Here is a 72,089-nt window from a genome sequence, read left to right on the forward strand (position 1 = left end):
GAAATGAATAGGGAGGACCTGATCCATATAAACCAGGAAAATTCCAAGTTGACTTGGGTCACAGAATCACAGAATTTCTCAGACTGGCAAAGCCCTTCAAGCTCCTCAAGGAGCTTGTCACACTGACAAGTCCTTGACTAACCCAAGTCCCTCAGCACAACATCTCATTGCTAGGAATCACTATGGTTGGAAAGGACCACCAGGATCAGCCCGTCCAACCTTCATCCCAGCAGCCTTCAACACCAGACCATAGCCTCAAGAGCCACATCCACTCTCCTTTTAAACACCTCCTGATGAGTAGAATCATAGAATCAGTCAGAGATGGAAGGGACCACAAGGATCATTCAGTTCCAACCCCCCCTGCCATGGGCAGGGACACCCTACCCTAGATCAAGCTGACCACAGCCCCATCCAGCCTGGCCTTAAACACCTCCAGGGACAGAGCCTCCACCACCTCCCTGGGCAACCCATTCCTCTCACCACTCTCCTGCTCAACAACTTCCTCCTCACCTCCAGTCTGATGTTGCATTGTTTCCTGCAAGTAATCCCTGGGGCTGGGGTGGAGGTGTATTCATTTGGGGTTTTTTTCCTCTTTTTTGTCAAAGACAGGATTGGCTTCTAAAAAACAAAATGAAAAGCTTTGAAAAGCACAATTAAAGAGAGAGAAAGGTTTCAGGTGGGTTGGTAGAATGAAACTCCCCTGAGGAGTGAATTGCTTGCACAGTTTGCCTGTGCTGTTCTCTCACAGCAACTCGACTCAGGTCTTCGTGCTGCTGCAAAAGCAACGGACACAAAAAGTACTGTGCTGGGGTTTTGCTCAGAAGTCTGCCAAGGAAAAAGGCAAGGAGGAAATAATGAACTTCTGACAGGTGTTTTTCAAGAATAGAATATTAAATTATGGTCTGGGAATGAAGATCCTTTCCTGCAACAGATGACTAAGGAGCTTAGCTTTTTGAGTCAAGCAAAGCTGAAGGCTCAAAATGAGGAGGTGATTGTTATATCTAAGTAGATTGGGACATAACAGTGGGGAAGGAAAGGAGCTATTAACTCAAAGGGACAATGCTGAAAAGAGAACAGATGGGTGTCAACAGACTATTAATAAACTCAGGGTGTTGATAAGAAAAATATGGCCAAATAACATAAGGGCTGGATGACAGACAGGCTTCAGCTAGCACTAGGTGTGGGCTGGTGAAGTAACCCACCTAGGTTAAAGATGGAGACACTCTTATAGAACCATAGAATGGTTTAGGTTGGAAGGGACCTCAAAGCTCATCCAGTTCCAACCCTTCACCATAGGCAGGGACATCTCTCACTAGAACAGGTCACTCAAGGCCTCATCCAACCTGTTCCTGAAGACCTTCAGAGAGGGAGCAGCCACAACCTCCCTGGGCAACCTGTGCCAGTGTTTCACCATCCTCACTGTAAACAACTCCTTCCTAACATCTAGTTTAAATCTCCCCTCATACAGTTTAAACCCATTCCTCCTCATCCTGTCATTACAACACCTGGTACACGGTCCCTCCCTAGCCTTTCTCTAGGCCCCCTTCAGATACTGGAAGGCTACTCCAAGGTCTCCTCAAAGCCTTCTCCTCAGACTGCAGAGCCCCAACTCTTGTAGCCTGTCCTCATAGCTGAGCTGCTGCAGCCCTCTAAGCATCTTGGCAGCCTCCTCTGGACCGGCTCAAACAGTTCCATGTCCTGCTTCTGTTGGGGGCTCCAGAACTGCACACAGTACTCCAGGTGGGGTCTCAGGAGAGCAGAGTAAATGGGGAGAATCACTTCCCTTGCCCTGCTGGCCATTGCTCTCTTGCTGCAGTCCAAGTGGAATGGACAGAGGTGTGGACCTGAATCCAACTCCACCCCCTGCTCATGCTAGACCAAGTCAATTGATTTTAGTATTGCCTTCAGTTTATTACATGTCCAGATGTGCCTTTCTGTCTCACACCATTCCATGTGACACCATCCTTGGAGATGTTACACAAAGAAGTATGTAGATGCAGGACATGGTTTAGTCATCATGGTAGTGTTGGGCTGATGGTCAGACCTGATGAGCTCAAAGGTCTTTTCCAGCCTTAACGATCCTCTGGTTCAGGGTAGCATGGCTGGATTTTAGCTAGCTAAGACATCACCAGTGTATCCTGTACATCTCTCTTCTATCCCAGTCTTTGCTCCACAGCCAAGTGGTTTTACTGCCTGTCCACACTTCTCTGCTATTATCACACAGTCCTTCTTTCCTCCATTTCCCCCACCTTGTAAGCCAAAGAGTTTGAGCCCTGTCATTCACTAAAGACACGCAGCTGCAGCTGGTGGTTCCAAGTTGCAGCACAAGCAGAGCAGCTTGAATTTCAGCTGTGCTCATTTCCTTCTTTCCCCTGCTCACTTTGGGCTGCAGTGGCTTTCAAAGCAGCAGCAGCAGCAGCAGCAGCAGCTCTCAACCTGAGTCCCAACAGCTCGACTCTTTAATAATTTAAGTGATTTACACTCCCCAAAGTGCATCTGAACAGATTTATTATGAGCGTTTGCGACCTGTTCTTCTGAAGCACTTCTCTGATGTCTGCTCATCATTAGAGTTCACCACCCAACTCAGTTCAGAGTGATAATAGGAAGGTAAGTGCTGTTTCTTGAAGCTTATCATGAGAGGCAAGCCTGTTAAGATGAGATGATGTTGGGGTCTCTGCATGATCATTTAGGCTGCAGAATGGTCAGGTATGATTAAAACTAAACACTTTGGGGAGGGAGGGGGGTGGAAGATCAATATCCTAATGTCTCTCACATTAAATGTTTGTCCTAACAAGAAATGGAGCATGCTACCTCATGAACTCTTGCCCACATGAAGGCTGTTACAATTAGTTCTTGCTTTTGGTGTTTGGTTGGTTGGTTTATTAACCAGTCTGTCATATGGCAGCATATCCCTTCGGATATACAAATCATCTTCTTTCTTCTTGGACTACTTTGGCCATACAGAAGAGGACACCCTCCCTCCAGGATAACAGCAATCCACTCAGAATGAGTATTTAGTCATAAATGATCAGTAAAACAGAAGTCAATTTATCATAGAATCAATCAGGTTGGAAGAGATCTCCAAGCTCATCCAGTCCAACCTAGCACTCAGCCCTAGCCAATCCACCAGATCATGGCACCAAGTGCCTCATCCAGCCTTTGCTTGAACACCTCCAGGGACAGGGACTCCACCACCTCCCTGGGCAGCCCATTCCAATGCCAATCACTCTCTCTGGCAAGAACTTCCTCCTAACATCCAGCCTATACTTCTCCTTGTCTGTGCCAGGTTAGTTTGTTCCCCCTAGCAGCTCTCTGCTCTCCTTCCCAACAAGGTGGAGGCTTCCTGCCGATGTCTGACTAATTTCAACCCTCCTGAGGTGTACAGGTTTTGCTCTGTTGTTGCTGCTCTTTTATTTATGGTTTATATTAAGAAAGCACCAAGCATTCCCTCTGGATACAAGCCTCAGAAACTGTATTGTCCCAGTAGACAAAGAAAGGATTTCTGTAGCTGTTGTACCACTATGGCACTGACAAAGCCAAGGGATCTTTATCCAGGGGCATAAGAAACTTCATAGAAGAGATGGTACCAAACTGCTACTCCAGGCCCTTCATCCTGTGTGTTACTCCCTGAGTTGTCCTTCCTTTTGAATTTGTACAAGTACTTGGCTGGCTCTTATTTATCCCAGTTTATTTCATCACATCTCAGTACTGTGTAGTCAAAAGTTCCCTTCTGTCCTTTGTTCCACCCCATTCTTCACCATTGTACTGCCTAGCTGGGAATTTCCCTGCATTGCTGGGCACACACCTTTTTCTGCTCTGGTTTTTCCATCACTTTAAAGTTTCTCTCCTTTTCTGAGAGTCTGTCCTTTTGCATTTGAGCACACACCACTCACAGTAAGTGGCAAATCAATCCTTGCATTCCCATATGGGAATCTCTCTAGGGCCCACAGTGAGGGCTACAGCTTCCCCCCTGAACTGTGAATTCTCTCCTCCTATGGGAACTGAGCACTGGTCCCTCATCTGCTAAAAGAAGAAGATTTCAGCCTCATTTTTCACTGGCAGTGACTAGAATGACCAATCTGCTGCCTGCTGTGGAGTGAAAGGTCAGACCAGGTCCACTCTGTGGCTACTTGTTTTTCTCCACAGTGACCAATTTCAGAAGGTAATAGAAGCATCAATAATGTCTCTGTCTTCTCTGATTGCTTCATTTCTTCTTTCTTTCCCCCCCCCCCCCTATTGATTGAAATATTGCAGGCTCCATTTGTTAGCTCAGCCCTTGTGAGCCAGGCTGAGGCAGTCACTCCCACCACGTCTTCCCCATGAGCAAGATGTGAGGAGCTCAACTAATTTGGGATTGTGGAGGGGTTGACCACAGATTGAAACTTACAATCTCTTTGCCTCATGCTCTTTTGAGGCTGAGGTCTGACTCTTCAGGGCTCTGGGGAGTTACCTGGCAGTGTTTGCATGCTTAAAAGCAGCAGAAGAAAGGTCCTCTCCAAGGACTGATCACTGTCCCAGTTCAACTGGCTCAGCTCCTGCTGCTAGGGATGCAGATGAGGCTGAGAGCAAGGAGGAACCTTAAGGACCAGAGCTGTGTTGCATGTGTGTCCTCAGAGACACCTAGCTGTGTCCCTGCTCAACTCCACATAAAGCACGGTCCAGCCCAGCAGGAATTCAGTGAAAATGGAGTCTTCTTTCTATCTTGGTAGAAAAGAAATGAAAAGAGAAGCTAAACACACACACAAAGCTCAAAACCAAAGCAAGCCAAACGAACACATGCAGAAAAAACACAAACACACAAAAATTTCCCATCCAAGCAACCACTTCCTTCCCCCCAAAGAAACAAAATCCTACCCAAAAGCAAAACAAAACCCCAAACAAAATAAACAAAACCAAACAAGCAAAACCCCCAAACCTCCAAACTAAAAACAAACAAAGAAGTAAAAACTCCAAACCCCCAAAGTAAAATCAAACAAACAAGCAAAAACCCCCAAAGTAAAATCAAACAAACAAGCAAAACCCCCAAACTAAAATCAAACAAACAAGCAAAACCCCCAAACTAAAATCAAACAAACAAGCAAAAAAACCCCAAACTAAAATCAAACAAACAAGCAAAAAACCCCCAAACTAAAATCAAGCAAACAAGCAAAACCCCCAAACTAAAATCAAACAAACAAGCAAAAAACCCCAAACTAAAATCAAACAAGCAAGCAAAACCCCCAAACTAAAATCAAACAAACAAGCAAGCAAAACCCCCAAACTAAAATCAAACAAACAAGCAAGCAAAACCCCCAAACTAAAATCAAACAAGCAAGCAAAACCCCCAAACTAAAATCAAACAAACAAGCAAGCAAAAACCCCAAACTAAAATCAAACAAACAAGCAAGCAAAACCCCCAAACTAAAATCAAACAAGCAAGCAAAACCCCCAAACTAAAATCAAACAAACAAGCAAAAACCCCAAACTAAAATCAAGCAAACAAGCAAAAACCCCAAACTAAAATCAAACAAACAAGCAAAAACCCCAAACTCCAATCAAACTAAACGCAACAACAGCCACACAAACAAATATTCCCCAAAAAATCAAGCAAACAACTGTTTAGCTTCAACAGAGGCTGGGTCAGATCTAACCTCAGCCATGAAATGTATGGCTCATTTTTCTTAGGGTAAATTAAATCTCATAGCTGCACTTCTGGTTTAGTTGCCTTCCTAAAATGGGACTCATTTCTGAGCTCTCACCCCTAAGCTGACCTTCCTTCTTGCACAGGGATGATGAAATGGAAGCTGATAGGCTCTGGCTGCCCCAGTTTCCACCAGACAGAATGCATGTCTGTGCTAGTTTGAAGCAAGCTGGAATGTTTTGGTAAAAGAACTAGATAACGGGCAGTGAAATGAAAAACAATTGTGTCTCCTTCTCTCACAGTTACGCTGAGAACTCTGGGAAGAAGAAGAAAACATTCTCCATTTTGTCTCTCACTCTTGCTTTTGCCTTAGACCTGGTCACATCTCATTAACCCTGCTCCCACTAACCTTGCTCCCTAACCTCTTGGCTGCACCTCTTTTCTTCCTGAGAACTGGGGTAAGGTTGAGAGGGCCGGGGGGAGGTGTTGGGGTGGTTTGAGAGCCCCTCCTGGGGACTCAGGTTTCTGGGAGGGGAGTTGTGCTTTTGTATTGTTTCTCCTTTGTATATTTCTGTATATAATTGTATATAACTGTATATATTGTAAATAGCTGCTTGTAAATTCTGCTAGCTGTAAATAAATTGCTTCATCTATATTCCCAGGGTCCGTCTGAGTTAGCTGGGACAAATTCAAAAGTGTGGGGGGGCGGGGTAACCCCTAAACCATCACATTTTTTATTGGCTTTCACAACGTGGGGCTAGATATTTTGGAGTGAGTGGAAATTAGCTCTGGGAATTAAGATGAAGCTAATCAAGCAGCTATTGTACTTGGTGGGGATTGCTGTGTGGCCTGTTTTCTGGTTTTTTGTGTACAACTGGATCAAAGATCAAATTGGTTATTTCTTGCTTCATGTAGTTTTTAAGAAGGCTAAAGTTAAGCTTTCAAACATGTTCTGGAGCTGGGGTGATTTTATTCTTGGTTATGCTGGTTTTAGTGTCACTGAGAATATTACTAGTGATATTACAAGAGTTTTTGTCAATAATGTTACAATCAATCGAGAGTCTGCTTTATCTACTGCTCTCATGAGGGTCATCCAGCCCCAAACTGAAATGCCAAATCCATGCAAGGATTTTTACAATAAAGAGACTGTGGCGGGGTTGCTGTGCATTATCATGGCTCTTATGGTTTTAATATTCATATTAATTTTGGCATTATTGGTGAAAAATTCAAAACCAGCTTCTGTAAGGACTAGGAAAAATTCTGTGTCTCAGAAGCAGTCTCTTTCACAGCAAAACAAAGGAACACAGTTCTCGGCTTCCCCCTTGCCAGCCTCTGCCCCTCCTTCTCCAAGTGCTGGGAACACGGCCAATGTTCCCGCTGCTAACATAAACAATGATAAGGATAACCAAAACAAGCCACAGAGTTCAGCAGGAGCCTCAGGAGGACAGGCAGGTACCCAAAATCAGAATGTCCCTAGCAACAATCAAAACACGTCAGGGTTGGCAGGCATCCCAGGAGGACAGGCAAATAATCCCACTAATGTTAATAATACTACTAGTGCTAGTAATGCTAGCCCAGTCAGTCCAAATCCTACTGACACCAGCTCAGCCAATTCAAACCCCCAGCCAGCAGGCCAGAACCAAAATCCTCCTGTTAAAAGCAAGGCAGATTTGAACTCACAAGTTCCAAGTCAGACCTCCAATAATTCAAATGCTCCAGGTCAGACCCCTAAGGATTCAAACCCTTCAAGTCAGACTCCTAAAGATTCAAATCCTCCAGCAGACACATCCAAGTCTGTTGCTGCTCAGGCCCTTCTGGCACCTGCTAAGGCAAAAGCTAAGACAAAGAGTGGTTCGCAGGAGGATGTAAGAGATGGGACCTCTAGTGATCAGCAGCAAGGAGAGGAGGAGGAGGAGGCAGTTAGTCTGCGAGACCTTGTAGATGTGCTGAGACAACAATACTCAAGTGAGAGGAGCGCTGTGAGGTTAGCTGCCAGGAGAGAGGATGGTTCCAATGAGTTTAGGAATGCTATGAGGAAGATTGTGTTAGGCCCGGCACCACCAGATCAACAGGAAGAGGAGGAGGAAGATGACATCCAAGGCTCCAAGGATCCACTCAGAGAGGTCAGGGAAGTTAGGAAAGAATACACAAGGGAATCAGGTGAGCCAATCTTAAGCTGGCTAGTGAGATGCCGTGGCATTGGTGCTAATGCTCTGCAGGTAGGAGACAAGTCTGCCAAGCAGCTGGGACCACTCACTAAGGAGAGTGGAGTGGACAAACACCTAGCAAGTCCTCTTGGTAGGGTTAGCTTATGGACACGCCTTCTGTTGGCTGTGGCTATGAGATATCCTTCCCGAGATGATTTGCCATGGGCTGCCAAGAAGTGGAACACCGTTGAGCAGGGAATTAAGCTTCTGAAGGAGTTTGCTGTGAAGGAAGTGCTTTATGGAGATCATGGCACTCATGAGCCTGACGATATTCCTTTGGGAACAGGTCTCATGAAGAAGCTGATTAAGCTTGCTCCTTCATCCTATGCTAACATCTTGGCCAGTAAGTTCCTAGCAAGGAGTGATAATGGAAGATCTTTCACTGTTGGTGAATTCACTGACCAGCTCAGGCAGATTGAGGACAGCTTGTCACATTCTGGTATAATCTCTGCCATACAAACTATGACCACAGAGATGAAAAATACTATGAAAGAACTGAAGGAGGACCTTAAAACCTCAATTTCCAATCTGGTAAAAGATACCAATCCTGCATCATCTGAATGGGTGCATGTTTCTGCAGTCAGGAACAGACGCCCACCTCCTGCAAGGCAATTCCAGCCCAGGAGGAGACAAATTCCACCCAGACAGCAGCAATCACGTGCGTCACTGTGGATACTTCTGCGTGACACATACGGTGAGAACATGAACAAGTGGGATGGTAAACCTACTTCAGCTCTTTCAAAGAGGGTCAGGGAACTGCAGAGTGGCAGAAACAGAGGCAGTAATGCCCGAAAAGTAGCTGTCACTTCTTCAGCTCCCGAGAGCAACTGCAATTGTTCCAACAGTTGCAGTTCCTCTTACAACAACACCAATCACTGTGTACACCCTACATGCCATGTTCAGCATTAGGGGTGCCCTGCCTCCAGCCAGGAGGAGGAAAGGGATATTGGAGAGAACCGAATCTATTGGAATGTATTCATTAGGTGGCCTGGCAGTTCAAGAGTTCGGAAATACAGGGCTTTAGTTGACACAGGTGCTCAGTGTACTTTATTGCCATCTAATTGTAAAGGGACAGAGTCCATTTCTATTTTTGGAATCACTGGTGGATCTCAAGAGTTAACTAAGGTACAGGCTGAGATCAGTTTAACTGGTAAAGAGTGGAAGACACATACTATTGTAACTGGTCCTGATGCGCCTTGCATTCTGGGAATTGACTTTTTGAGACAAGGTTGTTTCAAAGATCCTAAGGGTCACAAATGGGCTTTTGGAATAGCATCTGTAGAGATTGAGGATGATAAATTGAAACTGTCCATTAGACCTGAACTTTCTGATGAATCTGCAGTTGTGGGACATCATGACATAGAGGACCTGGAAGTGCCAATTGCAACTCAAACTGTTCATCATAGGCAGTACAGAACTAACCGTGACTCTTTGTTGCCCATTCATCAGCTGATTCGTCAATTGGAGAGTCAGGCTGTCATCGAGAAAGCTCATTCACCTTTCAACAGTCCCATCTGGCCTGTGCGTAAACCTACGGGCGACTGGAGACTGACAGTTGACTTTCGTGCCCTCAATGAGGTGACGCCACCCATGAGTGCAGCTGTGCCAGACATGCTGGAACTCCAGTACGAGCTGGAATCGAAGGAGGCTAAGTGGTATGCAACCATAGACATTGCTAATGCTTTCTTCTCTATTCCCATAGCAAAGGAGTGCAGGCCTCAGTTTGCATTCACCTGGAGAGGAATCCAGTACCAGTTCAACCGTTTGCCTCAGGGGTGGAAACACAGCTCAACCATCTGTCACTCAGTCATCCATAATGCACTGGAGAAAGGTAAAGCTCCAGAGCACATCCAGTACATCGACGACATCATTGTGTGGGGCCAAACTGCTGAGGAAGTCTTCGAGAAAGGTAACAAAATCATTGACATTCTGCTGCAAGCAGGCTTTGCCATTAAGAGAGACAAGGTCAAAGGACCTGCCAAAGAAATTCAGTTTCTGGGAGTGCGGTGGCAGGATGGTCGCCGTTACATTCCTCAGGATGTGATCAACAAAGTCTCTACCATGGCAGTTCCCACCAGTAAGAAGGACACACTTTCTTTTCTTAGTGTGGTGGGATTTTGGAGACTACACATTCCTGGTTTCAGTCAGATTGTCAAACCTCTGCATGATGTGACTCGTAAGAGAAACAATTTTGAGTGGGGACCTGAACAACAAGCAGCCTTTGATCAAATTAAACGAGAAGTAGTCCATGCAGTGGGCTTGGGACCTGTGAGATCTGGTCCAGACATTAAAAACATTCTGTACACGGCTGCCAGTGACAATGGTCCAACTTGGAGTCTTTGGCAGAGAGCTCCAAATGAGACACGTGGTCGTCCACTTGGTTTCTGGGGACGTTGTTACAGAGGTTCAGAGACAAATTACACTGCAACTGAGAAAGAGATTCTAGCAGCCTATGAGGGAGTGAAAGCAGCTTCTGAAGTGATTGGAACTGAGTCACAATTGCTTTTAGCTCCTAGACTGCCAGTTCTTAACTGGATGTTCAAGGGCAAAGGTTCATCACCGCATCATGCCACAGATGCAACCTGGTCTAAATGGATGGCTTTGATAACCCAACGAGCACGAATGGGTAATCTTGACCGACCTGGTCTAGTGGAGGTGATCACCAACTGGCCGGAAGGCACAGACTGTTCTAAACCTCCGGAGGAGAAAATAACTCGTGCTGAGGAAGCTCCTCCCTATGGTGATCTCTCTGATGAGGAAAAGAACTATGCTTTGTTCACAGATGGTTCCTGTCGTCTTGTTGGGAACAAGCGAATATGGAAGTCAGCGGTTTGGAGTCCAACCAGGAGAGTTACCGAAACGAAAGATGGAGAAGGAGAATCCAGTCAGTTCGCTGAGGTAAAAGCTGTTCAACTTGCTCTTGATGTGGCTGAACGTGAGAATTGGCCTATCCTTTACCTCTACACCGACTCGTGGATGGTAGCCAATGCTCTGTGGGGTTGGCTAAAGGACTGGAAGAAGCATGGTTGGCAGAGGAAAGGAAAGCCTATTTGGTGTGCTGATCTATGGCAGGACATTGATGCACGGCTGGAGAAAATTCCAGTGAAGGTGCGGCACGTAGATGCACACATGCCTAAGAGCAGAGCTACTGAGGAACATCAACATAACCAGAAGGCAGACCAAGCTGCTAAGATTGCTCAAGTTGATACCAACTCTGAACTTGACATTGACCTTGATTGGAAACACCGAGGTGAGTTGTTCTTAGCTCGGTGGGCCCATGACTCATCTGGACATCAAGGCAGAGATGGAACATACCGATGGGCTCGTGATAGGTCAATTGACTTGTCCATGGATGCTATCACCCAAGTCATCTATGACTGTGACATTTGTGCTGCTATTAAGCAGGCTAAGCGAATCAAGCCCTTATGGTATGGTGAGAGATGGTCAAAGTACAAGTATGGAGAAGCCTGGCAGATTGACTACATCACTTTACCTCGATCTCGTTCTGGCAAGCAGTATGTGCTAACGATGGTAGAAGCCAGCACTGGATGGTTGGAAACCTATCCAGTTCCACATGCTACTGCACGTAACACCATTGTTGGTTTGGAGAGACAAATCTTGTGGAGACATGGAACTCCAGAAAGAATTGAGTCAGACAATGGCACTCATTTCAAGAACAATCTTGTGAAAAACTGGGCCAAAGAGCATGGTATTGAATGGATCTATCACATACCCTACTATGCACCAGCTTCAGGGAAGATTGAGCGCTACAATGGTTTGCTGAAAACTACCCTAAAAGCCATGGGGGGTGGAACTCTAAAAAACTGGGACAAACATTTAGCACAAGCTACCTGGTTGGTAAATAGTAGAGGTTCAGTAAACAGAGCAGGACCTGCACAATCAGATTTGGTCCAAACAGTAGACGGTGATAAAGTTCCTGTTGTACGTGAAAGGAATCTGTTAGGGAAAACTGTTTGGGTATTTTCTCCTTCGGGTGAAGGGAAACCTGTCCGAGGGGTGGTTTCTGCTGAAGGTCCTGGTCATACATACTGGGTAATGCAGGAGAATGGTGAAATCCAGTGTATTCCACAGAGAAATCTAACCTTAGCTGAGAGAGTTTAAATTCAAGCTGTTAGGAGTTTTCTGTTCTAGGTAACATCGGCGCCCAACACTGAGAGAATCTACGATAGAATCTACAGTATGTGAGCACGAACCCAACATCACCTGGGAGTCCCTGTTCTGAGTTTTTGAATCACCTACATCTGATTGAAGTGTGAACTGAACTTGTATATATTGTTTTAGTGTAAATATTGGTTTAGATTAGATTGGATAATTCTCAGCGATACTCTGAGCGAAGTAGACAGGGGTGGATTGTGCTAGTTTGAAGCAAGCTGGAATGTTTTGGTAAAAGAACTAGATAACGGGCAGTGAAATGAAAAACAATTGTGTCTCCTTCTCTCACAGTTACGCTGAGAACTCTGGGAAGAAGAAGAAAACATTCTCCATTTTGTCTCTCACTCTTGCTTTTGCCTTAGACCTGGTCACATCTCATTAACCCTGCTCCCACTAACCTTGCTCCCTAACCTCTTGGCTGCACCTCTTTTCTTCCTGAGAACTGGGGTAAGGTTGAGAGGGCCGGGGGGAGGTGTTGGGGTGGTTTGAGAGCCCCTCCTGGGGACTCAGGTTTCTGGGAGGGGAGTTGTGCTTTTGTATTGTTTCTCCTTTGTATATTTCTGTATATAATTGTATATAACTGTATATATTGTAAATAGCTGCTTGTAAATTCTGCTAGCTGTAAATAAATTGCTTCATCTATATTCCCAGGGTCCGTCTGAGTTAGCTGGGACAAATTCAAAAGTGTGGGGGGGCGGGGTAACCCCTAAACCATCACAGTCAGGCAAGAGGCAGACCTTGCTTCTCACTGGTTGCCTCAAATGCTGCCTAATTTCTGCAGCATCCTGCCTCTAGCAGAGTCCCACAGCCAGTCCCACCTCCTCACAACCCTCTATGGCATCTGATTGTCATCTCTGTCACACTGGGAGTGGGTGTAAGACATAGTACTGCCTCTTGCTGGACTACTGCTCTGTAGACCATATCCAGCCCACCAGAATCCTCCTTCCTGGAATACAGTTAATGCTCCTTGCAAAGGCTGAATTCCTTTAGCAGCTGAACATGTGATGAAACGTGGTTGGTTCAAACAAATCTGTTTCTGTGAGCACATGCTTGTGACTAAAGGGGCTTTGTAGTTAAAAATGGCTGGAGTTAATTGATATTCAAGGGAGATAATTTGGTGGTAATGCATTCATAAACAATGTCACTGTTTGTTTGAAAAATTAAAGCATTCATTTCAATGGAACTGTAAACAAGGGAAAGATGTTGCAGGAGTTAGGATTGAGAAGGCACTGTGGAGAGTTTTGCAATGGGAGTAATGTGATATCTGCATGGGAGGTGCCAGCAGGTGGAGGGAAGTGGTCCTCACCCTCTGCTCTCCACTGGTGAGACCCCACCAGAAGTACTGTGTCCAGTTCTGGAGCCACTATTACAAGAGGGATGTGGATGTGCTGAAAGGTGGCCAGAGAAGGGCCACAAGGATGACCTGAGGGCTGGAGCACTCGTGCTGTGAGGAGAGACTGAGGGAGTTGGGGCTGTTCAGTATGGAGAGGAGAAGGCTTTGAGGTGACCTTTTGGTATCTTAAGGGGGCCTACAAGAAAGCTGGGGAGGGACTTTTTAGGCTGTCAGGGAGTGATAGGACTGGAGAGAATGGAACAAAGCTGGACATGGATAGATTCAGACTGGATGCTAGGAAGAAGTTCTTCAGCATGAGGGTGGTGAGACCCAGGAATGGGTTGCCCAGGGAGGTGGTTGAGGCCCCATCCTTGGAGGTAAGGTCAGGCTGGATGAGGCTCTAGACAGCCTGATCTAGTGTGAGGTGTCCCTGGCCATGGCAGGGGGGTTGGAACTGGCTGATCCTTGTTGTCCCTTCCAACCCTGACTGATTCTAGGATTCTATGTTTTAAGAAGAGGAGACTAAACCATTTCAGGCTCTCTTTCTATCTCTTCTTAGAGTCTTAACTCTTCAGTAAGAGGAGAAGACAGTGCAGTGGTCAGTCTTCAGAGACTTCAGTCAGTGCTCTTCATCATCCACCTCTTGTGCCCAGCTGGGTTTTACAGGGCATTTCACCATCTGAGCCTGAGGGGTGATGGCACTCCTATCCTGAGGAATGCTTGCTGGGATTAAAATCAGCCTGATTTAGCTGGGAAAAAAAATATAACTGAGCACTTTCACACTGCTGCTACTTATATCACTTCCAACAGAAAAGGCAGCTTGAGTAGAAAGTAGCATTTTCTGAGGTGTTTCTCTTTACTAACAAATCCCTGCTTTGCAGACAGACGAAATGGGTTGCAAGGCAGGGTCAAGAAGGCAGTTTACAGCAGTAGAGAGAGCAATAAGTTAAAACTTGGATGACCTGGGTTCAAGTTTCTGCACTGCTGCAGATCTCTATAATCTTGAATAAGTCACCTCTTCTCTCTGTCCTGGCTTTTCCTGTAACTTGGGGCTGTCAACACTTTCTGGCTTCATGAGATTTTCTGAGTATAAATACACTAGAAGCCTGGAAGCACTCAAACAGAGGGGGAGGAGGGTCATCTACACACCATACCTAGACAAGGAGAGCAATAATCCTAGCAGTTAGGATGCCTGGTTTTGGCCACAACAACCCCAAGCAGTGCGACAGGCTGGGGACAGAGTGGCTGCAGAGCAGCCAGGAAGAAAGGGACCTTGGGGTACTGGTAGGTAGTAGCTGAAGATGAGCCAGCAGTGTGCCCAGGTGGGCAGGAGAGCCAATGGCATCCTGACCTGGCTCAGGAACAGTGTGGCCAGAAGAACAACGGAGGCTATTCTGCCCCTGTACTCAGCACTGCTCAGGCCACACCTTGAGTGCTGTGTCCAGTTCTGGGCTCCTCAATTCAAGAGAGTTGTTGAGGTGCTGGTAGGTGTCCAGAGAAGGGCAACAAAGCTGGTGAGGGGCCTGGAGCACAGCCCTGTGAGGGGAGGCTGAGGGAGCTGGGGGTGTGCAGCCTGCAGAAGAGGAGGCTCAGGGCAGACCTCAATGTTGTCTACAACTACCTGAAGGGAGGCTGTAGCCAGGTGGGGTTGGGCTCTTCTGCCAGGCAAGCAGCAGCAGAAGAAGGGGACAGAGTCTCAAGCTGTATCAGGGCAGGTCTAGGCTGGATGTTAGGAGGAAGTTGTTGGCAGAGAGAGTGATTGGCATTGGAATGGGCTGCCCAGGGAGGTGGTGGAGTCGTTCAAGCAAAGCCTGGCTGAGGCACTTAGTGCCATGTTCTGGTTGGTTGGCTAGGGCTGGGTGTTAGGTTGGACTGGATGCTCTTGGAGGTCTCTTCCAACCTGGTTGATTCTATGAAAATTATTTTCCATCTGCTTTATCTTTGCATGATAAAAATGCTTCCAGAAACCATTCTAGACCAAACATGAGCCAGAAACAGCAGGAAAGTAATTCTCTGAGCTCAGCTTTGTTTTCTGTGTGGCTAAGATGTATATTTGGGGTGGGGGTGATTATGTTACCACTGAGCCTTTCTCTGCACATTGGGAGGTAAGGTGGATTTCGTATGAGTTTGTTCATCACACCACTCCAACAGTATTAGCAAATAAAAGAGATGAAATTTAGAGCAAGGGAAAATTGGATTTCCTCTCAGAAATGATTGGCAAGAGAAGAGTCAAAACGACTTTAATCTTGTCCAGCAGAGAGAACTCCCAGTAGCTGCAACGTGTTAGTCTTCTGTTTTTCAGAAGTTTATCTTGGTTCCCACTGGGTCACAGCAAACTTGATTTGGCAGCCTGTGATCCCTGACACTTCTTCTAACACAGCCTCTGTATCAGATAGGAATGGTGGAGATTTATTTTTTTTCTCTTATGGCTGGAAGGCAATGAGATTGTTCCTTGAAATGAACATGAAAACCTGAGATGTCTACATCAGTTTTCATTACATGAGAAAACCTTTCTTTTTTAAAATTTATTTATTTAGAGAAAGAATCTGAGGAGTAGAACTCTCAGGCTCTGTCTCTATACCTAGCAGTGGATGCTCTATTCTAAGTTGTATTTTCTCATGCCTTATTTCTCACTGTTCCAAAATAAGGAGCAGAACTCTCAGGCTCTGTCTCTATACCTAGCAGTGGATGCTCTATTGTAAGTTGTGTTTTCTCATGCCTTGTTTCTCACTGCTCCAAAATAAGGAGTAGAACTCCCAGGCTCTATCTCTATACCTAGCAGTGGATGTTCTATTGTAAGTTGTGTTCTCCATATCTTATCACAGTATCACAGTATTATCAGGGTTGGAAGAGACCTCACAGATCATCAAGTCCAACCCTTTACCACAGAGCTCAAGGCTACACCATGGCACCAAGTGCCATGTCCAATCCTGCCTTGAACAGCTCCAGGGATGGCGACTCCACCACCTCCCCAGGCAGCCCATTCCAGTGTTCTGTATTTCTCAGTGTTCCAAAATAAGGAGCAGAACTCTCAGGCTCTATCTCTATACCTAGCAGTGGATGCTCTATTGTAAGTTGTGTTCTTCATACCTTATTTCTCAGTGTTGTGAAATAAGGAGTAGAACTCCCAGACTCTATACCTAGCAGTGATCTCCTGTAAGTTGTGTTCTTTCATACCTTAGTTTCTCAGTGTTCCAAAACAAGGAGTAGAGTTCCCAGGCTCTGCCTCTGTACCTAGCAGTGGATGCTCTATTGTAAGTTGTATTTTCTCATGCCTTATTTCTCACTGTTCCAAAATAAGGAGTAGAACTCTCAAGCTCTGTCTCTATACCTAGCAGTGGATGCTCTATTGTAAGTTGTGTTCTTCATACCTTATTTCTCAGTGTTGTGAAATAAGGAGTAGAACTCCCAGACTCTATACCTAGCAGTGATCTCCTGTAAGTTGTATTCTTTCTTACCTTAGTTTCTCAGTGTTCCAAAACAAGGAGTAGAGTTCCCAGGCTCTGCCTCTATACCTAGCAGTGGATGATCTCCTGTAAGTTGTGTTCTTTCATGCCTTAGTTTCTCAGTGTTCCAAAATAAGGAGTAGAACTCCCAGGCTCTGTCTCTATACCTAGCACTGAATGGTCTCATATAAGTTGTGTTCTTTCATGCCTTAGTTTCTCACTGTTCAAAAGTAAGGAGTAGAACTCCCAGGTTCTGCCTCTATACCTAGCAGTGATCTCTTGTAGTTATGTTCTTTCATACCTTAGTTTCTCAATGTTTAAAAAAACCCAAACAACCCAAAAAATATTTTTAAGGCAATACTTTTAAGGCCTTAGCTATGTAATACTACATTCTATTATCATAGAATCAACCAGGTTGGAAGAAATCATCCAGCCCAACATAGCACCCAGCCCTGTTCAACCAACTAGACCATGACACTAAGTGCCCCAGCCAGGCTTGGCTTCAGCACCTCCAGGGACGGTGACCCAACCACCTCCCTGGGCAGCCCATTCCAATGCCAATCACTCTCTCTGCCAACAGCTTCCTCCTAACATCCAGCCTAGACCTGTCCTGGAACAACTTGAGATTGTGCCCCCTTGTTCTGTTGCTGCTTGCCTGACATAAGAGAACTCCACCTGGCTACAGCCTCCCTTCAGGTAGTTATAGGCAGCAATGAGCTCTGCCCTGAGCCTCCTCTTCTGCAGGCTGCACACCCCCAGCTCCCTCAGCCTCTCCTCACAGGGCTTTAACCATTAGGAGTTTTTTTTTTTTAAGGCAAATGATTTAAAGCTGATAGTAAGAGATACTTTTCTTACACAGCATATAATTAACATGTGGCACTCGATGCCACAGACATTATTGAAGCCAAGAGCTTTGGAGGATTCACAAAAGGATTAGACATTCATATGAATAATGAGAAATTCTATTAGAGAAAATAAAAAATGTATGAGGGATGGAGCACTTCATGCTTCAGGGTATAAAGCAGCTGCTAATTGATGAGGGCTAGGAAAGAAACGTGCCCCTGTGGGCAGGACATCCCGTGATGGTTTGAGCAAGGCTGCAGAAGTGGGACATTGGCTGCTGCAGGGATTGCTGGACTGCCTGATCCTCTGCCCTGCTGCAGTGAGGCAACTCCCATCCAAAGGTAACAACTGAAAGAATCTCTAAAGATCCAACTGAGCCATCTGTGATTGAGCCCTAGTGAGCTGCTAGCCTATAACACAGGCAAATGCTGTGCTGCATCCAGCTCTTTCTGACATTCCAGCTGTGCAGGGTGGTCTCAGAGGCACCAGGAGCTTCCAGTGCAAGGGGGAAGTGCTGACTATGCAGACAGGATGACTCACACATCTTGAGAGGATGTGCTGAAACTTGTCCCCTCTTCCTGATGTGTAATCCCAGGGGAAAACAACCAACCAACCATCAAAAAACCCCAAACTAGCAAAAACCCAAATCCAAATCAACCAAACAAAAAAACCCTCAACTCAAAACAACTCAAATCAAACCAACAACAAAAAAAAACCCACCAGCCAAAACCCACCTAAACAAAAAGCAAGCAAGCACACCCAAAACTCCACTCAAAATAAAATGCTAAAGAAAACCCAAGCCAAACAAAATGGGTAGAGAGGCTCTTCAGAGGGATTTGGTAGGCTGGATCACTGGGCCAATATTAATGGAATGAGTTTCAACAAGGCCAAATGCCAGGTCCAGCACTTGGGTCACAATAACCCCAAGCAAGGCTACATCCTTGGGGCAGTGTGGCTGGAGAGCTGCTTGGCAGAAAGGGACCTGGGAGTTGTAATAGACAGGAGTTGAATGTGAGCCAGCGGTGTGCCCAGGTGGCCAAGAAGGCCAATGGCATCCTGGCTTGTGTTAAAAATGCTGTGGCTAGCAGGAGCAGGGAGGTGATTGTCCCCTTGGACTCAGTTTTGGTGAGGCCACACTTTGAGCATTGTGTTCAGTTTCGAGCTGAGATGAGAGATGTGGAGATGCTGGAGCAGGTCCAGAGGAGGGCAACAAAGCTGCTGAAGGGCACAGAGAATAAATCTTGCTAGGAGCAACTGAGGGAGCTGGGGATGGTTAGTTTGAAAAAGAGTAGGCTGAGGGGAGACCTCATTGCTGTCTACAACTACCTTAAGTGACATTGTGGAGAGGCTGCTGCTGGGCTCTTCTCACAGGTAGTTTAGGACAGAACAAGGGGGAATGGCCTCAAGCTGAGACTGGAGAGGTTTAGATTGAACATTAGGAAAAAGTTTTTCACAGAGAGAGTGGTCAGGGACCATGAGCTGCCCAGGGAGGTGGTGGAATCGATGACCCTGGAAATGCTTAAGGGTCATTTAGATGTGGTGCTTAGGGACATGGCTTAAGGCCAGGCTCATAGAGTAGGGTTCTAGGTTGGACTTGGTGATCCTGAGGGGCTTTGCCAACCTGCATGTTTCTGTGATTCTGTGAAAAAAAAAAACAACCAACCAACCAACAAGCACCCTCCAAAACCCTGCAAAGGTGCAATGAGATGATTTGAAGTCATCCCTACCCCACCTCCATCTGTCTGTTTACTCAGGTCCTTCCACAGGCGTGTCAGCATAAGGCACACATCCATTTAACAAACACGTCAGGTAGCCAACCATGTTTGCAGCTATCGAGCAAGCAATTATAGTTCATTCAATCAAAGGCTTTCACTTGATCCAACCTCAATTAACAGGGAAGGCACTGCCACATCTGCCCACAAGTTCAGAAGTATCTACAATTCCACTTAGTTTATTGCTATATTTCTGCAGCCTTTGATAGAGTGAGATTGATTACAACAACTAAGAACAAAGAGTGACCTTCCCCGGACTCTTCCAATGGTATTTCAGTTAGTATTTTATAATCACTGTTTAACAGAGAAATTGCTCTCTGGTTATTAATATAAAAATTATCACCTCCTTTGACTAATCAAATCAATAAAGGCTCCTATCCTTTGAAAAGGCCAACCCCCTTCTCTCTGTTCATAATTAAACATTTCAGCCTAATCTGGAGCAATAATAACCTTCAAAGTTTTTGAAAATTCCTAATAATAATATCTCTCAGAACACCTTTTCACTCAGCAGGTTTCACAGACCACAGCCCACATTTGGAGAGTGTCTTTCTGCAGGCTTGGAGTTGGATGTGTGTGTGTCAGCTTTGTAAGGAAGTCTTTTTTATCCTCAGTCAGAAAGAAATGCACATAGGAAGTCTTCGTGTTGCACTGGGCATTGGCCCAGGGTAGTGTTGGGTTGGGATTGGGCTCTTCTGCCAGGTAACCAGCAACAGCACAAGGGGACACAGTTTCAAGTTGTGCCAAGGGAGGTCTAGACTGGATGTTAGGAGGAAGTTCTTCACAGAGAGAGTGATTGGCATTGGAATGGGCTGCCCAGGGAGGTGGTGGAGTCACCATCCCTGGAGGTATCACAGTATCACGGTATCATCAGGGTTGGAAGAGACTTCACAGATCATCAAGTCCAACCCTTTACCACAGAGCTCAAGGCCAGACCATGGCACCAAGTGCCACGTCCAGTCCTGCCTTGAAGTGCCTCAGGGACGGCAACTCCACCACTTCCCCGGGCAGCCCATTCCAGTGTCCAATGACTCTCTCAGTGAAGAACTTTCTCCTCACCTCAAGCCTAAATCTCCCCTGGCACAGCCTGAGGCTGTGTCCTCTTGTTCTGGCACTGGCCACCTGAGAGAAGGTGTTGAAGAAAAGCCTGGATGAGGCACTTAGTGCCATGGTCTGGTTGCTTGACCAGGGCTGGGTGCTAGGTTGGACTGGATGAGCTTGGAGGTCTCTTCCAGCCTGGTTGATTCTATGATTCTATAAGCTAGAGTCTATGTCCACCTAGCTGGTGATGTAAGCACCAAGCATCACTTGCCCAACCTTAAGTCCAGCCAGGATATCAGTGTTAAACTCAGCAACTGCAGAAATGGGATCCAAATTCCTAATCTTATACAGACAGGTATTGCTTCTGCCTGTCTAATTTCTGCTGTCCTCTCCTGGACTTACACTTATCAGGATTAGTCTCAGGCAAGTTATCTCTGTCAAGCTTGAATGGCTATTCTCACGGGGTACCGAGAGACATGAGAGCTAATTAACTATCATCCTACATTTGATGATGACGAGCATCCGTTGAGAGCCTTCCATCCCAGTGGATCTCATGGAGCTTCACATATTAAACAAACGTGCACATGCCAAGCAGAGGGATTGCTTCCTCATAAATGAGTGGCAACCAGTTTGGAGTCGAATCGCTCGACAGTGTAACAGCAGGCAGCGGAGCTCCGCCGCAGCTCACGGCAGGGAGTAAGGAGTACCTTTATGGAATGATTAACTTGTCTAAGAAAATGATGTCTCTGCAGGGCTTTCATTTCATGTGTAGCTGCCACCAGGATCCCTGTAACAGAGCAGACATGAAATATGACTTAGGGATCCCCCTTTCACCATTGCCCACGTATAGAGTTCCTGCAGGCACGATAAGTATATATGTCTACTTAGATAACACACAATTGGCCCTTTGATCTATTCCAACCCTTTCTTAGGCATAACCATTTCCAACCATGGGTGTTTTCCTATGAGGAATGTCCTTTCAGTATATGTCCTAGAAAGCTGTGAAGCAACCCCAATGGATGACTGAGGTGATGTTGTGCATCTTTAATTCTATATTCAATTCATTTCAATGAGGATTTTTACTTGGTCTTCTGTAGCCTTGAGTTGGGTTGCATAGATGAGTCTTTAGACTCCCTTAGGTGTTTGGGAAGCATTTGTTGTGGAGTGATCATTTGGAGTGAATCACCCCTGGATGTGTTCAAAAGCCATACAGGTGTGGTGCTTGGGGATATGGGTTAGCAGCAAACTTGCTGTAGTAAGGTTAATGGTTGGACTCAATGATCAAGTTGTGCCAGGGGAGGTCCAGACTGGATGTTAGGAGGAAGTTGTTGCCAGAGAGAGTTATTTGTCATTGGAATGGGCTGCCCAAGGGGGTGGTGGAGTTGCCATCCCTGGAGGTGTTCAAGCAAAGCCTGGATGGGGCACTTAGTGCCATGTCTGGTTTACTGGATGATAGTTTGGACTGGATGATCTTGGAGGTCTCTTCCAACCTGGTTGATTCTATGATTCTATGATCATGAAGGACTTTTCCAACACAGGTATTCTGTGTTTCTATCTAATCTTATCTTCAGAAGTTTCAGGTAATGCAGTTTTGTTTGAAGACGACTTGGCTCTGGCTTTCAACAAGGTCTTTGAATCCTCTAACAACCAAAAGGCACAACTGCAATTAGAAGAGAAAAAAAAATGAAAAGGCAGAAGGCTTTGGTACCTCTCCCCCTTTCCACATTTGAGTGAAGATAATAATATGTGCACAATATCAATAGATGAAAGAGCTACCTAAATACTGAGTCCCATTGAAGGACAAGATGCAGTGGGTGTGAATCTGTGCAGCCTCTCTGAAGATGATGAACCTGTGCTGATTTCTACCAGCTATGAACTCAGGTCCTTCGGTGTTGATTCCTGTTATCATGTGAACCCCAGCCACAGCTCTCCCCTATGTTTACTCATCAGTGACTTTATCACATCCTCTTTCATTTGCCTCCTTTCTGAACAATTTACATTTCACCCCCTTGGAGCTTTTCTGGATGAGACTCCTTTCATCTCTCATCATAATGCTCGGTAATGACATTTCCATTTGCTTCCCTTTTCACGAGGCTCTGTTTTGAAAACAGGATCTGACCTCTCTCTTTGTAATCTCCTGTCAGCCAAGAATCACTTTGTGCATGAATTTAATTGACTTATTACATCTTTACAGAATGTGGTTACTTTAGTTGTGTGTCTGTTCTGTTTGTTTGTTTGTTTGTTAATTTCTGGCTCTTTGAGAACTAGATTATGCAATTTCCAGAGCCTATTTCCAATTACTATTGAATCTTTCTATTGAACTGAATTTCATTGTGAGGTGGAAAATAGAATGAAGTGAAAATTCAGCTGAAAACATGTCAGTATTGTTGATACATGTGTTAGTGCTAAAATAGCATTTATAAGCTTATTTTCTCTTCTGGGGCAATATAGGGAGGGGAAGCATCAAATAAAAGCAAATGCAGGTTTTTTTTCTTCTTTTTCTTTTCTTCTCTTTTCTTCTCACCTCTCTTTTATTCTCTTTTCATCTTCCCTCTCCTCTTTTATTCTCTTTTCTTCTCTCCTCTCCTCTTTTATTCTCCCCTCTCCTCTCTCCCCTCTCCTCTCTCCCCTCTCCTCTCTCCCCTCTCCTCTCTCCCCTCTCCTCTCTCCCCTCTCCTCTCTCCCCTCTCCTCTCTCCCCTCTCCTCTCTCCCCTCTCCTCTCTCCCCTCTCCTCTCTCCCCTCTCCTCTCTCCCCTCTCTTCCCTCTCTCCCCTCTCCTCTCTCCCCTCTCCCTTCTCCTCTCTCCCCTCTCCTCTCTCCCCTCTCCTCTCTCCCCTCTCCTCTCTCCCCTCTCCTCTCTCCCCTCTCCTCTCTCCCCTCTCCTCTCTCCCCTCTCCTCTCTCCCCTTTCCCTTTTCCCTTCCCCTTTCCCTTTTCCCTTCCCCTTTCCCTTTTCCCTTCCCCTTTCCCTTTTCCCTTCCCCTTTCCCTTTTCCCTTCCCCTTCCCTTTTCCCTTCCCCTTCCCTTTTCCCTTCCCCTTCCCTTTTCCCTTCCCCTTCCCTTTTCCCTTCCCCTTCCCTTTTCCCTTCCCCTTCCCTTTTCCCTTCCCCTTCCCTTTTCCCTTCCCCTTCCCTTTTCCCTTCCCCTTCCCTTTTCCCTTCCCCTTCCCTTTTCCCTTCCCCTGAAATGTCTACATAGCACTGAACAAAACCTGACTTGTCCTGTTTTGATGAACATGAAACCCACCTGATCCTGTTCTATAATCCTCAGATGTATGGAAAAAACCTCCTTCTCTTTTCCAAAAATGCCCAGCATTACTGTTATTTAACTAGCTCCTGAGCTGGTATAAACTGGCCTGTCACTAGTAATCCAGAGGGAATGAGATTGATTTATGCCTGTAGAAAAGCTGGTCCATTATTATGAGAAGTGACACTGGTGCTGGTGGCACCTTGTGGGGAATGAAAGCAGGTTTGGGTTTGTGACAGCCACAGAGCACACGGTGAGGACCAGTTGGTGCAAAACCTGTTTCAAGTGTTTAGGTTGATAAATGAATGTTGGTTCCTGGCTTTGTTCATAGCAAAGTGCAATGTTTCCTGGAAAACAGACTAGTGGAGAGCTAAGTGGGCTGCAGTCTCTCTCTCCTAAAAGCTTGCCTGGAGTTGCATGTGCTGTGCCATGTGGCAGGGCTGGAGACACAGAATCTCTTTCCTCAGTGCTGCTGGGACCATCCTTGGCTGGATGCATTCAAGCTGCATGGACTGACTATTGTACAGTAGATTTATGGCTCCCCAAAGAATCAAATCCACATTGGTGTGTGAGAGATAAAGATACTTAGGGCTTTGCTTTGTAGCAAAACATTTCATAGAATCATCATAGAATCATAGAATGTCAGGGGCTGGAAGGGACCTCCAAAGATCATCTGGTCCAGCCCCCCTGCCAGAGCAGGATCACCCAGAGCAGATCACATTGGAACACATCCAGATGGTTCTTGAATATCTCCAGAGAGAGAGGTTCCACAACCTCCCTGGGCAGCCTGTGCCAGTGCTCTGTCACCCTCACAGGGAAAAGAATCCTCCTCAGGTTCACATGGAATCTCCTATGCCTCAACTTCCTCCTTGTCCTGTCACTGGGCATCACCCAGCAGAGCCTGGCTCCAGCCTCCTGGCACTCACCTCTTACATATTCCTCTTACAGCATCTCCACATCCCTCTTGTAATAGTGGCTCCAGAACTGGAGGTGGAACTTCCTGTGCTGTACTTTATACCCATTACCCCTTGTCCTAATTCATGGGGTTTCATGGAGTACCTTGCCAGGTTCTGGCAGCTGATGGCTGGGGAGCTTTCCTGAGTGTCTGGTTTTTAAAACATCCATCAAGCCCACAGCTGTGCAAGCCATGCCTGAGTTTCCTTCCTCCCTTTTTGAATCTATGTGACCTCCCATAGCATCCTGGAATGGGTGTGGTTTGCAGAGGGGCTTGTTTCACCTATTGAAGCCTCTTGCATGATGAATATGGGGCACTCTACATAGCTATTCTGATACAAGGCAGCTGGTGAAAGGCCTGGAACACAACCCCTATGAGGAGAGGCTGAGGGATCTGGGGGTGTTTAGCCTGGAGGAGGCTCAGGGGTGACCTCATTTCTGTCTACCTGAAGGGACATTGTAGCCAGGTGGGGGTGGCCTCTTCTGCCAGGCAACCAGCAATAGAACAAGGGGACACAGTCTCAAGCTGTGACGGGGGAAGTATAGGCTGGATGTTAGGAGGAAGTTGTTGCCAGAGAGAGTGATTGGCATTGGAATGGGCTGCCCAGAGAGGTGGTGGAGTCACCATCCCTGGAGGTGTTCAAGCAAAGGCTGGATGAGGCACTTAGTGCCATGGTCTGGTTGACTGGCTAGGGCTGGGTGCTAGGTTGGACTGGATGAGCTTGGAGGCCTCTTCCAACCTGGTTGATTCTATGATTATGGGGCCCCATTCTGCAGTCCTTCTTCTTCACCCAGACCTTACCAGACCTCTCTCCTCTCATTTTTCCTGTGTTCTTGGTCAGTAAGGCTCTCCTTGCACACCATTGCAAGGCTTTGATCTTTCTTTGTGTTCTTTGTAGTCGTTTCCATTGCTGGTTGGTGGGAATTTGTGTGTGCATGTGATTTGGGTTGTTTCTTTCCTGAGATGTGGAAACTGAAATTACATGCTCAATTGTCAGTGCAGGTGAACTGGAGAGTTAGAAAATGGCACAGCTGTGCTTCATGTTTTCATCTCTGATATTCCAGCAGTTCCTGCTGCTTTATTTGCTTTTTTTGTTGAGCATTTCTGAGCTCTAAACTAACATTTTTATAGAACTATCCACAATGACTGCAAGATCCCATTCCTGACTGGAAATACAGAGAGGCTTATTTTCCCCATGTACATTACTTAGCAATTCTTGGTGTTGAATTTCATCTGTCATTTCATCACAGACTCATTCTGTGTCTCAAGAGTCCTCTGTGATTCTCTGTAGTCAGCTTCAAATTTGACAACGTTCAGTTGTTTTGTGTCTTCCACTAACTTCATCTCCTTGCTATGAAACCTCTTTCCCAGCCTATGTATGAATATGATGAGTAAACATAAAATGGTTAGGGTTGGAAGAGACCTCTAAAGATCATCTAGTCCAAATCCCTCATAGTAAGCAGGGACACCTTCAAATAGATTTGCTCCTGCCTGTAGCAAGGAAATTTTCCCTTTAGCCCTGTAAGTTGCTTTAAGAGTTTTTGTCACTGCACCAGGCAAAAGTTGCATTTAAAGAGGTAGGATCACAGCTTGAGTGCTGTGTCCAGTTCTGGGACCCTCAATTCAAGAGAGATGTTGAGGTGCTGGAAGGTGTCCAGAGAAGGGCAGCAAGGCTGGGGAGGGGCCTGGAGCACAGCCCTGTGAGGAGAGGCTGAGGGAGCTGGGGGTGTGCAGCCTGCAGAAGAGGAGGCTCAGGGCAGAGCTCATTGCTGTCTACAGCTACCTGCAGGGAGGCTGTAGCCAGGTGGGGTTGGGCTCTGCTGCCAGGCACCCAGCAGCAGAACAAAAGGCCACAGCCTCAAGCTGTGCCAGGGCAGGTTCAGGCTGGATGGTAGGAAGAATTTCTTTATGGAAAGAGTGATTGGCATTGGAATGGGCTGCCCAGGGAGGTGGTGGAGTCTCCATCCCTGGAGGTGTTTAAAAGGAGGCTGCATGAGGCACTTAGTGCCAGGGCCTAATGAATTAGAAGGTGTTAGGTGAAAGGTTGGACTCAATGATCTCAGAGGTCTTTTCCAACCTGGTTAATTCTGTGTTCAGAGTGTGGTAGGGGTTGGAAGGGACTTCTGGAGATCTTGGAGTCCAATTCCCCCTTGCCAGAGCAGGACCATATAATGTAGCACAGAAGGAGCAAAGTGAGACTGTTGCTTTCTAAGGATAAAAAGCTAGCTCTACATTTTGCCTGACAACTTTAGAGTCTGAACAAATAATACTTATGCTGGAGTCTTCCTTCTGATAGAAAAGGAAGCAGAGCTGTGAGCAGCAGGAGCTGTAAGAGTCCTTCAAATCTCAGACCCACTTCACTCCCACTTCTTCCTGAATCATTTGTCCAGGGAAATCAAGAACCAAACAAATGAGGATTATTCCCTGGTTGAAGAGGATTTTATGTTTAGTTGTATAAATCAGAACAATTCTAGAGAAGATTTTGTTGAGCTAAGGATCTGGCCACTTTCACACAGCCCACTTGTGCTTGTGGATCAATAAAAAACATTTGAAATGGTGTTTTTTTTTCCCCCTTGAACTGCACAAATCCCACAGCTCTGTCAAAAAGCTTTGCACTGTTCTGGCAATCCCAGCTGGCCTTTAACTCCTGCTGTCCATCTGTCTGCAGGAAAGGTTTCTGTGGTTTTAGTTGGTAGGTTTGCTTTAAGGTTGGTTGCCTCAGGAAAATGCCCAGCTGGCTCAAGGGGTGGTCAGAAGCCACTGATCAGCTCAGCTGGGCATGACTGCATCCATGGCAGTAAAAGTCTCACTTCTGATATTACAGAATCACAGCATGATAGATGTTGGAAGGGGCTTCTGGAGATGACCTAGTCCAACACCTCTACCAAAGCTGAGTCACCTACAACAGCTTGCCCAGAATTGAAGTGTCCAGGAAGATTTGGAATGACTCCAGAGATGGAGACTCCAACCCTAGAATGGGTTGTCCAGAATTAAAGTGTCCAGGAAGGTCTGGAATGACTCCAGAGATGGAGACTCCAACCCTAGAATGGGTTGCCCAGAATTAAAGTGTCCAGGAAGGTTTGGAATGACTCCAGAGATGGAGACTCCAACCCTAGAATGGGTTGCCCAGAATTAAAGTGTCCAGGAAGGTTTGGAATGACTCCAGAGATGGAGACTCCAACCCTAGAATGGGTTGCTCAGAATTAAAGTGTCCAGGAAGATTTGGAATGACTCCAGAGATGGAGACTCCAACCCTAGAATGGGTTGCTCAGAATTAAAGTGTTCAGGAAGGTCTGGAATGACTCCAGAGATGGAGACTCCACTTCTCTGGGCAGCCTGTTCCAGTGCTCCACCACTCTCAAAGAAGTTCCTGTCCATCTTTAGATGGTAATTCCTATGTTCAAGTTTGTGCCTGCTACCTCTTATCCTATCACTGCAAAAAGATTGGCTCCATGCTTCTGACACTCATCCTTGGAGTATTTATAAATATTGATAGTCCTCTTTTAGTCTTCTCTAGGCTCAAAAGCACTCAGCCTTTCTTCATGAGAGATGTTCTGGTACCCTAATCATCTCCACAGCCCTTGGCTGTACCCCCTCAAAGAGTTTCCTCCCCTTCTTGAGCTGAAGAGCCCAGTACTGGATACATACTGGGTACATGAACTGAGGAACTTGTCTCTAGACAGACACTGGATACTGCCCCTACTCTTCTCTACCTTGGACTGGTTGGGTGGATAGATTGAGGACTGCTGTCTGCAGAGATGTCCTGCTCCTTTTCAGCAGCATAAATTTCATTTCCAGGATTAGTGAAGCTTTTATTTTGTTAATATATTATCTATCCCTTAAATGAGAAGCCAACCCCTGCAAAATGACTTTTCCTTTTGGGCCCAGATCAGCCTCCCCAGCCCTTGCTATCCCGTTCTGATTTCTCTCCCAGCTACTTGAAAGTCTCATCACTCTCCAATGGGGAGCCTTAAATATTTCCAGTGACATTTCCTTGGCCTCTGGTGATTTAATATTATTAACCTGGTATGTTATTAAAGTGACAGGAGATGTCTCCCCTTCACAGTTAGGTTTTTCTGAACACTCATTTGAATTTTTATTACTTTATTTTGAGGGGCAGCTACTGGAGCACAGAACGGGCAGGGAGGGCACAGGAGGGAAATGTGCTTGGGCCTGGCTATGAACTTCTCTGTATGAAGATTATAGGCTCTGGAATAGCTTCCTCTATCCTGCTTTATTTCAGGTTTAAGAGTATGTCTCAGTTTGAGTAGCCAAACTAGAGCATTTCCAAGCAAGGTGTCTCTGTCCTGAGAGTCCAACCCATTTCTGCACTCAGTTTTGGGATCTCCAGTTTAAGAGGGACAGGGATGTGCTGGAGAAGGTCCAGCAGAGGGCTATGAGGATGATTAGGGGACTGGAGCACTGCCTGATGAGGAGAGCCTGAAGGACCTGGGACTGTTTAGTCTGGAGAAGAGAAGACTGAGAGGGGATTAAATCAATAACTCTCTGAGGGCTGGGGGTCAGGAGAGAGGGAGAGGCTTTGCTTACTTGCTCCCTGGGATAGGACAAGGAGCAATGGATGGAAGCTGCAGCACAGGAGGTTCCAGCTCAACACAAGGGGGAACTTCTTTAATGTGACTGTCCCAGAGCACTGGCACAGGCTGCCTAGAGAGTGGGAGGCTCCTTCTCTGAAGCCTTTCAAGGCCTGTCTAGATGCATTCCTCTGGGACCTGAGCTAGATTATGGTCCTGCTCTGGCAGAGGGCTTGGACAAAATGATCTCTTTGGATGCCTTCCAACCCCTGACATCCTGTGATCCTGTGATTTCAAAGGCATGACTTGAGGGGGTGGGAGATTGGCTTTTGTGTGCTTTCCAAATCCCACAGGTTCTATTCTTTACCCAGATCTCAATCTGAGTCGCTGGTTAAATTTTGTTTTACAGCTGTTGCTGCTGCAGAAAACATCTAAAGTACAGAGCACAAATCTATAAACTCAGGGAAGCTTGGAAATGAATCCAGATTCTTAGCCAGTGTAACTCAGTGACATTAAAACAAATGGAATGGAGTTGTGTAGCTCCTTCTTGCTGCATGTATAATCTGCAGGGCTCAGGGCTGCACAAAGGGCAGGGGGAACCAACTTCACAGAATCACAGAAACATCCAGCTTAGAAAAGCCCCTCAGGATGATCAGGTCCAACCTATAACTCTACAAGAGTCACCTTAAACCATATCCCTAAGCATCCAAAGGATCCTTAAACACATCCAGGGTGGGTGACTCAACTACCTGCCTGGGCAGCTCATTCCAGTCCCTGACCACTCTCTCTGTCAATTTTTTTTTGCTAATGTCCAATCTAAACCTCCCCAGGCTCAGCTTGAGGCCATTCCCCCTTGTTCTGTCCCCAACTACCTGTGAGAAGAGCCCAGCAGCAGCCTCTCCACAGTGTCCCTTCAGGTAGCTGTAGACAGCAATGAGGTCTCTCCTCAGCCTCCTCTTCCTCAAACTACCCATCCCCAGCTCTGTCAGTTGCTCCTCATAAGATTTATTCTCTGGGCTCTTCACCAGCTTCATTGCCCACTCCAAAAAGCCACGGCTCCAAAATGAGGTCTATTCCAACCTGGTTGCTTCTATGATTCTATGATACCTGTAACCCAGGAGCAGTAGCCTGGTCTGATCCTTGGCTGGTGTGAAGTGATAAAGGGTCAGTGAATTTACTGTCTGAGATCTTCTTTAATTGAGTGTTTTAACACCCTAGCTTTGAGCAGATATCTGGCAGAAGTTGTGCTCTGTGACTTTATCATTCTCTTTCTCCTTGTCTGTTGTCTTTTCTCTTGCAAGGGACTGAGTATTGCTTCTCTCCCAAGCAGCCATGGGAAGCATCTCAGGGCTGTAGCAGCACTTCATATATGTCCTCTCTGGTGCATAGCAAACACTTCTTTATAGTGCATGAGATAACTGAGGGTAAGGAAAATGCTCTGTGTGGCCTCGTGACAGAGCTGCAAACTGAACATCAGGACATCCTCACATGCAACAACAAGCACAGGCTTTGCAAGCCTCAGAAAGCCAAATTGCTATCAGAGTTCTGCTGCAAAGCAAGTGCTGTTGGGGAGGGAGGGAAGCAGTAACATCAGGAGGTGTGATGGAAATGTGGGGTCGTATTTTCTCAAGCATTTATCTAACAGGCATTGCTAATACCTGTGTCTGCATGGGAGAGTTTTACTGGTTACCTCAGCTGAGTTATAGTGGGCTGAAATATAAGAGCCCCCCCCCTAACTTCCCATCTGAAAGAAGTTTTTTATTGCCCCATGAAAAAGCTTTAATGCTCTCTCTGCCTCCTGCACAAGTTTCTTCCTGACTTATATGCTAACCTCCATGTCATTACAGTAAGCCATCATTCATAAGCTCTGACTGAAGACTTCATAGTCCTCATCACCTCCTAACATGACTTGGACCATATTTCTTCAGGAAAGAAAGAGAATAGGGAGAGTCTTAAATCTACTCTTTTTTGTTTGCTTTTCAGGAGTGGTTACAGAGTGCTTTTGGGTTTGGTTGGGTCTTTATCCCCCAGTTTGCCTCGCTGCTCCTCTAGTGACAAAACTGGCGCAAAAACCAGAGTCCACTTCTCCTAGAGCAAGTAGCTTCCTTTGGGTGTTTACACCTGTCAAGGTCCAGAGAACAGAGATGAACAATATCTCTGTCCAGAGGAGCAAGATCTGCTTTTACAGACTTCCATGTTGTGAAATTAAGGTGCAAATGAGAGCAGAGAGCACCACAAAAGTAGTTATTAAAGGATAAAGTTGAACAAAACAGAGGGAGAGAAGCAGGGAGAGAGAGAACAATGGAGAAAAAGCGAAGCAGCAGGGAAGGGAAAGAGCAGGGAGTACATTACCATCATAGAAACATAGGATCAACCAGGTTGGAAGAGGCCTCTGAGATCATCCAGTCCAACCTAGCACCCAGCCCTAGCCAATCAACCAGACCATGGCACTAAGTGCCTCAGCCAGGCTTTTCTTGAGCACCTCCAGGGACAGCAACTCCACCACCTCCCTGGGCAGCCCATTCCAATGCCAATCACTCTCTCTGACAACAACTTCCTCCTAACATCCAGCCTAGACCTCCCCTGCCACAACTTGAGACTGTGTCCCCTTGTTCTGTTGCTGGTTGCCTGGCAGCAGAGCCCAACCCCACCTGGCTACAGCCTCCCTTCAGGTAGTTGCAGACAGCAATGAGCTCTGCTCTGAGCCTCCTCTGCTGCAGGCTGCACACCCCCAGCTCCCTCAGCCTCTCCTCATAGGGTTTGTGTTCCAGGCCCTTCACCAGCCTTGTTGCCCTTCTCTGAACACCTTCCAGCACCTCAACATTTCCTTTAGCAGGGAATTCTCATTTCTTTTTAATGCTGAGTCTCTAAAAAAGAGATTTCTGAGAGGAACATCTACAACTGAGTGGAAGCAAAGTGATACATGTTCTTTTTGAATCACTCTGACGCACACAGCAAGAAATCCCATGGCTGGTTTCAAACAAACCTTTTTGTTTTCACACCACATATTCTCTGGGAAGCAGTTTCATCATTTTGCCTTGCTCTGAGGAGCACTCACAGGCAGATGTGTGCCTGCTCTTCGTGTGCTGTCCTGATGCTGTGTGATGCTGGTGACCCCTGACAGTCTCACCTCTGCTTTCCTGCTGAACTGCCTTTTCCCAGCACACTTCTACCCTCTCACCATGCCTCAAACTGTCCATCTTTTTGTCTTTCTTCAGGAACTTTTTGTTCTCCAAGGATAAGTCTCTGTGCATATTAATGCTTCCTCTCGCACGCAAAGCATAAGCAATTTCTTACTCCCCCTTCTCTCTGTCTACAACTACCTGAAGGGAGACTGTAGCCAGGTGGGGGTTGGTCTCTTCTCCCAGGCAACCACCAACAGAACAAGGGACACAGTCTTAAGTTGTGCCAGGGGATATATAGGCTGGATGTTAGGAGGAAGTTGTTGTCAGAGAGAGTGATTGGCATTGGAATGGGCTGCCCAGGGAGGTGGTGGAGTCTCCGTCCCTGGAGGTGTTGAAGCAAAGCCTGAATGAGGCACTTAGTGCCATGGTCTGGTTGACTGGCTAGGGCTGGGTGCTAGGTTGAGCTGGATGATCTTGGAGCTCTCTTCCAACCAGGTTGATTCTCTGATTCTTTCTCAAATGCACAGATAGCAGCCACAAACTCCATAGACTAATAGAATGGGTTAGGTTGGAAGGGACATTAAAGATCATCTGAATCTAACCCCCTGCCATGAGCAGAGACACCTTCCCCTAGCCCAGGTTGCTCAAGTCCACATCAAACCTGGCCTTGAACATGTCCAAGGAGGGGGCATCCATGATGTTCCTGGGCAACTTGTTCCTGTGTCTCACCACCCTCACTGTAAAGAATTTCTCCTCAATATCTAGTCTAAATCTCCCTTCCTTGAGCACTACTTGTCCTTGTAAAAAGTCCCTTCCCAGATTCCTTGTAGGTCCCTTCAGGTACTAGAAGGCTGCCCTAAGGTCTCCCCAGAGACTTCATTTCTCCAGGCTGAACAGCCCCAATTCCAAGCATGTGCATCACCTCTTCCCCCCTAACTTTATCTGCTGGCTTCTCCCACAGTTGTGCACTCTGTGTAGTCTTTCCACCTTGTTATGGCCTCTCCCACACTTTACAGCCAGCCCTGACCACAGGCAAGGTGTCCAACCCCATCACCGTGCTGCCCTGCATGCACTCTTGCCTTCTCTCTCCCCATCTGGTGAGCAGCTTCACAAGTGACCTGCATGCCCACCACCCCAGGAAACCATCCATCCCCAGATCTGCCTCCCATGCAAGGAGGAGGTGCTACCTCCCTGAGCAAACCAGTGCCACTGCCTGCTCACACAGCTTCAAGCAACACACCTGCGCTCTCCCCACTGCACAGACTACACTTACTTGCCTCTCCTGGTTTTCTCCACCTACTATTTCAGCCTCCCAGACATCCCTGTGGCCCACTAAAGTAATGTAGTTGTCCTACTCATGCTCCATCCCCTTTTCAAACCCATTGGTGTTACATAAGGCTGGGTGCTGGAGCCATCCCTGAGCACATAATGGATGCTGCATTTGCCTACACTTGCTGTGCTGCCAGTGTCTCCATCAGTGCTTTGTAAAGCCCTTTGGGATACTGTGAACATGAAAGATGCTATATAAAACCCAAACCCTATTCTATTCTAGAACAGTGCTTTTAAGTTCTTTTATCACAGAATGAGGCAAGGGTTGAATTAAGCCCAGAAATAGCAATTTAAAGGTTTTTTTTTTCCCCATGAAAGACTAGAACTGTGTATGTTTGGTATATTTTAGCATAATCTGAGAACACTAAGTGCACTAAAAGCATACCACTTATTTGTGGGTGGGGAAGTGGAGAGGAGGGGGAAGAAATCTAAGTGCTTGTTTTTCTTTGGGATTTCATTTATTCCAGAATCTGACAGAGATCTATCAGGAAGACAAAGGGGAGTGGGAGAAAACCACCCTCACTAAGGTCTCTGATTGTTTGAGTTCAGGAAAATAACAGCCTGTTTCTGTTGCATGAGTGTGGAGAGGTGTTTGGGATGTGATCTGAACCTAGCTGTGCAGCTGAAGAACAGAAGGAGAAAGCTGCAAGTTTTAATAGCATATACCAAAGCTATAAGGTTATGATTTAAACATAGTCACTGGCAGGATAGCTGCAAAGAAGTGACTGTGCAGATGGCAGGGATTTAAGCCAAGGCCTTAGGATCTAAGGGCAGGCAGCAGAATGTGACACTGGGGAAAAAAGATATGAGGAGGCATTGGATAATTTAGAGGAAGTTGCCTCCAACAGTGCATTGGACACAGCAGTGGGATCCATGAACTAGAGGGAAAACAGATCTGTAGTACCAGGGATTGTGTGGCACAGACACTTTCAGACCTCCTTGCAGATTGTTCAAAGCCAGTTGTGCTGATTTGAAGCTAGCTAGAATGTTTTGGAAAGAAGGATTAGATCACAGGCTGTGAAAGGGAAACAATGGTGATGTCTGCTTCACTCATAGGCTTGCTGAGATGTATAAGAACATAGATAAGGCATTTGGCATTTGGGCACAGCCTGGGCTTTGAGCTGCATTTCTCTCTAACCTCACCTTCTGTCTCTCTGATTAATCCACTTGCTTCCTAAACCCCCTGGCCAACTCTCCATTCTTCCTTGGGACACAAGGCAATGTCTTGGGTAAGGTAGAGGGGTGGGAGAAGGTGGAAGGATGGTTGGGAGCCCCTCCTGGAGACTCAGGTTTCTGGGAGGGCTGTGGTGTTTCTATATTACCTTTTAACTTGTCTATTTCTGTATCTAACTGCATATACTGTAAATGTCTGCTTGTACCTTGTGCTAAGCTGTAAATATAAAGCTTTATCCAGTTTCCAGAGCCAGATGAATCTAGTCTGGGTGATTTCCAAAGTGTGGGGGAGGGAGGGTAACACTCAAACCACCACAGCAGCTCTGCACATGGACCCCAGAATGGCATCATGCACCCAAGCTTCAATGCACAGTCACCTCCAAGGTAATGAATTTCACTGAATGGACCTAAAGGTCTGACACATCAGAGCACGTTCAGGAAGAAACCACAAGTACCTTCCTCTACCCACTTCCCTGAATGTCACTGCTTCCATGCCTTTTGGCAACAGTGATGGTATATTGCAGAGTAGTCTGGGGTTCTTTACTAGACATATTGCAGAGTAGCTGCTGTAGATATGCTTTTCTGGTCAAAACTGGGATAAGGCCCCATAAATTAGTACTTGCTGGAGTCAAAAAGTTAGCTTTCAATCTGCATTTTGCATTTGTGCAGCCCTAACTTTTAAAATCAAAACATTTTGCAATACTGGCTCAAAGGCTTTACTAAAGCCAAGTCCATCCTCATGATTATCAGTCCAACTTGGAATCTCCCCAAACAATTAAATCAGGTTTATTTGATAAAACCTATTTTCCATAAAATCATGTTGACAGTCATTAATTCTATTTCTATCCCTTAAGTCTTTATTAATTGGTTCCCCTATTAGCTCTTCCATTATTTTCATTGCATTTATGTCATGACAAGTTATCAATCCAGGGTAACAAGTAATCCCATATAGTGTTTTTTAATGTGACATTGTGGCAAGAGCACTGTTACCTCTAACTGTCAGAGTCAGAACTAGGTGATCCTTAAGCTCCCTTCCAACCCAAATCATTCTGTGGTACTTTTGCTTCACATCTCCATTTGCTGTCAGAGTCAGAATTAACCAGGTTGGAAAAGACCTTCAAGATCATTCAGTCCAACCTATCACCTAACACCTTCTCATTAACCAACCCCTGGCACTAAGTGCCTCATGCAGCCTCCTTTTAAACACCCCCAGAGATGGGGACTCCACCACCTCCCCAGGCAGCCCATTCCAATGCCAATCACTCTCGCTGTGAAGGACTCTCTTAATATTTATGACTTTGGTGTTTGTGGAGCAGATTTTGTTCCAGACTGACTCCTGATTTAGGTTTAGAGCATCTAAGCTGGTCTGTAATAGTTGTTATTCAGCTACTGGTGGATTTAAATGACCTCCTCACCTTCCTTGCCATCAGCAAGCCTTCAGTTCACAGGTTGGTGTCACAGTCAAATCAGCTCCTCACAGTCAAATCAGCTTCTTGGTTGGTTGTTTATGCAAGATTTATTCTCACCCTGCTCACATCTCTATGTCTTGAAAGTGTGGTCCTCTCATCCATCCCTTTGTGTTTCGTTTCACTCTTCCTTAAAGGATTTTCTTTTTCAGTTACTGCACATTGTTTTGGAACTTCTTTCTATCAATCCTGCTTCTCAGTGCCCAGCCAGGGCAGAGTAACCTCATAACTATTCACAGCCCCATCTCACATTCCTGGGGAACTTGGCTGGCTAGGGAAGAACAACAGCCCATGGATCTACAGGACTGGTGAGACACTGGCACAGGTTGCCCAGGGAGGTTGCAGATGCTCTTTCCCTGGAGGTGTTCAAGGCCACAAGGTTGGATGAGACCTTGAGTGACCTGTTCTAGTGGGAGGTATCCCTGACTCTGGTGGGGGGTTGGAACTCGACGACCTTCGGGGTCCCTTCCAACCTAAACTATTCTGTGACTGTGGATTCAGCACCTCTGATATCTCTCTCTGGAAGACATCCTGCCTTGCAGTCAGCTGTGACACTCCTACAGACAGCTGCTTTAAAGCAGTGTGCTTTTTGCCCCAGTTTTAACCCCACTTATCTCCTAGATCCGCGTTGTGAAGGACATAACTGCTCTTCTGTCTGACTTCTTCCACACACTCTGTGCACAGTAGCTGCCTTGATTTATTTCTAAACCTAGACATTAAAAACTCTGAAACCTGTTCAGGTTCTCCCTTCTTCCCAAACCATCACCTCTTTTATTTTCTCTCTTTAGGGACATTATTTTTGTCCTGAAGATAAAAGCAAAGGGGTAATAGCTCTTCCCTACTACAGCATGCAACCTCCTGGTACAACTCTGTGCTTCCAGTAGTGAGGACTATATCATCTTCATACTTCAAATTACAAATCAACTCAAAACTTACTTCAGGCACCCTCTGAAATCCTTCCTCCCTGTTATTGAATAGAATTGCCTTTTTTTCCCTGTCGTTATTAACAGTTTGTCATCTCTGCTTTATCACCAGCAGCCATAGCATGTTGGAATAGGCTGATACTATTGTTAAGGGTTTTCTTTATCCCCAACATACTTTAAAATCTCTTCTTTATTTTCTTTGCCACTGCCAAAGATGGATTTTCCCTTGGCATATTTTTTTTTTCTTTTCAATTTTATTTCTTTTTTTGTCTGTATTAAAACATATTATGCTTAAAAGGGCCAAGAGGATGTTAATTTCAGATGTGGCTTCCTCTTTTCATATAACAGTAATCATCATCATAATAAAAGTGTGGGAAAATAGCACTTACATATTTTTATTTCCCTTGTCACTGCAGGTCTCTGTAGAATATTATTCAATGCTATTATCTTGGTTAATTTTAAATGTCACAAGCACTGCAGTTTTAACTGTTTCTCCACAAGGATATGTCCAGACTCTAACAGATATTCCTCTTTCATCTCTTTTTTCCCTACTAATGACCTTACATCTTTACTTCAGTGAAGTTTCACCATATCAGTTCAAAAGAGATGTTGAGATACTGGAATGTGTCCTGAGAGGAGTGATGAAGCTGGTGAGGGGCCTGGAGCACAGCCCTGGGAGGAGAGCTGGGGGTGTGCAGCCTGGAGAAGAGGAGGCTCAGGGCAGACCTCATTGCTGTCTGCAACTACCTGCAGGGAGGCTGTAGCCAGGTGGGGTTGGTCTCTTCTCCCAGGCAACCAGCAAGGGGACACAGTCTCAAGTTGTGCCAGAGGAGGTCTAGGCTGTATGGTAGGAGGAAGTTGTTGTCAGAGAGAGTGATTGGCATTGGAATGGGCTGCCCAGGGAGGTGGTGGAGTTGCTGTGCCTGGAAGTGTTAAAAAAAAGACTGAATGAGGCACTTAGTGTCATGGTCTGGTTGATTGGCCAGGGCTGGGTGCTAGGTTGGACTGGACTTGGAGGTCTTGTCCAACCTGGCTGATTCTATGATCTATGCTGTTGTAATTGAGGGCAAAATTTGGTCATTTGACATCAGTGGAATTATAGTAGAGATGAATCTAGTCCACTTAGATCATAAAATCTTTCCTTGTAAATCAATCCTTGCAGTTCCTAAATCATCTCTGGAGATGTTCTTTGAGTTCTCTCCAAGTTGTCAATATGTTGTTGATGCTGAGATACTCAGAACTGACTGAATGTTTGTCTCGTTCAGCCCAGAGGGAGGAAAAAAAATGACCTCCCTTGACAAGAATTTATATGTACCCTAAATAACCCTGTTCTCCTGCTATTTGCTGCCATATTAACCTGATGTGCTAATGTGTGATTTATTCCTCTCCTTCAGTCTTTCTGAATAATTCACTTCCTGAATAGCTGCAATTCAGGTGGTTTATATTTATTCATTTTGCCATGGAACTGAGCTGTTTTCTGCCTGGTTTTGGTCCAGCTTGACCACCTGCTCGCTATTTTTGCACTTGGCCATTTGCTGTTTTTTCACCTTGGACAAACAGCTTTGCCTTTTTGGTTTAACCTCTAAATCAAAGCTGCAAACCTGCACTTTCCAGTTACAGCTACCATGAGCCATTTGTGTTTTAAAGGTGGCTTTGGCCTTCCTATGTGAAGTGTTACATCTTTAGTAACTTCCTAGTGCTCACAGACCTGAATCCAAGTGTATTTAGATATATAAAGACACTTGTATTGACCTGGTCTTTCAATGCCTTTGACATGATATGTGCCCAGCCTTGTGGATATGTGGGATGCAGGGACAAATCTTTTTGGTGTAAATCATAGATGCAGTCAGGGTTGGAAAGGGACAACAGGGATTATCTAGTGCCAACCCCCCTGCCATAGGCAGGGACACCCTACCCTAGATCAGGCTGGCCAGAGCCCCATCCAGCCTGGCCTTAAACACCTCCAGGGATGGGGCTTCCATCAGCTCCCTGGATAACCCCTTCCAGGGTCTCACCACTCCCATGGTGAAGAACTTCTTCCTCACATCCAGTCTGAATCTATCCATCTCCAGCTTTGTTCCATTCCCCCCCAGTCCTATCACTACCTGACATCCTAAAAAGTCCCTCCCCAGCTTTCTTGTAGCCCCCTTAAGATAGTGAAAGGTCACAATAAGGTCACCTCAGCTTTCTCCTCTCCAGACTGAACAGCCCCAACTCCCTCAGTCTCTCCTCATAGGAAAGACTGCTCCAGCCCTCTGCTCATCCTCATGGCCCTTCTCTGGACAGGTTCCAACACATCTTTTAACAGTGGCTGAGGAACTGCCTGGCACAATGACTAATTAGCTTCAAGCCTTGTAAGGGCAAGATTTTTATACATATTATTTTACCATTCCCGTGCTCTTTCCATGACTTGAGAGATTTGCTTGGATGAGTCCAGCCTCAGACTGTTTCTCCTTGGCTGGCTAATTCAGGCAGTTTTATTTTTGCTGCTCATGATCATTTTTTTTTTCCTTTTTAAGCTGAGTTCCAGCAAGTACAGAGTGAGCAGGGTGAAGGGGCTGGGAAGAGGAGAAGCATCTCCAAAGAGAGAGTGGGGAAACAGAGGAAGATTCTGGGATTTCTCTTTGAAAGAGTGGTGCTGAAGGTTAAGCTGCAGCCAGCTGGCCCTGCTGGCTGGCACCACTGATAGACAGAACCTTTATCAAGTGTCAGCAAAGACATGTGACATTTATCACTGTGGAGAGCTGGGTGCTGCTGCACTGACAGACTATATTCAATCCATGCCATCTCCACTGCACCGAGATCCCTTAATGGTGTGATTTCTTGCTGAGGCTGGGACAGCTCTTTCTTCTGCCTCATCTCTGCTTCTCCTTTCACCTTGCTGCCTTTCCCTCCTTCCTTCCCTGAGTTTTCCTCTTTTTTTTCCTCATTCATTTTTTTTCTTCCATGCTCCTTATCATTCTTTCTACTTCCTTTGTGTGTCCTTTTATTCTTCTCCCCTCCAATGCCTCGCCCCTCTTCTCTACTCCTGCTATGTCTCTGCCCACACAGCTCAGGAGAGGACCCCTGAACCCTGTATCCTCAGGCAGGGGTGGTGTGTGTGTGCAGAAACACGATTTCCACATCTGGCTTAGGAAAGATTTCGGATCACTTCAGGTCATAAGGAAAGCAAACACCTCCTGTTTGTGAAATTCAGGCTAAAAGGCTGGATTTCCTTCTTCAGTGGAGCCAAACCCTTTTCAGGTATGGTAGGACCATGAGCCAGGCTTCCAGACACACTGCTTGATGCAGAGAGTGCTGCTCAGCGGGAAGAGAAGAGATGTGAGGCGCTGCAATTAAGTGATTATGCAAACCTAAACAGAGATTTTGTTTTAAAGTATTTTCCACTAGGAGCATGATGTGAGTGCAAGAGACATGTGAGCCGCTCCCGGAGCCAAGAAATAGGGACAGTTTGCCCCTGCAGAACACACACCTGGGAATAACGGAGCCAGTCACTGGATGTCACCATTGAGCTGCAGAAGTGTGGCTGGAAGTCCGTTATTTATCTGCTGCTAACAGCACAAGGGTTTGAAGGAAGGAGTCTGTCGCTGGAAGCCCTCGGGTGAGTCAGCACCTTGCTGGGGACTGGACCTTGCCTTTTGCTTGGCCTCTGCATTGATATCTTGCCTCTGTGTGGGTGAACTCAAATGTGCTTGTCCTCGCTCCTGAACGTAACCAGGGACCACTTTGAAGTGGGGGAATGGTTTGGTGGTGCTTAGATGAATGTCCTGAGAACATACTAGCCCAGGGTCTGGCAAACATCAGGAGTGGTTTCCCTCCTCTGCTGTGTGTGAATGGTGCTTGGAGTACTGTGGGGTGGTAGATGCTCTGCAGATGAAATACTAATGCAAAGCATAGTGATGCTGCATAAACTCCCTTGAGGTTACAGGCTCCCCAGAGCCATTGTGGGGTCTCCTCTGGAGACTTTCAAGACCTGTCTGGATGTGTTCCTCTGTGATCTGTGCTAGATTGGATGGTCCTGCTCCGGCAGGGGGGTTGGACTTGATGATCTCTTTGGGTCCCTTCCAACCCCTAACATCCTGTGGTCCTGTGATGCTGTTAGCAGAAAGGATGAGACCAGTATTGTCCTACCAGACCTTCTGGAACCATCAGCACCAAAAGAGCTTGGTGGTGTACAACATGACTGATACTACAGTCCCAAATAGAATGAGAGCCCCAAACAGAAGCAGAACAGAATAACATTCACTGAACTGAAAATGTTCAGTTGTTTCTAGTCTCTCAGGCTGTTATGTAGGAAATTATCTCTGATGATCCAATTAGTGGAAGGGAATAGGGATCTACATGGGACTGAGAATGTACTCATAGCATAGATTAAAGGAAAATTGTCTATGTCTATTAAAAACTTGGAAAAGGGGGGTGGGGAAGACAAAGATCTAAGAGCCAAAGAGAACAGAGATCCCTTCTCAGAGTCTCTCTAAAGAAATGAGAGAAAGTGGCATGGAGGCAGGGAATTAATGTGGCCAAGTCAGGAATTCTAAAAATAGAATGATTGCATTTTTCCTGAACACCCCCAAAGTATATACAAAACTAGTTTGGGTTATAGATGGATTCAGTTCAATGGGGAATTCCTTCACAAAGGATGTTATGGATAAATTTGGAGATTTAGGAAGGCAGAAAATGGAGAAGGCTAAGCTATAAACACAGCTTTACACCACTATCCACCAGGCTGAGCAGAAGAATGAGGGAACAGCAGGGCTTACTCACAAAGGTGAGATAGGTATCTGACAGTGATCTCTTTCTGGGCTCCTCTGCAGGAGCAGCCTTCTGATGCTGCAGGCAACATCCAAGCCTGAGGTGAGTGGCAGAGCTGCCAAGCTCAGAAATGTCTCAAGCACTTCTTCCATGAATGGGATGGTCGTGGAACAATGCTGCCTTTACTGCAGCAGGGAAGAGCCAAACTATCAGCATCTTCCCAGTCCGGGAGGCAGCCAGGAAGTTGTCTGCCAATATGGTCTGAGAGAGGCCAGTCTAGGTCTGTCAGCAGCTCTCTCAAAGGAGCCCAGTGCTTGCCAAGCCTGCAAGTTTACACAGAAGGGTGCAAAAGTGGGGAGAGCCATCCAAAAGCAGGGACAGGGAAAAACCAAGAGCTGTACAAAATGCTAGGAGTCACTCAAAAGTAGGGACAGTCCAAAATGGGAATCTTGTCACGGCAGGAACCTGTCCTGTTGGGTGCTCTGTCAGGGTAAGAGCTCTTTCAAGATGGGAACTCTCAAGGTGGGAACCTCAAGGTGGGAACCTCAAGCTGGGAACCCCTTCCTTCTCTCTTGCTCTATTTAAGCTTTTCTAGACAGAGTGTCCATTTACCATTTATACTGGGCACAAAATCCCAGCCAAGCACTATCCCAATTCCAGCACAGGCTGCCACAAGGGTCAGCCCATGTGCAGGAAAGCTCCTTTTGCTGTTCCCCCCTCGAGCCTGCAGGGAGGGGGAGGTAAAGTAGTTTTCATACCTTCTTCTTCCATTCAAACCTGCAGGGAGGGGAGAAGAAAGAACTCTGGAGTACCTCAGAAGAGAAAGTCTGTCTAGGAGCTGATGTGCTGATTTTGTCATTCCTGAACAAAACAATAAAAAACCCAAGCCACCAGATTTCAAAGGATTCTTGAACCCATTAAAGAATGTTCTGGTAAGATCAATGTGTCTTAGTATATGTAACTCAGTTGCTCGTTACAGAGAAGCCTGGACACATGCTAAGGTCAAAAGAGGCAGCTGAAGATGAGGCAACCCCAAGTAATCTTCACAGGCAACATTCCCACCTTTAGAGTATGACAGAAGGTAGAAAAATCTGGATGCAAAATTGAGTCAGAATTGTGTAAGGTAGAAGATGTCATTTTTTGGTGTCTTGATCATCCTCTGTGAACATGAGGCTGTGCTGTTAGGGGGAAATCTGTTTTAGCAGAAGCGAAGCCACTCGAAGAAGAGGGAATGTGCTGAGCAGGTAGGCTGCAGAAGAGCATTGCACTAATAGCAAAGAGGAGGATGAAAAGAAGGGACAGAGAGCACTAATTTAGCACAAAATCAAGATGTTGAGAACCAGATTAATTGGGGTACCAAGAGACTTGAAGGAATAGAAAATCTTTAATTGCTTGCACACCAATGTGAAGATTCTGAGTAGAAGAGGAGGAATAGGAACTGCTCACATATGAGCACAAATTCGACCTACTTTGGTGTTACTGAAACCTGATGGGAAGATTTGCATGACTGGAATGTTAAAAGCCCTGGTTGCAATCTGTTTAGGAAGCAAAACTGGGCAAATAAAAGTGAGAGAGCTACATTCTTACATCAAAAATAGTCTTTGCATGTTTCTGTGTCTCTGAGAACTCAGGAGCAAATGATCTGATCTAATGTCCTTACAAATGAAGTCCTTACTCCTATTCACTGCAGACCAGAGAGGGACTTAATTTCTCCTCTGGTTCTTTAGACATCTCTCTATTATAGGTAGGAAAGAAAAGACTTCAAGCTGAATGGCATATAAAGGGGATCTCACAGTGCCAGAAGTAAAATATTCTTAACCAAAAAAAAAGAAGGAAGACAATTTCCTAACTTTAGAAGTGCTTCATCCAACAGGAGGGAAACGAGTGCTAGACCTCATCAGCTTGAGAGATAAAGAGAATTCTTCAGCTACAGAATTAAAAGTCAGAGAGTTGTTTGGATGTGATACAGACTTGATTACACTTTCGACATGCAAATGGAGCAACATCCAAACCATGCAGGAGGAGGCACACACAGGGCTGGATTCACAAAGGTGAAAGCTATTATGAACCCAATCATTTGGATAAAGGCATTTAAAGGCAACAAAGTGACTAGCTAGGAATTCTGTGACATGCTTCAAAAACACTATTAGCACTACTAAGGGGAAAAGTGTTTAGTAATCCCAGACCAATCAAAAAACCCACACTTGGAGACAGGCTAAAACAACATCTAGAAGATGATTGATTCATAGAATCAGGCAATGGTTTGGGTCTGAAGTGATCTTAAAGACCAACCAGTTCCAACCCCCTGACATGGGCAGGGACATCTTCCACACCTTTCCATCTAATCTGGCCTGGAATGCTTGCAGGGAGGGAGCATGCAGGGCAGCCTGCTCCATTGTCTCCTCACCTGTGAAGTCTGTACAGCATTTCTTCTTAATATCCAGTGTATATCTCCCCTCTCCTAGCTTAAATCCATTCCTCCTCATCCTATCACTGCAAGCCCTTATGAAAAGTTCCTTCCCAGTTTTCACACAGGCCTCCTTCAGGTACTGGAAAGCTGCTCTGAGGTAACTTATAAGCTTATTTCCTATTTAAAAGATGAGCTACAAAACACATTCAGGTACCTAATTCAAGACAGGCATGAGGTATGAATGGAACATGTGCAGCTATCACAAAGCCACAGAAGTAGTTCTGCACTAAGTGTTGTGCCTGCTCAGTTGGATGTCTTCAGACCAGTGAATAAACTCTGTGTGTGGATGATGCCCTCAGTCATTTAGCTGCTCACTGACATTGAAATTCAACTTTGCACACCCTGCCAGCCCAAGAGCTATGCACCATCTGGTTCCCACATCCACTTTGTTCAAGGGACACCAATAACTCCTTGGCTTGGCTCGTACCAGTTTAGGAGTGAACTTCAGAATGAATGAGAAGTGAAAGGCCAGCAAACACAAACATTTCATACATTACAGAATGAATTCACAGGAGGTGCAGACAAGCCTTAGCCCAAAACCTTTGTCTGGCCTATGAATCACAGTTCTGCTTTTGCCAGCAGTGTGCCTTCGTGGCCAAGAAGGGCAATGCTATTCTGGGTTGCATAAAAAAGAGAGAAAGAGGAAGTTTCTTCTCTCTCTACACTTTGCCTGGATAAGGCCAAACACAGAGTTTTGCATCCAGTTCTGGGCTCAAGAGGGCCAGGACACTACTAGAGAGAGTACATCAGATGGCCAAGAAGGGGACTGGAGCATCTGAACTACATGGAGAGGCTGAGAGACCTGGGGCTCTTTAGCCTAGAAAAGAGCAGACTGAGAGAAGTTCTTATCAAAGCATATAAATCTCTAACCGGGGTAGGTCATAAGGATGGGGCCAGACTCCTCCCAGTGGCACCCAATGACAAGACAGGGGACAGTGGTTACAAACTAGAACACAGGTGGTTTCACTTGAATTTGAGGAAAAGCATCTTCACTGTTAGGGTGTCAGAGGCTGTGGAGTCTCCTTCCCTGGAGACTTTCAAAACCCTCCTGGACATGTTCTGTGCAACCTGATAGAGGCAAACCTGATCTGGTAGAGGTTTGGATTACCTGCTCTCCAGAGGTCCTTTCCAACCCTCACCATTCTGTGAGTCTGTGTTTTTCTCTGTGCTGGATCCCTACTGAAGCCATTTCAGCAGGAACTTAAGAGCCTAAGCGTATCTAATGTCTGGGCTCACATCTCTCTCTGTCTCTTCTTCCTTACAGGATTGAGAAGGGTTCAGTAGTGACTATGCAGTAGAGACTAGAAATAGCATGCAGCGATATTTTTCTGCCTGCACTTTAAAACACCCTAGGCTTTAATTAGGATAGCAGCTGTGCTAGAAGTGTTAGCTACACTTTGTGATCAGGAAAATTGGAGGGGTGCTTTTGCCTTTTACAATTCCTGCCTTTTTGGTAGGGTTTTTTTTTTCCCCTTCTTTGAATGGGTTGTTCTGAAATACACTTCTCAGAGTACAGCACTTGTGTAAACTAACATGTCCTTAGAAAGAACCTGCCATCTGTCTTCTCTATGCCAGGTTGATGGATTGTGAACCTCTGAGTAATACCTCTTGACTGAATGAGCCATCTTAGTACCTCCATGGAGGAAAGAGACGTCAGTGGGTGAAACACAATGGATTGACGTCTCTAACTAGGCAGCAGAAGTGAGAAGTTTTCAGAGTTTTGAGAAGTGACATAACTGCAGAATCTGAATGATATTGAGTGAAGAAATGGGCAATTAAAAAAAAAAGGGGGGGGGGGGGAAAGATTATTCAGATTGCATGCTCTGATAAAACAGGTTTCTTTATATCTCCACAAAGGTTTTGTTATGAGAAATACATGCCCTCAGCACGAGCTACTTTTAGGCTTAGACGTGTCCCATACCAAGCTCTGGGTGAGGAATGGAATGGTGTAGAGCAGAATAGAATCAACCAGGTTGGAAGAGACCTCCAAGAGCATCCAGTCCAACCTAGCACCCAGCCCTGCCCAAGCAACCAGACCATGGCACTAAGTGCCTCATCCAGGCTTTACTTGAACATCTCCAGGGACAGCAACTCCACCACCTCCCTGGGCAGCCCATTCCAATGCCGATCAGTCTGGCAAGAACTTCCTCCTAACATCCAGCCTATATATCCCCTGGCACAACTTGAGACTGTGTCCACTCATTCCGTTGCTGGTTGCCTGGCAGAAGAGATTGACCCCCATCTGGCTACAACCTCTCCTCACAGGGCTTGTGCTATGATGCTAGTACCCAGTGATGCCAGGAAGAGCATCCCTGGGTACTGTGGAGCTTGTGGAATGAAACCTCCTTCCCCAAGCACTGCTTCAATGTTCTGCCTGAATTGTGCAAGCAGAAGTTTCACAGCAGTAGCTTGGACTGAGCCCAATTTTGAATGTGGATTATTCAGCTCGGCTGCTCCTATCTGCAGGTCTATGCTCCAGCAGGCACAAGGGCTATTTAAAATAAGGACACAGATGCCTAAACTCTCTTTCAAACTCTGAGATGCAGAACTGTGAGTCTGTGTTTGCAAAAAAATGGTTTCTGGTTAGGAGAAGGGAAAATTTGCATCGCTGAAGTTTAGATAGCTTGTCTTTGAGGAATTCCTTGAGAGTTCAGAAGAGAGGCTTGTGCAGGGGGGCTTCAGCTGTGCTTTCAAAGTGGCTCCCAGGAAAAAGCTTTTTCTTCACTGACCATGCAACATGCAAAGCTTGGGAATTCAGCTTAACTGCTTCAATCTAGAGAGCTAAGATTTAGCAGGATGCAGTGATAGAACAAGAGGGAATAGATTTAAGCTTGGGGAGGGGAGATTTAGACTAGATGTTAGGCAGAAATTCTTTCCAGTGAGGCTGGTGAGACACTGCAACAGGTTGCCCAGGGATACTGTGGATGTTCCTTCCCTGGAGGTGTTCAAGGCCAGGGTGAGTGGGGCCTTGAGCAATCAGGTCTAGCAGATGGTCCCAGTGCCAGGGCAGGTTGGAAATAGATGATCTTTAAGGTCCCTTCCAATCCAAACTGTTCTGGGCACCTATGAAATGTCCTTCTCATGTCTTAAAACCTCACCAACTGATAAAGAATCCAAAGGGCACTGTGCTATCAAAGTACCACTCACCTCATGAACCAAGTTGTTACACCAAACCACAGCTAGTGTGCACTCATAGAATCATTGAATCAACCAGGTTGGAAGAGACCTCCCAGATCATCCAGTCCAACCTAGCACCCAGCCCTGTGACACCAACAAACCCTGCTGAGATCAGCTTGCCTATGCAATCTGCAGTGGAAAGACACAAGCAAAACACAGACAGGAAAGGAGGATAGCAGGCTCTCATCATGCTCTACCAGTGAGCTACTGATTAATAACAGGAAACTCACTGAGCTCCTTGTGATGCTTGTCACCTCTCAGGCTTTGTGGTATCGATCCCTTTGGCTAGCCTCTGGAACACTGTTTCTGTTTCCAGCTGGATGATTGTTGTATTTTTTGAGAGCAAAGCAAAATTAGGAGATTTCTGCCACAGTTCATAGAATCACAGAATTAACCAGGTTAGAAGAGACCTCCAAGCTCATCCAGTCCAACCTAGCACCCAGCCCTGGCCAAGCAACCAGACCATGGCACTAAGTGCCTCATCTAGGTTTTGCTTGAACACTTCCAGGGATGGCGACTCCACCACCTCCCTGGGCAGCCCATTCCTATGCCAATCACTCTCTCTGGCAAGAACTTCCTCCTAACATCCAGCCTAGACCTCCCCTGGCACAACTTGAGACTCACCAGCACAGCCAGCCCAAGGCAGCATCTAGCGCAGTGTCACCGCATAGCTGCATACAGCCCCAAGCACTGTCAGGGACTACACTGTCTAGGACCCTTTCCAGAGCAGCATCTGGCCTTTGAATCAAAGCCCTGAGGCTGGCCCAAGTGCTGCGTGCAGTCACTTTTGTTTCTGGCACTTCAAGAGTTAAAAATCTCAAACACTTATTTTTTTTTCCTTGGTGAAGCAAATCAGTACAGGGAGGGAAATGAAAAGAAAAGAAAGCAGAGCTCGAGAGAGAGAGAGAGAGAGAGAGAGAAAAGACAAATCCAAAGTCTAAACCAAAACTCTGGAAACAGGAATAAATATGATTGAATAACTGGGACACAACCTACTGTTTGTGGAACTAAAAGCCTGGTTTTGACTGGCTAGCTGCCAAAGAGAGGTACAAACAAATGCAGAGAAAAGCAGGTTAATGAGAGACATCCCCAGCAAAAAAAACAGTAAAGAGGGAAAGCAACAAACTCGCAGAGCTGCTACTGATGAGATAAGTAAGATTTGAACTGACATTATCTGATCCTCTTGCTGTGCATATTTTATGTGCTAGCCCTAGTCTTTTAAGCCTCCCAGACACAGGGTTCTGCCTCAGCCTCTCAGCAGCCTTCTCTGCATCCATCTTATCCATCTTTCAACTCGTCCATCCCTGATCACGGTGGGATTTGGTTGCATCCTGAGCCTGTTGCTAGGACAGAGGCAGATGCATGTGGAAGGCATTTGCTGCACTCTGCATCCGTCAGGAAGCTGAAGAGCCTGAAGAATTCCTGACATGATGGACCAGGTGTCAAAAGCAATAAATAGAAAGGCCAGTGAGGATCCCTGATGAGGAGCTGAGTCTCTCAGAACTGCTGGCCTCTCGCCTTTGCAGGAGGTATTTCTAACTTGGTTTGATTCCCCACCCCCACCCCCCCCCCCCCAGATCCATTTGATATCCCAGCTCAGGAGTTCTCCTGCAATTACTCCTTCCTCTGGTGCATGCTTGTTTGAAATTTCAAGGCTAAAGGGATGGCTTATGGGACCAAGTCACAAGGTCTGTAATTCCCATCAGGTTTCTGAAACTGGAGTTACATAGAGCTTGCTGGGGCTGCAGCTAGGCTGCTGCAAGCATCCTTCACTTCTGGGGCCGTTGCTCTCCACCAAAAGGGTGAAGGAGAAAACAAAAATCCCCAGGCTGCTCTCCCTCAGGGGCACACACACACACATGAATGAAAGAGTATGTGGAGTGTTTTGGTAATGAGGCAAAGCCAATAACAAAGTAACAGAGAGATTGCTTTAACAGTACATTTTCTTCCCCTTTCAGGAGGCTGCAAGGACTCATCTTCCTCACAAACTTGTGCTCAAGCAGACAGAGTTGTAATGAAGACACAAATGGTCTTTCTACTTTCAGAGGAATCTGTTTGGAGGAAAGTCTGTGACCTCTCAGAAGAAAATCCTAAAGCCTGTGAAAATCATAGAATCATAGAATCAACCAAGTTTGAAGAGACCTCCAAGCTCATCCAGTCCAACCTAGCACCCAGCCCTGGCCAAGGAACCAGACCATGGCACTAAGTGCCTCAGCCAGGCTTTGCTTGAGCACCTCCAGGGACGGAGACTCCACCACCTCCCTGGGCAGCCCATTCCAATGCCAATCACTCTCTCTGGCAAAAACTTCCTCCTAACATCCAGCCTAGACCTCCCTTGGGACAACTCGAGACTGTGTCCCCTTGTTTGTTGCTGGTTGCCTGGCAGAAGAGCCCAACCCCACCTGGCTACAGCCTCCCTTCAGGTAGCTGTAGAGAGCAATGAGGCCTGCCCTGAGCCTCCTCTTCTGCAGGCTGCACACCCCCAGCTCCCTCAGCCTTTCTTCACAGGGCTGTGCTCCAGGCCCCTCCCCAGCCTTGTTGCCCTTCTCTGGGCACATTCCAGCACCTCAACATCTCTCTTGAATTGAGGGGCACAGTACAAAAGTCTTTCACTTCAGAGACAGACTTTAGTATTTTAGTTTTCACAGTTTCCATTCTCTGTTTGCTAAGGAATTGTACCTACCACCTTATTTTGCTTATGTTCACTGGGCTGATGGCCACAGGCCATGGAATCAAACCTGCCTTCAACAAGGTTACAAACGTGAGCTAAATGTGAGCTGAAGCACAGAGTTCAAAGTCATGGTTAAAAGAGACTTCCTAGAAAACAACCTGGAGCTTCCCTTCTGCAGCTGCACACATTTAACAGTATTTATCTGTTAGTCAAGCTCCATTCCAGCAGCAGATACATCTTTGTCTTTGAGCTCCAATGTGAAACAGCATCAGCAATGCATTCATTTACTGTGCTTAGAAGCCACTGACTTTTAAGGCCCTGATAAATGAATGCTTAGCCAAAGAATCTTCCTAGAGAAAGACATTTCCCCCCACCTTGAATAAGGACTGTATTTCCCTCCTTCCTCTATTCTTAGATAATAAAGGTTGTCTGAAGTGTCTGGCCCATGTTCATATATATTCTGGTCTGGTTTTGTGTACATGCAATAGAGAGACAAATTCCAAGACAACATTTTATCCCACCTGTTTTGATCACTATTGCTCTAGGTGATCCAGCTCTGGCAGAAGGGCTGCCCCAGATGATCTTCCAAGGTCCCTTCAAGGCCCTAACATTCTATGATTCTATTTAGCTTGAAATGACTGAATTTGAGCTGGCAGATTAGACTGAAAGCCTGACCATTTGGCTGCTATATTTCATGGGAAGCCAGTCCAATTTACTTGGAAAAAGCCCTTTGAGAACTCTTTGGATCTCAGAAAATCCAGCCCCAGCTGTTGACCCCACAGAAGAGACCTCAGTGAAGCACTACAGCCTTTTGCAATCAGCAGGTCCAGCTCCAACAATTAGTTTCTTTCACAGTTATCTCACTGGACATAACCCCACAGTGCTTGTCCACATTCTGTGCTAATGAATCATAAATATCCCATATGCAAAGATAAAGATATTTTTTCCCTTTCCTTTTGTTCAAGTTGCCTGTACTGGGAGGGGGGAAAAAAGGTTTCTCCAAGCAATATAATTCCATTTTGGGTAAAATAGATATGCAAGAAAATATGCCACTGCAAAGCTAGAGGGGTTTTGAACATCTTCCTGCTGACAGGATGGATAGATAGCCACTGATGTGCTATTAATTAGCAGAAAGAATAATCACAGAGTGAAAAAAATCCTTGGGACCACAAATATCTTTTTGCTTTGATGTCTTTAAGTCCTCAGTCTAGGCTTGGAGCCCCACATGGCTTTTATCATAACTGTGACAGCAGTGCCATTCATGATTATGGCAGAGCCTGAATGCCATGTACACACAAATAGAATCATAGAATCAAGCAGGTTGGAAGAGACCTCCAAGCTCATCCAGTGCAACCTAGCACCCAGCCCTATCCAGTTAACTAGACCATGGCACTAAGTGTCCTCCAGTCCAACCTAGCACCCAGCCCTATCCAGTTAACTAGACCATGGCACTAAGTGTCCTCCAGTGCAACCTAGCACCCAGCCCTATCCAGTTAACTAGACCATGGCACTAAGTGTCCTCCAGACCAACCTAGCACCCAGCCCTATCCAGTTAACTAGACCATGGCACTAAGTGTCCCATCCAGACTTCTTGAACACCTCCAGGGTTTTGGTAGGTACAAGACAAGAAGCACAGAAGACAGGCCCCACTCACATAATTATTGTGTAAAATCACAGCTCAAAACTCAACAAACACAGGAGGAAAGAATAAGCAAATGAATTAAGATGAGGGGAAAAGAGACAAATCTAACACCAGCTGTAAGGACCTTCAGCAGTCCTAAGAAATGATAGAATCATAGAATCAGGTAGGGTTGGAAGAGACCACAAGGATCAGCTAGTTCCAAACCCCCTGCCTTGGGCAGGGACACCCTACCCTAGATCAACCTGGACAAAGCCTCATCCAGCCTGGCCTTAAACAGCTCCAGGGATGGGGCCTCAACCACCTCCCTGGGCAGCCTATTCTAGGCTCTCACCACTCTCCTGCTCAACAACTTCTTCCTCATGTCCACTCTGAATCTGCCCACCTGCAGCTTTGCTCCATTCCCCCCAGTCCTGTCACTCCCTGAGAGCCTAAAAAGTCCCTCCCCAGCTTTTTTGTAGCCCCCTTCAGATCCTGGAAGGCCACAAGAAGGTCACCTGGGAGCCTCCTCTGCTCTAGACTCAACAGCCCCAACTCTTTCAGTCTGTGCTCACAGCAGAGCTGCTGCAGCCCTCTGAGCATCCTCCTGGCCCTGCTCTGGACACACTCCAGCATCTCCACATCCCTCTTGTCATAGTCACTATGAAAGTCATTGCAAGTCTTCACATGTCTGACTGCAGTTTAAGGAGTTCACTGTAGAAGAGATGAAGGAAATGTGATGTGAAGGAAGGCAAACATAGAGGTGGGTGATAAGAAATCATCTGGAAAACAGAATTAACCCCCCCCCAACCCCAAATCATTAAAAAGATGACAGGAAGGTGTTTAATTTGGGAGGGGGAAAAGAAAGCTTTCTGTGTTGAGAGCTGGACTCTGGTATTTTCCACTCTGTGCACTTAGGTTACCTTGAACCACACAACTCAGAGATGCAGTGATTAGCTGAGAACTCCAATACATAGATTTGTACATAATTCATAGTTTGACTCCTCTAAGTTTGCATAATAAATAGTTTAAACACTGCAGAAAATGTCTGAGAGAGGAAATTAGGATTCTGAATGAAAAAGTTAATTATACCTCGAAGGATTTTTTTTTCTCCTCTCAGATATATACAGGCTAAGGAAAAAAAAAAATGAAGAAACCAACCTAGAAGTGGATAATTTAGGAGGTGGAAATGCAGAAAATTATGGGAGTGGTAGCAACAGGAGAGTTATCTCCTTAAATAGGATAATTAGGCTAATTTAATTCTTTTTAAATGTGGCATTGCATCCTAGATAAACAATTCAATAAATAGCAGCCTGGGCACCCATGCTGCAGCCTCAGCTGCTGCTGGGCTCTGAGCAGAACTCTGCTTTCCATCTGCAGCAGAGCTTTCTGTGCTAGGAAACACCGAATTATCATAATGGGTTGCTTCCTAGAGTAAGTCAGAAAGGGCAGGGACAGGAAATTATGGAGGAGTGGAAAGGAATATTGACATCATTAAATCAATCACTGCTGATTGGATCCAGAGGCTGATGAATTGGTGATTGGATGCTGTAGTTGGAAGACACTGGGGACCGGCTCTTTGGAGATAAGTAAGTACCTAGCTGTTGCTGATTAAAATAGGAGTTAGTCGCCTAAATAGGAGTTAGATGAAAGCTTGAGGGACCCAAAATAGCTGAGGCCTAAGTCCCTGTCCTACAGGAAAGCCTGATTCTTCTAATGCTCAGCAATTTCACACAGTGCATTTTGGAATGTGCATGCTGGGGTAGCTACACCACACAAGAGTGGGGCTGGGGGGACAGGGAAGAAAATGGGGAAAGATCAAGCATATGAGCTAAAGGAGACATTAGAGCCACAGAGGGAGATGAGAGTTGCTGTGATGGAGAGATGGGGGAGCAGCTCAATGCAAGCTAAATTCTGTTTCAGCACTGGGTTATATACCTTAACATACAAGCTAAAGGATCGTGCCACATCCAGCTGGCAGCTGGCACTAGTGGTGTGCCCCAAGGATCAGTCCTGGGCACAGTCCTCTTCAATATCTTTATTGATTATCTGGGCAAGGGAATTGAATTCAGCATCAGTAAGTTTGCAGATGACACCAAGCTAGGAGGAGGTGTTGATCTGTTGGAGGGTAGGAGAGCCCTGCAGAGGGACCTAGACAGGCTGGATGGGTGGGCAGAGGCCAATGGGATGAGACTGAACAAGGCCAAGTGCAGGGTTCTGCACTTTGGCCACAACAAGCCCAAGCAGTGCTACAGGCTGGGGACAGAGTGGCTGAGAGCAGCCAGGAAGAAAGGGACCTGGGGGTGCTGGTAGAGAGTAGCTGAAGATGAGCCAGCAGTGTGCCCAGGTGGGCAGGAGAGCCAATGGCATCCTGGGCTGCATCAGGAACAGTGTGGGCAGCAGGACAAGGGAGGTTCTTCTGCCCCTGTGCTCAGCACTGCTCAGGCCACACCTTGAGTGCTGTGTCCAGTTCTGGGCTCCTCAATCCAAGAGAGATGTTGAGGTGCTGGAAGGTGTCCAGAGAAGGGTGACAAAGCTGTTGAAGGGCCTGGAGCACAGCCCTGTGAGGAGAGGCTGAGGGAGCTGGGGGTGTGCAGCCTGCAGAAGAGGAGACTCAGGGCAGAGCTCATTGCTGTCTGCAACTACCTGAAGGGAGGCTGTAGCCAGGTGGGGTTGGGCTCTTCTGCCAGGCAACCGCCAACAGAACAAGGGGACAGAGTCTCAATTGTGGCAGGGGAGGTCTAAGCTGGCTGTTAGGAGGAAGTTGTTGTCAGAGAGAGTGATTGGCATTGGAATGGGCTGCCCAGGGAGGTGGTGGAATCACCATCCCTGGAGGTGTCCCAGCAAAGCCTGAATGAGGCACTTAGTGCCATGGTCTGGTTGCTTGGCCAGGGCTGGGTGCTAGGTTGGACTGGATGATCTTGGAGGTCTCTTCCAACCTGGTTGATTCTATAATTCTATGATTCTAATTGGTCATTAAGACAGATCTCAGTACAGACCTCAAGACAGAGCCTGTACCTTAGCAACTAGATAAGCAAGGATCAACAAAAAAACGTGAGTTCATGCTTTGCACTGGTTCATCTGTTGCAACACTCTCTGAGGTCATTTCGACCCTCTATTTTACTTAACCCAGTACTTTTCCACTTACACGTTCTGAGCCCATGGCTTACATTCCAGTGTGTCAAGATCAAGCAGCTGTACAGCACTGGAAGTCCTACCATTCCCAACACAGAGTGCACGCCACGGAAGTTTCTGCACTTTTCTAGCCCATGCAGCAGCAAGCCTGTGTACACCCCTTCCCTTCCACCACTGACAGTGATGAGACAGGACAGGCAGTGCCTGGGAGCCTCTCTGATGTCAGATAACCATCTTGATGCAAGGCTGAGATGCCTTTCAACTCAGGCTGCCTCAGCTGTCACCCCGACACCGCTCTTGGAGAATGATAAACTTCTGTGTTCTCCTGCTCCTCTTTCCCCTTTGTTAAGTCACACTCGAGGCTTGCATTGATTCTCAGCATACTGCAGAGAGGGGCAGGGATGCATCAGAGCAAGCTGCAGTCAATTACACAGCGACGAACTGACACCTGCCAGGTCTCTCACACAGCATCTGATCACCAATTAAGGGGATGATTTATGGCTTAAGGAGAGGATGGCCTTCCTGTCTTGCAGCTTGGGGGTTTGGGGAAGAGACCAACTCACAGGCAGCAATAAGAAATTGGGTTCTCTTGGCAAGCTGAGAGGGTTGGATGCATACTTCACTCATTAGCTCATTAGCACCAAACATGGGGTAAAGAAACTTCCTAATGTTTTACTTGAGTGCCATTTACCTTTGAAGCAAAACAGGAGTGTGGCTCAACATGTGCTGACAGCATGGGAAAAGGTCTTCCTTGCAGCTCCCTGAGCAATGACCCAATTTCTGTGCCCCAGACTAGGGACACACTTCCTATTAGACTGGATGTGAGGAGGAAGTTCTGCAGCATGAGAGTGATGAGAGCCTGGAATGGGTTGCACAGGGAAGTGGCTGAGGCCTCATCCCTGGAGGTGTTTAAGGCCAGGCTGGATGAGGCTCTGGCCAGTCTGATGTAGGGTAGGGTGTCGCTGCCCATGGTAAGGGGTTTGGAACCGGATGATCCTTGTGGTCCCTTCCAACTCTGACTGATTCCATAGTTCTATGACTCTGTGATTGGCTCTATGACTTTTTCTTTTGCAAAGGTGGTTGGTTGGTTGGGGTTTTTTTTGTCTTAAGTTTTAGGTGATTCTTAAGAAACCTACACAAAGCATTGGTTCCCCACAGGGCATGGCAACCTGCAGCACATACTGCTGCAGATATAGATGGAGTAAAATAACACAGATGGATGAAAACATGGAAGAGCTGAATTATTCACCTGCCAGACTTGAAGGATCTAATTATATAAGTCTTAGATTTCATGGCATATCCAATTAAAATTAGCTCCTGAAGGCCTGATGGGGAGGAAGAGTTGGTAGGACTCATCTGGGAAGAGAAAGACTTGCAGTGCTGGCATCTTCACTCAGGATTGTTTGTGTGTCTCATAAATGATTATTTAATCTAAACGTAACCTAAGGTATTTGGCTGGTATTAGGTGGTGACTATAAACTTATTAGGCTCAAGATTCAAAGACAAGGCAGAAAAGCACCAAAATTGGGGAGCAAATGCCAGGAAACTGATAGATGAACTTCACAAAGGGGAAGAGATGCAGGGTAGTTGGCAGCTGCTAAAAGCGCCCATGTTAAAGGCACACAGTAAATTACGTCAGCACAGGAAGAAAAGCAAGAGTCAAAGAGACACACAAAGATGTCTTTCTAACGACCTGACAAATTAAAGTATCAATCAAAATGCAAATGCCTCCATGTGTGACTGAGATGGATACACCAGAACAGTGTAAACAAGCGAGGGGAGAAGTGGAGAAGTTCAGCCTCCAAATGAAAGACTTTGGAAGGGCTGCAGATGGAGGAGTACACATTTATAAGTGTGCAGGTGACTAAGAAGAACTAACAGGGACCATGTGGAGCACAGGAGCTTTCCACAACGGGAGCCTAATGGCTTAAGGAGCACATAGATGACTTGCATGTGAGTCAGACATATAGAAGACTCTCAAGGAAACTGCTACTGTAGTCTATGCATGATTAGTAATGATCTTCAGCTAGTCACTGATGACTGGGGACAGCCAAGAGGACCAGAGAAGGACAAACACTGTTCTTATATTCATAATGGAGGAAAGATGGACTCAGGGAATGATAGACTAGTCATCCTCACCCAGAAAAATAATAGAATAAATTATTAAGCAACACATTTATGAGCACCTGGAGGATAATAAAATGATAAAAGGCGCAGGCACCATGGGATTGCCAGGAACAAACCCTGTCATATCAACCTATTTTTCCTCTTTAACTGAGCCACCTGCCACAGTGGTTTAGAAAGACATAGTAGTTGTGATGTATCTTGCTCTTAATGTCATCCCACTTCATTTTCTTATAAGCAGACTAGGAAAGCATGATCTAGAGGAAGTCCTCTCGATCAAGATGGGTCCAGAACTGGCTGTGAAAGTCACACGTGAATGGTTCTCCTTTAAACTGGAAGGGCATTAGAATTGGAGTCCCACACTCCTTCAATATTTTCATTATCCATGTGGATGATGTACTAAGGTGCACATCTATAAAATTTACAAATGACACTTGGCTGGAAGGGGCTGCAAGCAGTTTGGGAGACAGGATTAGAATTTAAACCCATTCCCTTACGTTGGAGGAGCAGCAGGAAATCAACAAGATGAAATTCAATAGGACAATGGTGCAAATGACTCCTTAGGAAGGAGAAATCATGGCTGTGTCCATGAAAGGGAGAATAACTGCCTTGATGTGAGTACAGTGGGAAAGGATCAAAGGGTTATAATACTGCACAAGATGAATATGAATTAGCAGCCAGAAGAGGCAAATCTCACTCTGGAAAGTAACGCCAGGCAGATCGTTTGTTCTGCTTAGCTGGGTGCTGAGGGGACTTCAGCTGGAGGAGGAGGTCTTTTGGAGATGACATTTTCTAATGTGGACAAACGGGAGAAATTCAAAGAGATGCCAGCCAGGAGGGGAAAAGTTTCAGAAAACAGGACTGTGAGCAAAGGTGAGGGAGTTAAGCCTTAATAAGACTGAAAGAGGACAAAAGGCAACTTTCCGATATGCTAAAGGATGTTTTAGCCGAGGATCAGCTGTTCTCTAAGGTTATAAGACAATGAGTAGTAGGTTTAATTTCCAGCAGAGAGAAGATCTGAGTTAGATGAAGCATTTTCAGCTCTTAAATCAACTAGCAAGGACAGCCATGAGCTCTCTTTTACTCCTTCCTTTGAAGAATACTTTAACAAGCTTTCTGTTGATGGACATCTAGATCAGGGGTGTTACTTTTCCTTAAGCTCAGGAGTGACTTCCATTTCACTTGGGATCACAATCTTTATCTTTGAAAGTGATCAGAAAGCCATCCTGGAGATAAATCTCTCTGCCAGGAGCTGCATCAAAATCGATGTAACACCAACACAGAAATGGATTAAAAACCCCCAACCAATTGGTGCTCAGGAGCCGTGAGTGCATACAGGGATGTTAAAAGTGGATGCTAGTCCATTCCTTTCAATCCAGTGATAAAATAACAGTGTCCAAAAGCAAATTTTCTTGCTCCTATTTCAATGTTAAAGCAGAGGTCAGCATCTGAAAGCCTTTCTAAATTTTACCCTTTCTTTTTTAGTTTTTTTCTTCTCAGTTATCTCTCTCCCTCTTCCTCTGCCCTGGTGAGAAACCATCATGAGCACTGCCTTCAGTTTTGGGCTCCCCAGTTGAAGGGGGACAGGGATCTGCTGGAGAGGGTCCTGCAGAGAGCTACAAGGATGATGAGGGGACTGGAGCACTGCCTGATGAGGGGAAGCTGAGGGACCTGGGGCTCCTTAGTCTGGAGAAGAGAAGACTGAGAGAGGACTTAATGTTTATAACTAACTGAGGGCTGGGGGTCTGGAGTGGGGGACAGGCTCTGCTCACTGCTCCCTGGGATAGGACGAGGAGCAATGGGTATAAACTGCAGCACAGGAGGTGCCACCTCAACACAAGGGCAACTTCTTTCTTGTCAGTGTCCCAGAGTAATGGATGGAAGCTGCAGCACAGGGGGTTCCACCTCAACACAAGGGGAAACTTCGTTTCTGTAAGGGTCCCAGAGCACTGGCACAGGCTCCCCTGAGAGGCTGTGGAGTCTCCTTTTCTGCAGCCTTTCAAGGCCTGTCTGGATGTGTTGCTGTGTGACCTGAGCTAGATTGCGTGGTCCTGCTCTGGCAGGAGGGTTGGACTCAGTGATCTCTTTGGGTCCCTTCCAACCCCTGACATCCTGTGAGCCTGTGATCTCACTTGGAATAGAAGAAATAATACCTCCCACAAGCTTTTCCTCACTTAAAGCATAGTAGCTACAATATTCTTCCCACTCTTCTTACCCACAGCACACTTCCTCATAAATAAAGTCCAGATATCAAAGACCTACAGAAACCCAGCCTGTCATTTCCATTGCTATTCACAGTAGTGGTTCCTTTTATCATTATTATTAATTCAAACAGTAGTGGATAATAATAAATAATGCAGAGGACAGAGATGTAATTAATGAATGACACTGATAAATAATGGGTGGGGGAGCACGGTTGGGTTTTGTACAACGTGGATTTGTTAAAAAATCTGAAGGAAAGTCTTGCACAGTGATGAAGTAGCCACATTCTGCCCTGGTGAGGCTTCATCTGGAGTACTGTGCCCAGTTCTGGGCCCTCCAGCTCAAGAAGGACAGGGAGCTGCTTGAGAGAGTCTGGCGCAGAGCCACAACAATGATTAAGTTGAGCATCTTCCTTATGAGGAAAGCCTGAGGGAGCTGGGGCTTGTTAGCCTGGAGAGGAGGAGACTGAGAGGTGACCTCATTCATGAATAAAGATGAATAAACGTATCAATATGTAAGGGGTGGTGCCAGGAGGCTGGAGCCAGGCTTTGCTGGGTGATGCCCAGTTCAGGGCAAGGGGTACTGGGTGGAAGCTGAGGCTTAGCAGGCTCCATGTGAACCTGAGGAAGCATTTTTTATCCTGTGAGGGTGACAGAGCACTGGCACAGCCTGCCCAGAGAGGTTGTGGAGTTGCCCTCTCTGGAGATATTCAAGAACTGTCTGGATATGTTCCAGTGTAATATGCTTTGGGTGATCCTGCTCTGGCAGGGGGGCTGGACCAGATGATCTTTGGAGGTGCCTTCCAGCCCTGACATTCTATGATTCTATGATTCTGTCATCATTTTCAGAAGGGGTCAAGGCTTGCAGTAGAATCCAGATTTTCTCAGAAGCATTTAATTTCCTGCCTATTGATTTCCTTTGCTATGCACCAGTGTAGAAACAGCTAGGGGCAGAGAATGGCCAAAGGTTTACCCCTTCTTAGGGTGCTTAAAGAAGAAGAAACCTCTTCTGAAAATGGCATCTGCATCTTGAGTGCCCAGATTTGGGGAGTTTGGTTTTGAGGGTTTGGTTTTAGTGTGTTTTTATTTTAAGGTTGACCCTAAATGGCCATCTAAACAGAAATCCCAATCTGCTCTGGTGGTAGGAAGATCAACAGCTGGAACAGAAAAACAGAACATAAAAAAAACCTGAGGAAGCAAAGCCTGGTTTTGATTCTGATCTCAGTGGTAATGAGTAAAAATTGTCACTAATTGTACTGGGTTAATTGTTGCTTGCACAGGTGCAGCTGTGACATGTGAGCACACTCTCTGTTTACTAGAGATGGTAAAACACAATTTTGAATTCACAGAGAATGATTTTATCAAAGGTAGAGATTTGATTTAACAAAACGCTGGTGCCTGAGCTGGATGCAAACTGACACAGAGACCTGGAGCAGCCAAGAATCTGTCCACTGCGCCCAGGTTCCTGTGCTGAAACCTGGAATCTCCTCACTGATGGAGAAATTGAGTTTGTTTCTTTGTTAATGGTGAAAATCAGGAAAAGGAGTAGGGAAAGCAGTGAGAGTTCTCAAGCTTCCTATGTGAGAACGCACTGGTGAGACCACACTCAAATACTGTGTTTTGGGCCCCTCACTACATGGGGGACATTTTGCTGCTGGACTGTGTCCAGAGAAGGGCAATGAGGGTGCAGAGGCCAAATCTTATGAGGAGTGACTGAAGGAAGTGGGATTGTTCAGTCTGAAGAGGAGGCTGAGGGGGGACATTCTCACTCTCTACAACTACCTGAAAGGAGGTTGTAGCCACGTGGGGGTTGGTCTCTTCTCCTTAGCATCCAGTGATAGAATGAGAGGAAATGGCCTCAGGTTTAGGTTGGATATTAGCTAAAATTTCTGTACTGCAAGAGGGGTCAGGCATTGGAACAGGCTGTCCAGTGAGGTGGTGGAGTCATCATGCCTGGAGGTGTTAAGAAATGAGTAAATATGGCACTCTGGGACATGGTTTAATGGCCACGGTGGTGTCAGGTTGGCAGTTGGACTCAATGATCTTAGAGGTCTTTTCCAACTAGAACACTTCTCTGATTCTATGACTCCCAGCTTGTTATTGCCAAGTCTGCAAGAGCCATTTTCAGAGTGTCTGATGGCAGGCAATAGAGGTTTGTGCCTGACAATACATATGGCAGCAATAAAAGAACATTTACAATTTTATTGAGGTGTGAACAACACTTAAAGATTGATACTCCACTGGGGGAGGAGAAGCATTCATGCTGCAATGAATGCAGCAATGACCAGGAGTTGCATCTCACAGGTTTCTGCATGGGTGCCTTGGTTCATGGGCATGCTGGGTGTAAGCACTGAAACCTAATGATGCCTGACTGCAACTCAGCCACCAAATAGGTACTTGTGGTGAGGTGTGGACACTTCTGTGAGGTGATATGGATCTGGGAAAGCTGCTGTCTGATGAACTACAGAAGTTACCTCATATTTTTCTTAGTGGAAGAGCAGTAGCCTTGGCTTCATGCTGATCAGAACTGGGGAAAGGACCAAGTCTGTTTCCTTCCTATCAACTCCTGCATAGGAAAAGCTGGCAGCAAAACAAAAAAGGGTCAGCCTGGAGACGTGCATCTCTCTTTGCACCTTTTTGATGCACATTTCATTCATTGTCAGGGCCTCCTAAGAGACTGAAGGTAGAAATGTTTAGGTGTTGCACCTCATACAGCTATATTAGAAGATTATCATGCACATATTTCTCTTCAAAGGTCTTATTTTGCCTTGCTTTCAGGGCCTTTCTTCCTCAGCTTCTACTTGTGGCATCCTGCACTTTGCCAGATCCATGCCCAGGGCAGCCAGATGTTGAGCTCTTCAGGTGTTTCCTTTCAAGGATCTTCTGGTTCCAACTTAACTTCTGACATTTTTCCTTTATTCTTCCATCCAAGGTGGACAAAGTGCACACAAGCTGAAGAAGAAAGTCATGAGAGGGTAGATTCAAAGACACTTCTCCTTGCTAAGTTGATATTGAAGGGTCTGATGAATTACCCATCTCTGCACAGTGGGGAGGCTTTCATGGCTTTCATAACTGTCTCTGTCAAGTGGAATGTTCTAACCTGACACATTTCTCCCTGGCACATGCAGTTGCCTGTCTAGCTCAGCTCAAGTCTCCTTTCTTCACAGCAACACAATAAATAAATAAATAAAGAAGAAACCAAAATAGTAGCTGCAATTAGAGCCATTGCTGATACAACCACTTTGAAGCTACCTCCACTGATGTGTTGCTATGATGCTTGTTTTACTGTTCTTGTTCAGCTTTTTTGTGACCTCTCTGCATCTTTTGGCTACCTCTGTGCCTTAGGACATGCAGCCTTGCAAAACCACCCAGGGAAATCAAGAGACTTGCATTGTCCCTAACAAGAGGAAGCATTTCCCCCAGTTTTACAACAACAGCCGTTCAGTTAACAACCCTTTGGCTGTCAGAAAGTCGCTCCTTTCAGCAAGTACCTTTGAAAAATCCCAGGCTTTGACTTTGAAATGCACTTGGAAGCAAACGCTGAGGCAGCAGAGAACAGAGCACATAGGTGCACAGAGCTCCCTCCGTTCTGTTCCAGGGAGGAATCAGGCAGCACCACTGCACTCCTCTGCATCATGATAATAAACATCAGATGGTTGTTTACTGACTTCCAGATTGTACTGAGGGGAACATCTAACAGCTGGATCAGCAATTACAGCTCCTTTCTTAAGGGGTGCAGCAGAATTCTTTGGAGTGTAAACAACCTAGCAAGAAATCAGCAAAAGAGTGGGTTAGGAAAAGGAGCAAGGTGACTATAGATCACAGAATCATAGAATTATTAAGGCTGGAAAAGACCTTGAAGATAATCAGGTCCAATCATCAATCCAACATCACTACAGCCACTAAACCATGTCCCAAAGTGACACCAACAAACCCTGCTGAGATCAGCTTGCCTATGCAATCTGCAGTGGAAAGACACAAGCAAAACACGGACAGGAAAGGAGGATAGCAGGCTCTCATCATGCTCTACCAGTGAGCTACTGATTAATAACAGGAAACTCACTGAGCTCCTTGTGATGCTTGTCACCTCTCAGGCTTTGTGGTATCGATCCCTTTGGCCAGCCTCTGGAACACTGTTTCTGTTTCCAGCTGGATGATTGTTGTATTTTTTGAGAGCAAAACAAAATTAGGAGATTTCTACCACAGTTCATAGAATCACAGAATTAACCAGGTTAGAAGAGATCTCCAAGCTCATCAGGTCCTAGTACCCAGCCCTGGCCACCAATCAACCAGACCATGGCACTAAGTGCCTCATCCAGGCTTGGCTTCAACACCGCCACCTTGAGCAGCCCATTCCAATGCCAATCACTCTGTCAATAACTTCCTCCTAACATCCAGGCTGGACCTCCCCTGGCACAACTTGAGACTCTGTCCCCTTGTTTTGTTGCTGCTTGTCTGGCAGAAGAGACCAACCCCACCTGGCTACAGCCTCCCTTCAGGTAGTTGTAGAGAGCCATGAGGTCTGCCCTGAGCCTCCTCTTCTGCAGGCTGCCCACCCTCAGCTCCCTCAGCCTCTCCTCACAGGGCTTGTGTTCATGTACAGCCACCCAGAAGTCTGTCTGAACCTTTGAGTATTCATTTGTTTCCTCACCATTATTGCTTGTGGAGGTGCATTTTCACCTCTTAGCTACATTGCCTTTTTCAAGCATTTCATGCATCCTGTTCAGGTGTGCTGCAGACCACAGCTTGAGAAATCATTCTTTGGAGACTATACCATCTGAGAACATGTGTGATAAACAGAAGTGGACAAACTATTGAATGACCTTTAGTCAACTCTTTTGCTTTCCACTAGGGTCAGGAAGATCAATGTTTTTCAAGACACAAATCTGTCTGGCCTGTTTTTAAAAGGCTCCAGTGATGGTGATTTCATATTCTCCCTCGACACAGCGGGAAGAGCTCTGAAAGTTTAGCAACCTTGAAAACGCAGGCTGAGCAAGGCGAAGTTTTCCTTCCAGCCATGAAGATCTTGGAAAAGCAGAAAAGCAAGCAGGAAAAGCCTATTAATTACCCCTCAGGAAAGCCTTCTGCTGGCAGTCACCTCAAACTCTGTATGGTCTGAGGAGATGAATTGCAGGTGCTTCCATCCCTAAGCCAGTGAAGTTTCCTTTGGCTTTAATATTTATAGGAAGCCACTATAACATATCAAACGTGCACTCATCTTTACTCCATTACGCATGAGAGAGATAACTCAATGTGTCAAATAGGCTCTGATCAAGGGGCAATTTCTCTTCTCCCCATGCCAAATGCAGGCCAGGTGTAAATGGATGCATCTCTATGAAAATTGTATCTCTTTGTGCTGGCACTGAGCGCAGCCCTCTCGCTCAGTCTACTGGAACATTTCCCAGATACCGATGTCAGCTCCTCGGTTCAATCCAAAACACATCAGATGGTCCTTTTCTTTAACCAGCCCCACAGAAAGAACAGACTCAACTTGTACTTTCATGCCTTAGTACTCTGGTTAAGAGCATGAAATTGTCTCTGGGTGAGAGAGATGGAGTCTTTCAAGCTAGTGAGCAAGAAAGACGTTTCTAAGCACCCTAACCCGCAGGAATGTAATAGCTGCTAAGGCCAGGATTCAGCTCCCTTCTCTTTAGAAGTCTAACAGTGAGAGGTCTGAGATAATCACCCCAATCTCTCTCTGTAGTCTGGGGCTGTGGGTACCTCCAGAGGCAATTCATCTGACCTAGATTAGACTCTGTTCTTGAGAATGGCACGACACATCTTCTGTGGGAGCCTGTTTTGCCCTGCTGGCTGTAGAGGAAGCCTGACGTGCCTAGCTCAGACTTAGACTGTGAACACCTAGATGCCTAAATTAATGAACTGAGTCTGACTCTGCCCAGCTGTTATGAATTATGCAAAATTAATAATTAATATTAATTGTGATACCCAGGCAAAGTTTGTTAATAACTGTGCGTCTCGGCTCGAGTTTAAATTTCCCAGAGACTCATATGTAGTTAATAGAACCAATAACAATTTGTAGGATGCCCTTTCCCTCTCCCCACTCCTGCTTTTTTCCTGGCTGGGGAGGGACTATTGGCAAAGTCTTGTAATGACAGGAAAAGGAGTAATGGGTTCAAACTGGCCAAGGGAAGATCCAAACTAGATGTCAGGAAGAAGTTGTTTGCAGTGAAGGTGGTGAGACACTGGCACAGGTTGCCCAAGGAGGCTGTGGCTGCTCCCTCCCTGGAGGTGTTCAAGGCTAAGTTAAATGAGGCATTGAGCAACCTGTTCTAGTGGGAGATATCCCAGCCTATGGCAGGGGTTTGGAACTGGATGATCCTTGAGGTTCCCCCTGTAGGCCCCCTTCAGATACTGGAAGGCTACTATAAAGTCTCCTCAAAGCCTTCTCTTCTCCAGGCTGAAGAGCCCCAGCTCCTGTAACCTGTCCTCATAGCAGAGCTGCTGCGGCCCTCTGAGCATCTTCATGGCCTCCTCTGGACTTGCTCTAACAGTTCAATGTCTTCTTCTTGCATCCAGCAGAAGGAAGGGACCATGCCTGGACAATCCAGGACATGCATCTTCCATGACACCAGCATGCACAATTCAGCAGTTCTGCTGATGTAAATCCCTGTGCATTAAAAACAGCTTAAGAAACTTTATTTCAACCTTGTGTCACAGTGACTGGGTCCAAGTGTTGAGAAACAAAAAGGGGGTGGTGGTGGAAGTATATTTGTGCAGTCATTTTATCTCAGCCATCTTAAACTGTGAAATTCTGGGATGTTCCCAGCTCCCACCAGTTCTTTTAGAAATCCCAGCAAAGTTTTGTGCTGAGACAAGGCACCTAGAAATAAAAGATGATCCTGAAATTCTGTTTCATAGGCCGCAGAGAATAAGCAGTGCAGCTTTACAGGGCTTTATTTTTAACTCCATTTTGAATGTCAGATCTCTCATCCCTGTGCAGAATTCCTCTGGCTTCATGATTAGGAGGCTTTGTATTAATTTTCATTGATGTTTTGAAGTACTGCAACAGCTTGCCCAGAAATAGAATCATAGAATCAATCAGAGTTGGAAGGGACCACAAGGATCAGTCAGTTCCAACCCTCCTGCCATGGACAGGGACACTTTACCCTAGATCAGCCTGGCTAGAGCCTCATTCAGCCTGGCCTTAAACACCTCCCTGGGCAACCCATTCTGGAGTCTCACCACTCTTACAGTGAAGAAATTCCTCCTTACGTCCAGTCTGAATCTCCCCACCTCCAGCTTTGCTCCATCCTCCAGATGTGGTGGAGGACCCGTCCCTGCAGACATTTAAGGTCAAACTTGATGGGGCTCTGAGCAACGGGATCTAGCTAAAGGTGTCCCTGCTCACTGCAGAGAGGTTGAACAAGATGACCTTCAAGGGTCCCTTCCAACCCAGTGCAATCTATGATTGTATGATTTTTGATTCAAGTTTGACTTTTTCCTCTCCCTGATTGCTTCTTCCTGTACTCCTGCATCTCCAAGTAAACCCAAGACAGCTTTATTATTTATAGAGAAGCATAAATATCTCTGGTGCTCTGTATGCCACTACAAAAACATTATCTGACCTCAAAGTGCTCTTGTCACAGCACCCAGAAGCTACCAAAAACCAATAGCACAAGCTTATGAATAGGGAGAAGTCAGGATGGTGTAGAGGAGATGAGGTTATCACCATAAACATGTTGTGGTGGAAAGGAGAGGAGGTGTTCAAGGCCAGGTTGGATGAGGCCTTGAGTGACCTGTTCTAGTGGGAGGTGACCCTGCCTATGGATGATCTTTGATGTTCCTTCCAACCCAAACCATTCTATGATTTTATGACCCATCTTGAGTCTGTGCAATTCTAATCTAATCTGCAATTCTAATTCTAATCTAATATCTCTCTGCCAGGAGATTTATTCTTTCCTCTCCTGTGAAGAAAACATTCCACATTGGCTGTGTGGAAAGGCAAAGTGGTACAGACAATTGATGTGTCCAGGTATACCTCCTGGATTAGGATGGCTGAATGCAAAGCCATTGAAGAATAAAATATTATCAGGCACTGATGAAGTACATCCTGTGCTGTAGAATCTTAGAATCATAGAATCAACCAGGTTGGAAGAGACCTCCAAGGTCACCCAGTTCAACCTATCCCTCAGCCCTATCCAGTCAACTAGACCATGGCACCAAGTGTCTCATCCAGTCTTTGCTTGAGACCTCCAGGGGCGGTGCCTCCACCACCTCCCTGGGCAGCCCATTCCAATGCCAATCACCCTCTCTAGCAAAAACTTCCTCCTAACATCCAGCCTAGACCTCCCCTGGCACAACTTGAGACTGTATCCCCTTGTTCTGTTGCTGGTTGCCTGGCAGAAGAGCCCAACCCCACCTGGTTATGGACTCCCTTCAGGTAGCTGCATACAGCAATGAACTCTGCCCTGAGCCTCCTCTTCTGCAGGCTGCACACCCCCAGCTCCCTCGGCCTCTCCTCATAGGATTTGTGTTCCAGGCCCCTCACCAGCTTTGTCGCCCTTCTCTGGGCACATTCCAGCATCTCAACATCTCTCTTGAATTGAGGAGCCCAGAACTGGACACAGCACTCAAGGTGTGGCCTGACCAGTGCTGAGTATAGGGGCAGAAGAACCTCCCTTGTCCTACTGGCCACACTGTTCCTGATCCAGGCCAGGATGCCATTGGCTCTCTTGGCCACCTTGGCACACTGCTGGCTCATCTTAGAGCAATTAGGAGCTGTTCTGGCTAAAATGGTGAGATTTTCACCATGCATTGCTGGAATTGCCACATTTGGAACATAGAAAGTGAAGAAAGGAAAACATTGCATGCACACAAAGTGGTTATGCAGATGTTGTATCAGACAGACGCATGTGGACTCTGTGAGGAGAATAAGCATTAAGAGATGGACACAAAATGCATTAGCTTTTATGCTAACAGACACACTCTTCTCTCATCCCATGTGCATGCTGTTGTGTTAAGAGTTTGCCAGCTCCAAGGCTATTAGCAGTCTCTCCTGACTGTGCACAGACTAAAATACACACAGGCACAAACTCTGCATTCTGCTCACTGATGCAACATTTTGGCATTCTAAATCATCATCATCATCATCATTATCAGAATCAGTACTGTGATCTGCTCTTTTCTGGGACATATTTCATCAAAGTGTGTGAACAGGTGTGAGGGGAGGAAAAAAAAGAAACAAAACCAAAACAAGACCCAGAAAAGCCCCAAACCAAAATCAGACCAAATAAGATCTGCCTGTGGAAGTTAAGGATGTGTTCAGATCTCTGGGATGTACATCCATCAGGACAAAACCCATATGGATACTTGTTCTAATGGCATCTTCCCTCCTTCCCCTAGTTTGGACTAGATATTAGGGAGAAAATCTTTACAGTGAGGGTAGTGAGGCATTGAAACAGTTGCCTAAGGAGGTTGTGGATGTCTACTCCCTGGAGATCAGAGAATCATAGAATCAGTCAAGGGTGGAAGGGACAACAAGGATCACCTAGTTCCAACCCCCCTGCTTTAGGAGGTGGACACCCTTACCCTAGATCAGCCTGGACAGAGCCTCATCCAGCCTGGCTTTAAACATCTCCAGGGATGGGGCCTCAACCACCTCCCTGGGCAACCCAGTCCAGGCTCTCACCACTCTCATGATCAACAACTTCCTCCTCACAGCCAGTCTGAATTTCCCCAACTCCAGCTTTGCTCCACTCCCCCCAGTCCTGTCACTCACTGATAGCCTCAAAAGTCCCTCCCCAGCTTTTTTGTAGGCCCCCTTCAGATCCTGGAAGGCCACAGGAAGGTCACCTGGGAGCCTCCTCTGCTCCAGACTCAACAGCCCCAACTCTTTCAGTCTGTGCTCACAGCAGAGCTGCTGCAGCCCTCTGAGCATCCTCCTGGCCCTTCTCTGAACACACTCCAGCATCTCCACATCCTTCTTGTCATAGGGGCTCCAGAACTGAATGCAGTACTCCAGGTGGGATCTCAGCAGAGTGGAGCAGAGGGGGAGAATCACCTCGCTGGCCCTGCTGGCCACACTTCTGCTGCTGCAGCCCAGGCTCTGCTTGGCTTTCTGGCCTGCAAGTGCACACTGCTGGCTCCTGTTGAGCTTCTCATCCACCAGCACCCCCAAGCCTCTCTCCTCAGGGCTGCTCTCCAGCCACTCACTGCTCAGTCTGCATTCGTGCTTGGGATTTCCTCAACTCAGCTGCAGGATCTTGCACTTGGCCTTGTTGAACTTCATGAGGTTGGCTTGTGCTCACCTCTCCAGCCTGTCATGGTCCCTCTGGATGGATCCCTGCCCTCCAGCCTGGTTGCTGCACCACACAGCTTGGTGTGGTCAGCAAACTTGCTGAGGCTGCACTCAATGCCTCTGTCCATGGCACCGACAGAGATGTTGAACAAGACTGGTCCTAGGATTGATCCCTGAGGGACTCCACCTGTCATTGGCCTCCACTTGGACATGGACCCATTGACAGCCACTCTTTGGGTGCGGCCATCAAGCAAGTTCTTCATCCATCTCATGGTCCACCCATCAAACCCATGTGTCACCAGCTTGGAGACCAGGATGTGGTGCAGGACAGTGTCAAAAGCTTTGCTCAGGTCCAGAAATGTTCAAGGCCATGTTGACTGAGGCCTTCAGCAACCTATTCTAGTGGAAGGTGTCAAGGGGGTGAGAACTAGATGATCTTTAAGGTCCATTGCAACTCAAAGCACTTTATGAATCTAAACTTAAAGATATCTTCCTTAGGAACCTTTACCATGTTCTCAGCTGCCACCTATTTATTCCCACAAACTGCCTTCCACAGATATAGGATGTGTTGGGCTTTTGGGGGTGGTTTTGGCTTGTTTTTAATGGAACAAAAAAACCCCACATCACTGCATTCACTATTTCCCTGAAGTCAGAAATAAGTCCCAGGAAGCTGCCAGAGGTTTAGAAGCTAAGCCAGCCAAGCACAGCTCTGGTGCTGCTGACATTACCAGACGGCATTAATTTAATTCCACTCAGTTATGCTTTTAAATTTGATTTGAAAAATGTGTCATAAAACACCATTGAGAAGTGCAGAGCAGCATTTAGAAGCAGGCTGTGATGTTCCTTGCACTGACAAAGTCATGGGGAAGGGAATGTAATTTTTGTAGTTGAGTACTGGGGGGCATGTTGGGAGAGATTCCTTTTGAGAGTGGGTTGAGTGGATCAAGAATGATGATCAAACATTATATCCACTACATATTTTGTCTGGTGTAGCAGGGCCAGAGAACTCTGAGTTAATGCTCCAAGGCCAGTGGTTGATGGAGCCACATTTGTTGGCTTGCCATCTGCAGCAGCTGGCATATCTATATCTATATCTATCTATAAACTTATATCTGGTAATAAAGGAGCAGATGGTCCTACGAAAAGAAGTATGTTGGAAACATTTCCTCCTATCCAAAACCTCAGATTATTTGTTCTTCTGTCTGGAATCAGAGAATCATAGAATCAACCAGTCTGGAAGAGACCTCCAAGAGCATCCAGTCCAACCTAGCACCCAGCCCTAGCCAGTCAACCAGACCATGGCACTAAGTACCTCATGCAGGCTTTGCTTGAACATCTCCAGGGACAGTGACTCCACCACCTCCCTGGGCAGCCCATTCCAATGCCAATCACTCTCTCTGCCAACAACTTCCTCCTAACATCCAGCCTAGACCTCCCCTGGCACAACTTGAGACTGTCCCCCCTTGTCCTATTGCTGATTGTCTGGCACAAGAGCCCAACCCCAAATGGAATGCATTTCTTTCACCCTTTTAATTTAAACCTCAACTACAGCTCCTGCAAAATACTCATATGAAGGGCTCAAAGGTCTCATTTTCTGGATAACTTCCCTTTCCTATCTCTCTGAGCTCTTCTCCTCTTTCCCTGTTTCTCCTTCCCTCTCCATTACACTTTTTCCTTTGACCATCACTTTCTACTCTCAAAACCTGGTAGGGCAAGGAATCAATGGATGGATGTGTGCCTCAGCCCTTACTAGAGACAGATGTGAATACTGAAAGATTCTCATCCTGGCATCACCCTAGTGTTCCATGACAGCCTTTAAGCACCTGAAGCACACCTAAGGAATACTGAGAGATGCACAGCTGTACAGTCCTGGGTACTGACTGCTACCGAGCAGTGGCACACACCTGGAATACCAAACAGTTCACTCCTCATGCTGGAATACTGAATGACCCTCAGCCACCAACACTCCCTGAATATCAATTGGTTCTGCACCTTTGCAACAGCAGCTGCATGTGAAGGGAAATGTGACATGGCTCAAAACCAATGCTCCTGCAGAAAAAAAAGTACTTCACTAAGAAGTTCTTTCCTATGTGAAGCTCTTATTATAAGGGTGGTGGCGCAAGGTTGCCCAGCAAGGTAGTGGAGTCCCTACCCCTGAAGACACTCAAGGTCAGGCTTGATGGAACTCTGAACAACCTAGTCTAGCTGGGGATGTCCCTGATGACTGCTGTGGGGTTGAACTGGATGACCTTTAAGGCCCCTCCCAACCCAAACCATTCTATGATTCTGTGAAAAAGAGGGTTTGGAAAGTTACAGAGAGCCAGTCTGGAACGGTGGAGTCGGATCCTGAGCTAGGATTTTGCTAAGCAAGTATGAAATAGAGAGGGCTCAACCATCTCCAAGGATAGTGCTGGAGATCAGAAATAGAGAGAGCTCAACCACCTCCAAGGACAGTGCTGGAGATCAGAAATAGAGAGAGCTCAACCACCTCCAAGGACAGTG

At 46.2% G+C, this 72,089-nt stretch overlaps 1 long non-coding RNA gene across 1 annotated transcript; it reads left to right on the forward strand.

Moving 5' to 3' along the window:
* The first annotated feature begins 2,418 nt into the window (after positions 1-2,418).
* Positions 2,419-42,875, forward strand: LOC135190138 (uncharacterized). Its single transcript, XR_010308431.1, has 4 exons — positions 2,419-2,607; positions 40,559-40,782; positions 41,996-42,035; positions 42,717-42,875. It is a non-coding gene; the product is annotated as an uncharacterized LOC135190138 (long non-coding RNA).
* Positions 42,876-72,089: the final 29,214 nt, after the last annotated feature.

This window comes from Pogoniulus pusillus, chromosome 35 (genome assembly GCF_015220805.1).
Source record: "Pogoniulus pusillus isolate bPogPus1 chromosome 35, bPogPus1.pri, whole genome shotgun sequence".
Taxonomy (NCBI): domain Eukaryota; kingdom Metazoa; phylum Chordata; class Aves; order Piciformes; family Lybiidae; genus Pogoniulus; species Pogoniulus pusillus.